Source organism: Castor canadensis, chromosome 3 (assembly GCF_047511655.1).
Source record: "Castor canadensis chromosome 3, mCasCan1.hap1v2, whole genome shotgun sequence".
Lineage (NCBI taxonomy): Eukaryota > Metazoa > Chordata > Mammalia > Rodentia > Castoridae > Castor > Castor canadensis.
The window spans coordinates 5,928,148-5,991,734 of NC_133388.1; the positions used below are offsets into that span (position 1 = coordinate 5,928,148).

Sequence of the window (63,587 nt, forward strand, 5' to 3'; positions counted from 1 at the left end):
CTAAGTGTGCAGGCTTCTGAGCTGGCCACCCTTGTGGTGGGACAGTGACTGCCCTTCAGTGTGAAACTCCTGAACTGTAGGCACAGTTCAGTGGTGAGACGTCAGGGGTCTTTTCCAAAGCTACAGAGAGACTTGGGGTGGCAAGGGTTCCCAGCACAGTGCCTGTCTCCTCACCCTGATGCCTATTTTATGCAGTTCAGGCATACTTGTAAAGAGTGTTCTTGAATGTTGTATGGTTGTAATAAAATGGTTTTTAAGGAAGAAACATCTGCTTTGCTTTCTTGCTTAGGCCACCACCTGGTGGCACATCTTTGAACTGCAGTGTGTTTTCCAGCCCATGAAGAGACTCCTTGGGCCCCAGGGCAATGCTCCCTACCCCAACACCATCAGTGAAGAAGTGGACCAAACTGGCAATCGCCCATGTGCTGCCACAAGATAGAAGAATGATTTAATAGAACAAATTCCATGACAAGTCATATAAAATAACCATTTTCTGATAGACATCCACAAGACCACCTGAGAACAATGTACAGAGAGACCCTTCTGAGAAACCAGGCAAGTCACCGATCCCAGGCTGAAGGCTGGGGGAGGGAGGGGGAACAAAGGAACTTGACATAGGGAGGAACACCAATTTGTGCATAAAAAAAATTATACAGAGGTGACTAGGGGTGGGAGGAGTGGACGAGGAGTCTTGGACAAAGGTGAATGGCCACTGCTCATTTCCAAAAGACAGACCATGGGCAACTGTGCAGGGCATGCAGGGGTGGGCAATGGCCCAATGGGCCAGGCTAGCACCTCCTCCGAGTGGACAGCAGGCTCTTGGGGGGGGCTGGGCAGGGATCCCGCCACCCCCCCCACACACACATACGTAAACATCAGGTGGGCTGGGGTCACAGAGGCACACAGGACCTGTGCATGACTCCACATCAGCTAAATGTAAACAGGGAGACCCATGTCACCCTCTGCAGGCTCTGAGTCCCTACCTCACAGCCACCTCTCCTTCAGAAGTTGAGCCCCAACCAGGTCCAAACACCCACACAAACGCCAGGAGGGGCAAAGGGCACACTCATGCCAGTCTGGTCCAAGCAGGACACTCCCACCCCACCACAGCCAATGGGCTCTTTGGCTTAGTGGTTCCAGAAACACTGGCTGCCCCACAGGGCAGCAGCAGAGGGGCCATGCTCTGTTTGCCTGGCGTTTCCCCACTGAGAGAATCCTGAGAAAGCATAAGCCATCCTGGGGCTGCTCCTGTCCCACTCCCACAAGGGATCACAGGAGCCTGTTACGGATGCTCACATCATCCAGGAGGGCAAGTATGAGGCCAAGGGAGTGCACATTGTCTAGACCACTAAGACGAGAGGGAGCTTCCGTCTCCCATCCAAGTACTAACCAGACCTGACCCTGCTTAGCGTCCAAGATCAAGAGATTGGGCGTGTTCAGGGTGGTATGGCCGTTGACAAGTGGGAGCTTCTGGAATTCTGCTTTACAGCCACTTTGGTCCAGTGCTCACCTCCACCAAAGGTGATGCTTGCCCACCCAGCCACATCCAGGCCCACTAGAAGCCCAGTGTCCCTGGCTGGGATGAACCTGTAACTCGCGTGCAGTATGGAGGCATGCCTGAACTGGCTCTGCATGGACACTCTCTACACCTGTGCACTCCTGTGTGAGCAGACCAGCTGTTGCCATACAGGCCCACACTCCAGAGGGCTTGAGGCAGCCCCTAAACTCAGTGGGTTTGGCAGTTGTGTTGGCACTGAAGGTTTGGAGCTGTGAGGTTCCTGCCCCAAACGCCTCCATAGGCCACTCATCTGCCCAGGATGCTGAATGCTGGGGCAATTACAGCCCTGGGCTCAGGTGGGAGCCACTGGGCAAGTACCTCCTTGGGACAGTCCTAGGGACATGCCCAAGCCCTCCTCAGCTCCATGTTTGGCATTAAGTGGCCCCAGGACCTAGCCCCTCTTCCTCTGCTGGCTTCAGGCCAGCACATAGGGACATGACTGCTCAGAACAGGGCCTCCCAAGTAAGGCCAGGCAGGGCCTTCCAAATTGAGGGCAGCATTAGGGTCAGGCCTGGTGGGGCGCGGTGATGGCATAAACTACTTTCTCTTAAAGCTAATAACAAAAACAACAGCGAAGGAGAGGAGGTGAATACGTGCCCCCAAGGGCCTGCCCTTGGCAGCAGCCACATCAGGAGCTGGGCCAGGAGACCCCAGGGTGAGGGTGGCTGTGGGGCCAAACAAGGTGGTTGGGGTTAAGATGGGGGCCTGGGCATGGGAGGCATCCATCCATGGGGTTATGGCACGTATGGGGTTTTCACAGAGAATGGCCTGTGGCCAGGCAAGTGGGCCATGAGGTGGACAGGCAGACACAGGACACACGCACATGGGAGACTGGCCTCGCCCAGCCAGGTGGCCTAGATCAGGAACCTCTCTGCATCAGGGAGGAAGACGGGCTCTGGGACACCAGGTAGTCCGCAGTTGGCCCGCTGTGGGAAACTCCTCAAGGGCACAGCCGGGAGCAAGGTCTCTACTGAGGAAGATGAGGATGGGCTTTGGGCTGCCGTCCGGCCCTTCCCGAATCCAGGCTGGGCTGGGCCCGTGGAACCCCTGTTCCCCGTGAGCAGATCCAGGTTCACACTGGGGTCCACGATGGCATTGATAACTGGGGAAGGAGGGACAGGGGAGATGAGGGTCAGGTTAGCCTGAATTCATGGCATCCCTACGGCCACCATCACCTGCCCCAGGTTTGGGCCACACCCACCTTCAAGCTGCTTCTGCACACGCCGCAGTTCTTTCAGGATGGAGCTGATTTCCTGGAGAGGGTAGAAGGGAGGGTAGGTAGAGCACACCACCCATGGGCCTTTCCCTCTTTTGGGGGCTCCAGGCAGGAGTCAGGTCACAGCTTGAACCAGCTGGGCAAACCCAGGCCCAGGAAACTGCCTGTCTCACGTGGTCCCAGTCCTCACCTTGTTGGATGTCTTCAGGATGGGCACCTCATTCTCAGCATTGATCCTGGCCTCCAGGTCCTCCCATGCTCGGCCCGTGTTCTGGAAGAGGATCCTAGGGGTGGGGATCAGAATGATGTGCTGACAAGGGAACTGAGGCATGACACCCAGACCTCTCCCCTGTTGTGGGAAGCTCACACCAACCACTCCTGGGTCAAGAGGGAAACTGAGACCCAGAACAGGAGCAAGACCAGGGCTAGCTTGCACTATGGAACCCACCTCTGCTTGACACCAGGGTTGGGGACAACTGGCCTGGGGACAAAGACTGGAGAGAGGAGGTGGGGGCTCCCCAAGTACAGAGTCTGCCTGCTGGGAGCCACATACACAACCTCATGCATAGGTGCACACACAGGCACCCATCAGGTCACATGCCCCCACCTGGACATCAGGACCAGCAAGGTCCCAGTCCATGTGCACATTTATATCTGTGCCTGGGGGCTGCCAACTCACTTCATCTTTTCAGTGAGATGCTCTGTGTTCTCGCGGATGGCATGTGACAGCTGGGACACTGGGTTCAGCATCAGGTTATCAAAGATCACCTGCAAGGACCCAGGCATTAGCATGGCCACAGCAGCCCCCCAGGAAGCCCCCTCGCTCTTCATACCTTAGACGCCAGCCAAGATAACCCCCCCACCCTGCACAGCTGAGCATTGTGTGAGGAGGGGTCTCCATGCCTCCTCACGGTTCCGAGGCCTTGTCTTGTTGGCCATGGCATCTTCACAGCTGTCGTTCATGTTCTGGTCATAGTCCCGAGAGTTCAGGGAGCCAGGTGGCACCTTCTGGAAGTTGAGGCTGGCCTCAGGGATGCGCTGCACGAGCTGCAGAAGGTGAGAGGGGTGGGTAGAGGGGGTGCTATTGGCTCACTGTGCTGAGGGTAATAGCCAGGGGCTGGAAAGCCCTCCACTACCACACAGCAGGCCCTCATGCCCCATCTGCTCGGGGTCCCTCCAGATGCCCATTTAGGTGGAGGCAGCTGAGCTTCAGGACAAGCACACAACTGCATTTGACTCCTCAGAGCACAGGATGTGCAGGGTAGGGTAGTGACCATGGCTTCCACCACCCTCTGCCTGCCCTTTGCTCTGGTAGATGAGTACCCTGCCTAGTGTGTGTATCCAGAAAGCTCTGGGCTTACCTCCTCATGGGCGGAGATGGTGGAGGCAGGGGTGTTGGGCATGTTCCCAAGAGAGGGGCTATGAGTGGGCCCTGATGAGCCCAGCAAGTCACCATCTCCAGCCACATCATGGATTTCCCGGGCCAGGATAGCGACATCCTTCACCAGTGTCTGGCTCAACCTGCAGTCAGCAGGAAAGATAGCAGGTTCTGCAGGGATCCTCTCAGGAAAGCCCCAGCAGGGAGGAAGAGGAGACAGCAGGAGCCAAAAGGTCTCGAAGTTGTCTTCCCACCGCAAGCATGCCTCCTCCAGAGGAGCAGGACCAACTCCACCATTTCAGGCACTGCTCGCTGAGCACAAGTGGCCTAGACCCAAGCCACAGATGGAGGAACTCCATCATGCACTAAAAAGGGGTCCAATAAGGATGGGAAGACAGCTATTCCCCACCACCATGCACAAAAAGGGCAGGGGACACTTCCATCCTGACAAAGCCCCTGGGAAGCCAGACGAAGGCCGCACCCAGTGGAGGATAGAAGCAGCTCTCTGCCCCTACTGCCAAGAGCTCCCAGGCCCATGTGTAGCTTCTTGGTGAGGCCCCTAATTATGCCCAGTCTGCATCACCTTCCCTATCAGCTAGTTAGACCCACAATCAGCATGTCCTCATGGGGCCAGACCCCACCTCAGGCTTTTTCAGCACTCCAGCACCAGCAATACCACTCTTCCCACCCCAAGGGCTAGCTAGGGGCCATACCCTGGCCCGGGGACCCTTAGAAGATTGGGTCTCTGCCTCCAGCTTCCCCAAGGGCTACCATCACACCTACCCCTCCATATCCAGCAGGACCTCCCACCTGTGCCCCCCAGCCCATGCTGTCCCTCAAAGCTGGGAACCCCCACACACTGGGTCCTACCCTTCCTACATCAGACATCCCTCCAACTCCAGGTGACACCAAACTGACATGTACATGTGCCCTGCCTCAGGGTACTACCCCTCATGCCCCCAGACCTCCCTATACTACCATCCTTGGGCTCCTTTCTGCCCAGGAGGCACGTTGCTCCCATCTCCTGTGTCTTAGCAAGCTGATACACTCACACACTTGGAAAGCAGAGACCTCAAGATCCCTCACGCATCCCTCTCCCTCCTCTCTCTTCTCCAGCCCTGCTGAAGCCTGAGGAACTCCAGCCCCCTTCTCTTCTCACCCAGATATGGTGCCTCCACCTAAAGGTCCCTAGGAAGCCCTACACCTATTTCCCCACCACTCTGCACAGGCAGCATCACCCCAACCACCCAAGAGCTCTGTCCCATCCCTCCTCATTTTACCCTACCAAGGCCTCAGTTGCCATCTTTGTGGTGACAATGTCCATGCCACCTGCCTCTGATCACGTCTTCCCAGGTGCCTCATGGGCTCTCAACATCAGCATCCTCAACAGAAACACCTGCTGGCCACCCAAGCCCTGGTGCTCCTCCTGCCCCTCCACAAGCCTAGTAGGGCATGACCTACATTGTGGCATGGATCACTGCTCAATAAATGAGAGACCCTCTTGCCTGTACTAATTCCCTTCACCGTCCTCCCCAGCATCTGACCCAGAGATGGGCCTCTGCTGCTGCTGAATGACCATGTCAGGAAGTTTATTTTTAGTAAAAACCTTGGCGGAACCCTCCTTGTACCCAAGGTACCCCATCTTCCTTAGCAGATCTCCATCCATCTACCCATTCACTAGCTTAGCTATCCACCTACCAACTGAATCATCCATCAAGTGACCCACCCACCCATGCAACAACTTGTCCATCTATCCATCCATCCACCTACTCACCCACCCATCCATCCGTCCATCCTATTCATTCATGTACCTACCCCACCTACCCATCTGTTATGATGTGAATATGAAATATCCCCAATAGGCTTATGTGGTGAACTTTTGGTCTCCAGTTGATGGTACTGCTTTGGGAAGATATGGAAACTTTCAGCTCAAAGAAGTAGATTACTGAGGGCGGGTCCTTGAGGGCATATCATTCCTGTGTCCCTTTCTCTAATTTCCATCTGCCATTAGGTGAGAACCTCCTCCACCACACACTCCTGCTGTCATGATGTTCTGTCCAAGTAACCATTAACTGAATCCTCTGAGCCAAAATAATTCCTCTCTTTAGTTGTTCTCAGTTATTTTGGTCACAGAGATGCTAAACTAATACAGAAAATTGGCACTAGGAGTGGCATCAATGCTGTGATTACCAGACCAAGTGGTCTAGAAGGTTTTGGAACTTGTTTGAAAGAGAATGTAGAAGAGTTTGGAGAAGTGGGGTTAGAGATGCCCTAGAAATGCTACAGGCAGAACATAAGGGGTGATTCTGGTGTGAGCCCAGAAGACTAGAATGTCAATAGCAATGTGGACAGCGAAGGCCAGGCTCTTGAGGTTTCAGATAGCAATGAGGACTCTATTGGGAAATGGACTGGAGACCATGTGGGTTACATTCTGGCAAAGAACTTGTCTAGATTTTGTCTGTGTCCTGAGACTTTGTGGAAGACTGAATTTAAGGCTAGAATAATTACTTGTGTGTGTGTGTGTGTGTGTGTGTGTGTGTGTGTGTGTGTGTTTGTGTGTGGTGGTACTGGGGTTTGAATTCAGAGATTCACACTTGCCAGGCAGGTGTTCTACCACTTCAGCTACTACACCAGCCCAAGGTTAGACTAATCCATTGGAAAAAATTTCAATATAGTCCAACATTCAGACTATGGCATGGTCAATGCTGGTGGCTTTTAGCCAGACTTACAGTGAGAATCAGGAGCAAAAGGCAGAGTGGAAAGTGCAATCTGGACAGAAAAGGAGCCAGTTACAAGTTGTGGAGGATGTGGTTGCTAAAGAGATTAGTGCCCATAGAAAGAAGCCAAGCACTTTGCACTGGGATCATAGGAAAGAGTCATTGAGGGTATGTCAGGAATTGACCAGACCCCACCCATTGCAGGCTTGAGAGTATAAAATTATAAAATTATCTGAAAGATTTGGCACAGGGATATCCTCCTTCCACAGAGCTGTTCAGGGAAGTGTTTTCCTGGGTTCAGCTGCCCAGGAATTCAGAGATCACGGCAACCATGGACCATGGGGACCTGGCTGCTGCTTGAGCTGGTCAAAGACCATGACATCATCCACATGATGCTGGCTTTACAGACATACAGATGCAAAAGTTTCCAATTATGGAGGCTTCCACTGAGATTTCAAAGGAAGGCCTGGGATGACAGACAAAGTGTGGCCCAGGAGAAAGGCCATGGAGGCTACAAGCACTCATGGCCATTGTGGCAGGGCTGCCCAAGACTATTAGAGATCACATCCTGATACCATGTGCCCTGGATGCTGGACAGAGCTATAGAATTTGCTGGGGTTTGGTCTTACTATTCTATTTCTCCCTTTTGGAATGGGAAAGTTTACTCTGTGCCATTGTAACTTGGAAGTATGTAACTTTCTTTTGATTTTACAGGGGTTCACACCTAAGAGTTTGCCTTGAATCTCAAAGACGTTGAACTTAGACTTTTGAACAATGTTGACCTGTTAAGACTTAGGGGCTCTAGGAGATGGACTAAATGCTTTTTGCATTATGAGATGGCCATGAGTCTTTGGGGTCTTGGGGCAGAATGTTATGGGGGGGGTAAGGGACGGGTGGGGGAAGGGGGGGAGAAATGACCCAGACATTGTATGCAAATATGAATTTTAAAAAGTGTGAAAAAAAATGTTATGGCTTGAAAATAAAATATCCCCCAACACTCATGTGGTGAGACCTGGTCCCCAGCTGGTGGTGCTATTCTGGAATGTTACTAGGACCTAGCTGGATGAAGTGGGTCACTGGGGACAGATCTCTGGGGGTGTATCATCTTTGTGTCCCTTTCTCTGCTTCCTGCCCACCATGAGGTGAGAACCTCCTCTACCACACACTCTGGCTGCCATAACTGTATGCCCATGGACATGGGGCAAGTGTCCATGCACTGGACCCTCTGAAACTGTGAGCCAAAGTCAACAATTGCTATTTTGGTTACAGCAATATAAAAGTAACTCATACTATCTATCAACCCATCTATCCATGTACCTACCTACCCTTCCTTCCTTCTCTCCCTCCCTCGTGTCCATCCCTCCCTCCCTCCCTCTCCTTCCTTCCCTCCTTTCCTTCCTTTTCTCCCATCCATCCACTCACTCACCCACCCACATATCTATAACCACCTACCCACTCAAGTATTCTCCAAGCCTATTTGGGGCCAAGAGAAGAGCTCTCTGCCCAGTCCCTGTCCTCAGGCTGCTCTCAGCTGAGGGGAAGCATATGAGTTGACTGACTCATCACTCACCTGGCAATCTCAGCTATCTCTGCTGTCTGCACGATGAAACCGTAAGGGTCCGGCTCCTCCTCATCATCTGTGTCCCGGGAGCCAGGAGGCCGAGAGCGAGCCCGGCCAGAGTTATTGGCCCGTGGTGTCTGCGTGGCTGTTGAGGCATGGGAGCGTGTGTGTTTGGGGGACCCATGGTGGGAGCCGTACTCCTCCTCGGAGGTGGATGTGCAATCCGAGCCTTGCTGCCGGCGACGCGTGTCTTGGATGAGTGGATTGGTTTCAGAAGCAAAAACAGAACAGAGCAGTACTCAGTGCCCCCGTGGAAGCCCCAGAGTCCCTCTGGGCAAGGGCCCTGCCCAGGCATAGTGGCTGGCATCCCTGTACCCAGAAAGCCCTCAGCAGAAGCACCAGCAGCTGCTGAGCTCTGGCAATGGTGAGCCACTCCCATCCTGGAGGACATGCTGAGCCAGGCAGCCTGGCATTCCTGGGACAGTGTAGTGTCCTAGAGATGGATCTGCACCTGATGAGATGGCAGCCACGCCCTGGGTGACAGAGAAGAGTGCTAGGCAGAAACTGAGTAAGCCTTCCACAAGGATCAGCCATAGCATAGGGTTGAACTGTACAGGCGGGTGGGGACAGCCTATGGTCAGCTAAGTCCACGCATTCATCAGACCCATGTCCTCAGGTACAGCCCCCCAGGGCAGCATCCTCAATTCCTTGCCTGGCACTGTTCTGAGTCCTGAAGCAGCTTAGAACAGCAAATATGGTGGGGCCTGCATGTTGACAGTGATGCAGGTGGGGTAGGGACAACAAGTCTGCCAAGCAGAGGTCCTCAGCTCACAGGCATAATGACCCCATCTATCCCATTCTGCCCAATGCACCCAGGAGGCAGGGCAGAGCTGTGGGACGATGTTGGAGGGAGAAGTCTGGTCAGAGCAGGGAAAGAGCAGCAAGGGTAGGGGCACAGCTGTAGCACTTTGCACCAATCCACTCAATCCACTCACGTAGCTCCCTGGACAGGGCAGTGCAGACAGGCTGTGTGGGGGATGTCTGCCACCCCAGGTAGGGAACCAGCTCCAGCAGCCACTGAGGCCCATCCCTTCTCACTGGATACATGGATGCTGGGGCGTGGTGCAGGGGCCCTGCTCATGGGGGTCTGATACAGCCCTCTCCAGCCACGGGGTCTATGGCCTCAGAAGGGTGTCAGAGAGGCTCTCACCAGACAGACACAGGTATATCTGGTGCCTTTCACTGGGCTTCACAGTCACGGAAGCACAGGGGACAGAGAACCATGGGAGATCCCTCCTCAAGGCCCCAAGTGGGCAGACTGGGGCTCTGTGTGGGCCTCATGAGTCATTAGGGGTGCCATCTTGGGTACAGCAAGAGGGACAGGGCCAGCCCTGAGGCCCAAACCTTAAGACCACGGGGAGGATGGAAGTGGGTCTTCTGCCCACACAGGGGTTGTGGACACACTTGGCCCCTGAACACATGCAAAACATTCACCCAATCTGGGAAACAGTGACTCCTGCTCAGAACCTGCTGGTGTCCACCCTGCCCTAGCCACCTGCCCACCCACTATCCCACTGCCCTACACTCACTGGAGGAGTATCTGGCGCTGCCTGGGCGAGCCCTGCTGAAAGGCTGGCGGGGGCCCATGTTGGCAGCAGTGGTGGTGGCCTTCCTGGCAGCAGCACGGGCCTCGGCCATGGTGGGCTTACGACTGGCACAGTACAGCTCAGCACTGCGGCCAGAGAAGCCAGTGCGGGTAGGGGCCACCTCGGAGTCGCTGGGCCCTGTGAAGGAGCCAGCCCGCTTCCGGGGCATGGCCAGGATGTCCAGGCGTGTCAGCTTCTTGGACTGTTCTGTGGCTGGCCGGCTTGCTGGTTCAGGGTTGGCTGGGGCCCCCCGTTCACCATCCACAGCCTCAGTGTCTGACGCATCCCCCAGCCGGGCACGCCTGAGCCGAGAGGCCCTTGTGGGTCGCGGGGTAGACAGGCTATTAGAGCGGGTCAGTGCCTGCTGCACCTTCTGGGCACTGGTGGAGCCACGGCTCTGCTCTTCCCGAGCGGCTGGGGACGGTGGGGGTGGCGCTGGTTTCCGGCGAGGCACTGGCCGACCTGCTCCAGTGGCCTCTGTGGCCTCGTGGTTGGAGGTGACTATGTCTGTGTTGTGTGAGTTGGTAAGACCAGAGCCTCGTTCTTCATCAGGCCAGTCGAGGGACCCTCGGGGCCCGTGGCCACGCCGCACAGCTGGACGTCGGGCTGCATCTCCGCGGCCCAGGTCTGTTGGGCATGGTGGGCGATTTTGCTTCTCTGACAGCCGGTCTCTGGCATTGCCCAGGGCAGCACCCCCTGGGTCTGGTGCTGCTGGCGGAGACAGCACAGTCTCCTTCTGTGGCCCTGGGGTCTGGGGGGTCATTGGGCCGGGTCCATTCTTACCACTGAGCAGGCTGACAGTACTGGCTGTGTCCACATCTGAATCCCCAGACAAGGAGTCCTCCAGTGGCCTGGGGGTGCTGCCCTCCTCACCCACTTCATCTGCAGACTTGGAGAGCAGTCGGGCCTCCAGGGCCGCCAGGGCTGTCTCAGTCTCCTTCAAGATCAGGTGGGTGTCCTGAGTGTGGAAGTCCATGCGCGAGGCTCGGGCTGTGGCCAGGTCCTGCAGGAGGGGGTGGCTGGAGATGTGTGGGAGCTTGCCAGGTGCTGAGGGGCCACTGTCCGGCTCCTTGGTGAAGCTTTCTTGTCGGACAAAGGCCAGGGCCTCCTTGGGTGGAACTGGGCCAGTGCTGTTGGGCTCTGCGGACCGCCCTGTGTGCAGCTGAATGATCACCCGCCCACTGGTGCTGACGTACATGCCATCCCCTGCTGGGGGGCTGGTCTGGGCCACCCTCCCTGAGCCTTCCACCTCCCCAGGAGCTACAAATGGTTTCCTGGGGAAGGTGCTCTCCCCGTTCTGGTCCCCAATGAAGAAAGAGGTGGGGGCTGGCTCCCCAGGGACCCTTGGAGAGCGCTGGCCTCTGGACCATGCTGGTCCCTCCTGAGGGCTCCTACGTCTCTCCCCCTGCTGCTCCATGCCAAGGTCAGGGCCCCGGCCCCCGTCTGACCCACTGGCATCACTGAGGCTGTCAGGGTCCAAGTCCTCTTGGCCCACGAGGTGGCTGGCCTGCTCACTGCCCAGCTCTGGTGGCCCTGGCCCACTTCTCCTGGCAGCCTCGGGGCCTGCAGGGCTGTCAGACCTGTCACTGGGTAGCTGAGGGAGCAGTCGCCGTGTACGCACAGGTAGTGTCCCCTCAGGCTCTCCAGTTCTGTGTCCAGGGCCATCCTCTGCAAATCACAAGACCAGTTCAGTTAGAGCTGTCACAGGCCTGCAGGCCCTGTATGCACACTGGCCCCCTACCCTCAAGCACAGGATGAGGCAAATGGTACCGTTGCCAGTGGCCTGAAGCTGCCCTGGCATGGCCCACACCCTCTACAACATCCCTGGGTCACATACCTGCCAGACCTGGGTCTGAGTAGCTGTCAGCCAGGCTGGCCCAGCGAGATACCCACTTCTGACCCCCAGGGGAGCCTGGAAGCAGGAGGCCCTGCAAAGAGAAGGGCAGGAGAGTGTGACATAAGCCCAGAATGGAGGCCAAGGACAAGCAGACACCCATCAATGTTTCCCACACCTATTGCATGCTCTTCCCCACGAAAGCAGCTAGGAGGTCCTCTTAGCCTCACCCGGGCCTTGTGACCCCAGTGGGACCACTGACCAGAAGGGACAAGCCTGGGTCACTGTCTCAGGGCTTAGCACCAGGTCAGTGACTACAGCTGTCCCCTGACTCTGGACTCCATTAGCCCTGCACAGGGCAGCATATGGTGCCCTACTCAACTTTGGGCCTTAATACCTGATCCCAAGTCCTCCATGCTGCAGTCCAGCACACCTACAAGGTGAGTAGGCCCCTTGGAGGAAAGGTCCAACCCAGCCTCATCAGGGACCTGCTGACCTCAAGCCCTGCACAGACAATGCCCTCTTCCTGCTCCAGCCCTTCTTAGAATGCCTGTCTGGGTTTGTACCTGGTGCTCCACCTGGGGGACTGTGCACTGAGGCCGGGAAGCAAACTCCTGTAGTAAGGCCATCCGCTGGGCCACGCCCCCATCACTAGACTCATCTCTATCTCCTCTGATGACTGGGCGAAAAGTGGCTGAGGACACTCTGGAGAGTTCAGGGGACTCAAATACCCCAAAAACCTGCCAGGAGGAAATAGCACTAAGGGTCAAAAGTGCCTGGTTATCCAGCAGGGTGCATCCAGCCCTGTCAAGGAAAGAGGCAGGGCCAGTGGACAACCCTATCTCTCCTGCCCAGCTAGACCAGATTCAGAAGCCAGAGCTGGGCTAAAGCAAGTCAACACCCACCCCCTAACATGACCACCATCCCTGGAGTCCCCTCCTGGCCCCAACCTCCCACACCTGTCCTGGCTGCCCACCGCACCTGGTCAATCATCTTTCGGGCCTCCTCCACCTCCCTGTCCTGCGCCTCTGTCTCGATGGTGTAGGTGCCTGCATCACTAAGGCTGTCATCCTCCTCCTGTCTGCGAGCCTTGGTCAGTTGGGGGTCAGCTGGAGTGGGTGGAGGGGTTGAGGGGGCCACAGGGCTGGTCCCACGGGGCGTCAGAGGGGCAGGCATCACTGAGGGTACCTTCTCAGGGCCAGGCCGGGAGGCCGGGGAGCTGTCACGCAGGCACTGGGCCATGAAGTCCTGAGCCAGGCGGGAGCGGCGCCCCACGCTGCCAAAGGGGCGGCCGGGGGTGCGGGTGGCAGGTGCAGTGCTTCCTAACCGCTCCTCTGTCTTCTCCCGTTTGAGCGAGCTGGCTCTCTGTGGTCCCAAGCTGCTGCCTGATGTGCGGGCCGGGGCACTGGGGCGCTCTCTGTCAGCAGCCCCAGGGCCACGACGCTTGTCAGCCTTGGGGTCCCCAGATGGGGTATGTGTGAAGGACTGAGAGCGCTTCTTACGGGGAGTGTCCTCGTCAAAGAACTCAATGACGAATGCCTGCTGGTTGTGCAGCAGCTCCTGGGGGTCCCGCTTGATCTGCCTCTGCAGCCGCACCTGCTCCCCACAGGCCTCTGTGGAGGTCCCTGCCATGGAGGCTGCCTTGGCCAAGGGGTCCTCTGAGTCGCTCTGTGTGCCATCCTCATGCTTGTGGCCTGGGAGGACCACAACTTATCGGGAACCGGCAATCAGTCGGGGAGTGGGGGTGGGGGTGTCTCACCACCCCATGCCCAAGGGGAAGTAGACACAGTTTCACGTGTGAAGGGGATATGATGCCCCCACCCCCACCCCAGGAGCCCAGCACATGCAGCTGAGCCACACAACAGAGACCCTGGACACTGCTCCCCTGACCAAGCAGGTGGTTCTTGAGCTATTCATTGAAAAATTTTAAAATCAGCCAAGCTGACAAGAGAATACTGAAGGGCTACTCACCCTTCAGGGTACGGGTGTGGACGGGCAGGTCGCTCTTGGTGCTGTGGCGATCATCCCCTGGGCCAGCCCGGTGCAGCAAGCTTGGGTCATTCTGCACCAGCCAATCGGCCACCTTGGTCTCAGCAGAGACCATATCCACAGGTGTGACCTCCTTGCCGGGGGGCCGGCGCTGGCGCAGGGAGAACTTGGTGATGTGATCCTTGATCTTCACCTTGCCAGGACTGCAGTCATCAAACTCAATGGTGAAGGAGGCATGGCTCTGTACCACTGGGGCAACCCCACCACTGTCCATCTCCTCATCCTTCGTGGGCACCTCTGGGGGCCGTGATGGCTGCGGGACCTCCTTCGTGGGGATCTCAAAGTAGCTGGGCTCACGCCGGAATGAGTAGCCCTGAGGCTCAACAGAGGTACGAAAGCCGTCCAGCTCGCCATCCTGTGGCAATGGCTCCTTGGGACGCTCTGGGGGAAAATGTCCTCAGACCAGGCCTCAGGACAGCCACCCTCTGCAACCCTCCTCCATTCCCCAGCACAGGCACTTTAAAGCCTGGCCATCCCTCACCAGCACCATCCAGGAGTGCTAAGGGCCTCATGGACTGGGCACCGAGACCAACCTTGGTAAGGCTCCTCCTGGCGCCGATCCTCGGGTGATGTAGCACTGTCATCTTCACCCCACCAGGAGGGCTGCCCATACAGGGGCGTGCGGTAAGCCACCGCTTCTGCGGTGGAGGAGGGTGTTCAGACCCTGAGTCGCTGTATTCCCCAACACAGAGCTCCAGAATTGACAGGGCTCTGGAGCAGGCCCTGGCGTCATCTCCCAGGACCCTGGCTAGCTGCTGACTGCCCTCAGCCCGTTTCTGCATCTACCTGGATTCTCATCTGCTCTGGCCCTGCCTGGGCCTCTCTCAGGGTGGCTGTGCTCATCCATCCCTGGGGACACAACCCCTCCATGGGGCAGGCAATCTCCTCAGCCTTGCCCTGATCCTCTGCCCCAGAGCTTGCTGACAGAAGGGTGAGGCAGCAGGAGCCCACACCCAGGTCAGGCCTCTTTCCAAGACTCTAAGAACAGCTCAGGGCACAAACAGGTGACCCTGGAGGCTAAGGACCATGTAGTCTGAGTGGCTAATGTGGATGACTTTAACGTTTGAATCACTGACCAAGAATTTACATTTCATGTGAATCTGGGTCTCCAGTTCCTATCTGGGGAGGAGTGCTGTCCAGTGCCCCAGAGCTCTGGTACCCAAACCTGGTCCCAGCCCCCCAAGCTCTTTCCACTCCTGCTGGGCCCTGTGGCCATCTGAATCACAGTTACTGGCTCCCAGCTGCTCACATGCCCAGGCAGCAAGAGGGTCCAGAGGCCAGGTCACCTGTCAGGCACAATATGTTCCCAGGAAATGGAGGATGTGTTTGCATGATGTGCCCCTCCCTAGGGGCATCATTCTTGAGCCAGTGCTGCGTCTAGGGACTACTGAGGCAGGTGGTGTCTGCCACTGGGCAATGCCCTCCCAACTGTAGGACCCAAGCCTGTTTGTGTCTCCCCATAAGCTGTGTCTGTTTTGTAGACTGAGGAGTGAGCTTTCCCAGTGGTCTGTACCTGCCATAAACTTGGGACATCTCCAAACCACCATCACTAGCTGTGTGCACTCACAGCATGGACACCAACAGGTATTCTGAGCTCAGATGACTTTTTGGAAATCTTCCCAGTCCCCAGCAGTCTTCCAAAAGATAAATATAGGCTGGATTCCAGAAGGTGGAAGATTTGCCACTCTGGGCACACATGCATCTCAGTCAGATGCTGACTGCTCTCAGCCACATGTGCGGCGGCAGGGGCTGACCATGGCAACACAGTAGATGTGGGGCCAAGGCTGGGGCAGCAGGGTGACCATTCTGACAAAGGCTGGAGTATGAGTCTGATTTCCCAGACATAGTCCCTTCCAGCCAGAACTCCTCTCCCCACACCTACACACCTAGCCAGAACTTCCCTACACCTCCCATTGCTGTGTCAGCCCCTTGTCCCGCCCAGACCCAAATGTCACTGCCTACTGTGGCAGCAGTCACCCAAAGGTACAGACCAAACCTCACTGCACAGCCACCACCAGCTCTGGTGGCCCTGTCATCTGCAAAATTTCCTAGATGCCTGGCATAAGGTGACTTAGCCATCCCATACCACCATGCCTGCCTTTGAACTGCTGGACAGCACAGGGGTGGCCAGTTGATGGGCCCTCAATTGCAGGAGGAGTGAGGGCTGAGGAAAGTGGGTATGTGCAGCGTGCGCAGACGCATGAACTTACGGGGAGCGGCCTGTGCTCTGGCTGCTGGCTGCTGTGAGCCCAGGAGGGCCAGCTGGGGAGAGAGGCCACACGAGAAGGGGAGCATGTGTATTTGAGGAATTGAAGCATAGTGAGAAAGGAGCACAGTGGGGGGAGGTAGGAGTGAATGTAGGCAGAGCCTGATCCTGTGTGTTCACCCCTGCCCAGTCCATCCCTGTCCCCACTACCCAGAGCCTACCTCCTCCAGGTTTTCGGTCCCCCTTCTCTGGCCTGGGGTGTGAGGACTCGCAGTAGGGTGTGTGCTCTGGCAGTGGCTCGCCTCTCTTGGGCACAGAGCCCTTGACGCTCACTTGCAGCTGGCTGGTGTACTTCTCATGCTGTGGGCAGGCCAGGAGTGGGGGACAGGGTGTCAGCCTCAGGACACCCCCACCCAGGGTAGGCCTTGCCTTTCCTCCATGCCCCCAAGAGTGGACAAAGCCTGAGACCTGCCCTGGGGAGCCCAGGTCTGTGCCCGGTAGGGGATCCTCAGACACAGCTTCCGGTGAGGTGAGGGGGATGGAGTAGGCAGAGAGCATCAGAGTGGTGGCCCTGGATGCTACCACCCCCAAGTCCCACCTGAGACAGGCCCCAGGGCATGGGGTCAGAAGCTCAGGAACCCTGAGGAGCAGAGCCACCTGCCTATGTGTGAAACAGAGTGGGGTCACATTGGCCCTGCTCCTCTGGCTGCAGGACCCCATATTGCCCAAGTTGACTTGGAAAATGGGACTAAAAAGCCCACCCCATTCAGGTCTTCTGGTGGATCTCTGAGCAGGGCCCTACACCTGTGCCCCATGACCCCACAAACAAATGAGAAATATAGGGATGTCTTGCCTGCTGTGCTCCACCCAGGACCCTCATGTTCCACCCGGGATTCTGGCCATGTGTGACACTAGCACACTCAAGGGCACAATTCCACATGGTCTCCACATGCTACTGCTGCCTCCTCATATCTTCCCTTGGTGGCATCATCAGGATCCTCTCTGTACTCAACCTGATGAGTGGGCCCAGGAGTCTTAGTGGTCTGGTTCTTCAACCTGCCCATCAATGGTGCACTCTGCTCAGAGTGAGCTTCTGCCTCCTGCCAGCGGGCTCTTGGGGTCCCTGTCTTCCAGCTAAGCCTGTCAACTGTGTTCTGAGCCACCAGTAGGGCTCAAAAAAACCCTCTCAGCTCCACCAGGCTGGTCACTGGGCCCTTCACTGTCCCCTCCCCAACTGTCCCCACCATCTGTCACTGCACAAGCCTGAAGAATAATGGCTACTTCTCCACCTGCTAGACTGGGCCATCTGGCAGAGCAGGCCAGGAGGACTAGTTCATGGTCCACAGTCAGGATGGGGTGCCCAAGGGAGAGACAGTGGGAGAGGATGCAGGGCCATGGAACTGAGCCTTCCTGGCCAGGGATCTTGGGACACTAACCTTGAGCGCCTCCTCAGGAACACGGTGCTGCACACGCTCCAGCACGTACATGTTGGGATGTGGCTGCGTGTTAAGGAGAACACAAGCAGGAGGACCTGGACCTGTGTCTTGGAGCTCAGAGACCTGCACTGGAGTCCAGGCCCAGCAGTGAGTGAGCTGACTCAGTGCCTGTCGAAGCGGAAGACTCCTTTCCAGGGAGGCCCAGCCACATCCCACCATGTTCAGAGCACAGAATGTCCAGCCTGGGTGGCCTCAAGGTCAAGCCAGGACTCTGGGCTCCCCTGGAGCAAACAGTTGTTCCCCAGGCTCTGTGTGACCCCAGGCTGAGAAGGTGGGTAGATAGTAGGCCTCAACCAGCAGAGACAGGGAGCAGGGTTTGGGTGTTAGGTTCATCCTGGTGCTCTAACATCAATGGCTCCAGCTATGTTGGCTGAGCCCCCTAGTCTGCTTTGGGTTAATAGACTGACTATGACCTTGAGGTCTAAGGGAGGAGCAAAGGAGGGGAGTCCCTCAGGAAAAGATATCGTAACCGAAGCGGATGACATCATTGAGCTTCAGGGTGATGTACTTCTGGTCCGGGATGCGCACATCGTTGACAAACGTCTGTGGAAGAAAAGTGTGAGCTTCAGGCTTCAGACCCTTCCTGAGTTCTTGGCCAAGCTCAGAGTCCATAAGCAGACTTCTCTGCTAGCCCTGCAGAGCCTGGGTGTGGACCAGGCTGGTACCAGGGTCAGCAGCCCCAGGGGCCCTCTCTAGCTCACACAGAGAGCAGAGGGAAGCCTGCCCACCATGTAGCCTCTGAAGGTGGGGCTACTGCCTCTGATGGGTAGGCCTAGGGAGGAGAGGCCTAAAGGGAACTCCAGCATGGCCTGTGGCCCATGGCTGGGAGTGCCTTGTCAGGCCTCTGAGGTAGTGCCCAGGGTTTGCCTCTAGGCTCACACAGTAGAGGCAGGGCCCCCAGGGCTGGTGTAGGTAGGACCCTCATTCAGGAGTAAACAGATGGCTTGTTTTCTTATTTAAACAGCATCCCAGGATGCTCCATGACCACCAAATATAAAAAAAATGGAGATGTCCAGACAGACATCTCCAGGACAGACAGACATGTATGTACTTGGAAAGGGCCCTCTCCATCCTTCCATCCCACCTCCCAATCTTCCCAAGTGTGCAGTCAGAACCTTCCTCCTGGTTTCCTCCCTGCCAAGGTCACCCCTAACTCACAGAAGAGAAGGTTACACTGTCCCACACCCGGAGAGGGCACCCAGCACAGCTCCTTCCATCTTGGGGACCCTTTCCCAGCTCAGGGCCTCCCCTGCCCACCTGAGAGGTCCAATCTTCCCAGTAGAGGGAATTCCAGCCAGCAGGGCAGCTCTTCTGGCCTCTGAGGCTGAGGGAGGCTTCCTGCCCAACCGGGAGGCAGTGGGCAGGTCAGGGCCAGAGTTGGAGGCAGGGCCAGGACTTGGGGGTGGGGCCAGATGTGAGTTGGACAGCCAGAACAGAGGGGCAGAACCTACAGCACTCACCCCATTAAGACTGCCCAGGTCCTTCACCCAGTGCTCATCCCGGTCTTGGTCATAATTGATGACAGCATGCTGCTTGTCCACGCTGCGGGACTAGGGAGAGCACACAGACAGCCCTTGGTGCCCTATCCAGAGAAGTAAGGCCCGAGAGGCACAGCAAGCCCCTGCAGGCCCACCCCGGGTGGGATACCACTGTGATGCTCACACCCATCACAATACCCAATACTCAATGCCCTTGAGTCATGCACACACACAGAGTGCATGCAGCCCCTGGAGCAGGCCACAAGGATTCAGCAAGACACCAGGGCCACTCCTCCACCCCCACTGCCACCCAGGCCCTCCCTCCATGACCACCCTCCTCCGCATCCCACTCCCACTGCAGGCGTGGGAGGTGGTGGGAACCCTCTGATCATCTGGCACAGGCCGTTCCCTCCCAAGGGCAGGCGGGGGCAGCCAGTCAGGCTCCAGCAGAGCCCAGAAGGAAGAGAGGCAGTGCAGCTGACTCAGGAGGCCTCTCCATCTCCTGGTCCAGTCCCACAGGGGCACCACAGCCTCTCAACACGACCCCTCAGTACATCTCCTTTGGTGTTTGCTTGTCACTCAGTCCTGCCATCCAGCCCCCATGCCCTCCACCCTGGCAGGGCCTGGCCTGGGCACACAGACGCCTTAACATACACACTGTACTTTGACCCTGGGTCTCAGCTGCCCTGGCCACTAACCTACCCAGTATCTCTCTGAGGACAGCCACTCTAGATTCCTCACACAGGCCAACTTGACCATCCATCTGGAAGACCACAGCCAACGCCCCCGCCCTATTCCCTACCAGGACACAGGTAGGAACAGGGTCACATTACGTGCTACCAGCATGGGCCCATGTCACCCAGGTCAAAGGCCGAAGTCTCACCACAGACAACCATTGCTCACCTCCATCCCCCACACCACATATTACCTTGGACTATCAGGTCCTCCTGCTCCCTCCTCCTGCCTAAAGAGCTGCAGGCCTTGAGCCCAGCCCAAGGGAGGCTGGCAGAATCAGCCCACCCAGGGAAACCATGGCCGTTTTGGCCCAGATGACAGCATGTGACCCAGGCAGCCACCTGGGGAGTGATCATGCAAGACACTGAGATCAGTCTCTGAGCACAGTGGTGAGGAGGACCCACACAGTCATCTCTTTCCCCTGGCTCAGGACAGCTCCTGGCCCAAGAAGGGTGGCCTAGGACCAGAGTATCAGTGGGGCTTCTCAACCTCACAAGTAAAAGCCCAGGCTCCTCAAGGACAATGAGCAGACCACCTCCCCACAGCCTGCCACCTCTTCCTCTCTAGTCTCCTCTCCCTGTCCTGCCCTGTCCCCAAGCAGTACATAAAGTTTGGAGGAGGCCTAGCACCCCTCCTAAGGACTAGAAGCCCCCAGAACAGGACCTCTTCCTTACTCAAAGACCAGGACCAGCAGGGGGTAGGTGAGGAAGACATATGCTGTCCCTGCCCCTCCCCCACCACTGATCATTTAGTTTGGCCAAGGCATCTCCTCCAGGCCCAGCAAGTACCCAGGATAGGACCTAGACACAGAACTACTGATGGACAGGCTCAAGGTGGCTGGTGGGGTTGACCTTAACCTCTGTGCCCTAACAGTGTTTAAAATCTGAGGAGTGAGCACTCAGAAGCCCTGAGGTGGCTGGCTTGCCCATGATGATGGTGCTGAAGAAGGGTCCTGGGGGCCAGAGAGAGCAGTGCAATAAGGGAGAGCTGGGGGAGGGGGTGGGACCCACACTTCATTCTTCCTGGATCTTTGGTCCTTCCAGGAAGTGGGCATGGTACAGGGGTGATGTAATGAGGAGAGCAGGGTCCTGGTGCAGCCGTCCTTGAGCCACCTCCACCATGCAACCTACACCACTCCTGGGGAGTGGCTTGGTCTGCTCAAGGTCTCCCTGGGAGCCCCAGAACTGGTCCCATGTCAACTCACCTGCCCCCAAAGAGGCAGGTCTCTGGCAGGACAGGTAGTGGACCTTGAAATCTATAGCCCTGTTCCAAGGCCCCACTTCTATCTTTGTTCTAATTCCTTATCGAAAGTTGACATCCAAGGGGCTGGGGGCATCGCTCCAGTGTACAACATGAGTACAATATGCTTGCCTAGCAAGCGTGAGACCCTAAATTCAAACCCTAGTATCACCCCCTAAAACAAACCCAAAGTTGATAACCACAGCTAACAGCGACTTCCCTCTCTGGCTCTGAAGGGCATAGGCCAGACACCATCTCTACCAGACTCCTAGTCTTTCTCCGTAGCCTCAGGTGCAGATCCCACCTCCAGCACTTTCCTCCTCCAACTGGCTCTGGCCCCTGGCACAGGGCTGGGAGGTGCTCACTGGGGGACACCGGCACTCCCTCCTCTAGGTCTCAGTCTCTTGGGTGGGAGGGGAGTGTGGAAGGAGCACCCCCAGGACCCAGCTATAGGGTAGGGAAAATCTATAGCGCTCTGTGCGGGGGCTGAGGGGGGGCAGTACCTGGATGCTCAGCCCTGTCAGACACTCAGGCTCATGGGATAGAAGGGACCCTCTGACTCAGGGAAAGCAAACTCTGGGACCCACAGCTGGACCCTGGCTTTCCCTGACAGGCATCAGACTTCTGGGGCTGAGAGAGGGTGGGCACAGGCCGCTGTGATCTCTTGCTCTCATCTGGTGGGTGTCCAGTAAGGTCCCAAGCTCTAACAGACAGCCTGGATGCCATCTTTGCCAAGGAGGAGTTTTTGACTGACCTTTCTGGGCTGGATTACTCCCTCACCCCAAGCCTCAGAGCTCCAGGGCCTGACATTCATCTGACTCATCCTGAACACCTTCCAATCCCTTGTGGTCCAGCGTGCTCCACCCTCCAAGGTCCTCTCAGAAACACCCGCCCAACACACCCCTGGGCTTCTACACCACTGGCCTTTGTCATCAGTGGTCTTCAATCTGCATCCTCACCATGGCCACTCCCTGTCCCCTCAGCCTCACCTGGTCCTGCCACCACTCTGATCCTGTCACATTCCTTGAAAACTTCCTGGGGCTCTTCTGGCCAGCAGAGAAAGTCAGACTTGCCCAGGAGCAAAGCAGGACTTGTCGGGGAGTCTGAGGCCCTGAAGGCTTCTTCCAACCTCCCTCACCCTCCAGGTCAGACTGGTCTGGCTCTGACCATACCATGCTAGAGACTGTCCAAACTCTGTCCACATCCTCACCTGGCCCTGGGTCTCAGCCCACACAACACCCTGTACTCAGGAACACCACTCTCCATGTGCCCATCTTCTCCCTTCTAGCAAGATGCTCCCACCTTGCTCCTGCTTCCAAGTCCTTTGGCTCCACACAGAGTCTGCACCAGCCCCTACCTACACCTGGGCCTGGGACACCTGCCCATTCCCAGGGCCATCCTCCACCATGGCTGGCCAGAGCCAGCGCTTTGTCCCCAGACACACTCCTGCCAAGCCCCTCCTAGGTAGCAGGGATGTCAGGGACTAAGACCCCCTTCCAGAAACCTCCCTCCAACCCAACACCTCAGGCCAGAGGCAGACCCCAACCACCCAAGTCCATGTACAAGCTGGGGGCTACCCAACCTACCCACGAAAGACGGCCCCCGGATGACCCAAGGCCTGTGGAAAGGTGCATGGTGGCGCACACAGATGTGTGGCATGGCTGGGGGAAGCTCCAGACACGTGGACTGAGGGAAATGTCTAGTAATCTGTACTCATTTGAAATGGGAGAAAAATGCATTTTCCGAAGTTCATGTGTGACACCTTCCATGGGGGACAGCCCTGTCCTGGCTGTGCTGGCCCTGGCAGTGGCCACATCAGGGAGGTATACCCTCCTGCCAGCTCATCCTTGTTGTCACCACCAGTAGGGCTGCAGGCACCCAAAGCAAGCTGGCTGGACTTGCTGTGTGTGCAGTGGCTCTGAGGCTGTTCTGGCTGTGGGAGTCCAGACCCTGGCTGTCACACATGCCCATAGACAGCCAAAGGGTAGACAGGGTAGAGGCAGAATGGACAATTCCCCACAAACTGGCAGCAGATACATGCACACATGTCCATACATGTGTGCATTGTACACACGCAGTTGCATGTGTGCACAAATAGGCACATGCACAACGCATAGGTACATATGTATGCATGCACTCACGTATGTACATGTTCTCATGTTTGCATCATGTAGTATGTCCTTGCTGGACATGGGCTCTGTGCCAGGCCTGCCCTGGGAACAGACACTATGCTAAGCAAACAGCAGGCTCTGGAGAATGTAGCCCATAGGTAGGTAGCCCATAGTTACAGCTAGCAACTCTGTCCTAAGAACCCAACTCCTCCAGTTCCTGTGCCTCACCTGGTCCAAGCCATGGGCCCTCCTGTCAAGCTATTGCCCTGCTCAGGGTGCCCTGTCTGCCTCTGCCTTGTGCCCCCACAGGGCTTTGTCCTCTCACAGCCTCCCCCTTGTCAATGGTCCCTCCTCTTTCTTGAAAACAGGCCCCTCCTACCTGGCCCTTCAGGGCCCCAAGCCAATTCCTGCTACTCACTTGCCAGCTCCTGCTGCTCTCACTCACTCAGCCCTGCCCCCCCCCCCAACTCAACTCCACTCTTTTTTACATTTCTCCTCACATGGGGGGTGAGGTAGGGCATCTTGTTGCTGGGTGGTATATTTGTGGTGGGCTTTTGCCTGGAGTGGGGACCATGGAAGCATGTGCAAGGCACACAGCAGGTGATTAATGAGTGGACAGATGTGGGGATGATCCTCAGGATGCCCAGAGGGGAGGCTTGGAACACTCCAGAGCTGAGGTGAATGGAAGGAGCCACCTGGTAGTGGGGGTGAGGCTGCTGTGATAGAGAGTGGTAATGGACAGAAAGGTGGAACCAGATCCTGGAGAACCAGGGTGGATCTGGGAGGGTGGGGTCTGGAGGAGGCCTGGCCAGCTGGGGCTCAACTCCGTGCATGGGGTGAGTACCTGGACAGTACTCAGGGACACTCGAGGTGTGAGATGACGGATCAGGAAGGGGGTGGTTGGTGGGGTTCCAGACAGAGATGCAGTGGAAGGGACAGAAGGTGACAACAGCCTTTGAGAGGCCCCAATGCAGCCATGGAGTAGGAGGCCAGGGCTGGGGACAAGGGGTGCAAAATGGCACATAAATCATCTGGCCACCAAGCAGAAGCTGAAAGGGACCAGGAATGGAGGTCCCAGGAAGAAGCCACAGGGAAGGTATGGACATAACATGTGCAAAGGTCCTGAGGGCCTACACAGGGTGGCATCAAGGGAGGGCACCAAGAAGCCTAGAGCCAGCTGGGAGGAAGCGAGGAAGGTATACAGTGCAGGCTGTTGGTGTGAAGGTGAGGAGCTTCCTAGCAGGAACAGCTCCACAAGGAGGGAAGAGAAGGAGGCCACATGAGGGCACAAGCTGAGAGGGTGAGAAGAAGGGGTATCTTGAGCAAGGGCCAGCAGGGCAAAGGGTGAGGGCAGTAGTGGGAGGTTGGCTGCAGGGGTGCTGGGAGGAGGACGACCTTCAGCACTTACTCTGCACCTGCATGACCTCCCCAAATGTCAGCTTCCCAGTGCAAGATGGAAATACTCTTACACGACCACATCTCCCAGGAGAAGAAACACAGGCGTACCCAGGCCTGGGACTGCCTGGCAAGGAGACCAGAGCTGTTGTTGTTCCTGTCCAGCTCAGGGCTCTACCAACCAACAGGCCCAGAAAATAAGAATCAGACCCTAACCCCCTCTGGGTACTCTGATCCCCCAGAGTGGGAAGTGGGGACAGTTGGTAGGTGCGGTAGAGCCAGAGCCAGGGTGGGAGGAGCACCTATGCTGGGTCCCCAGCACTACAGGTGTACTTCAGTTACTCCCAAAGTGCCACCTCCATCCAAGAGGCCCTCCTGGTCATTGGAGAAAACAGCATAGCAATTACCAACACCAAGTCTGCATGTGAACCATGCCACACCATGGGAAGCAACCAGCCAGACTGGCTGTTGCTGGCTAGGGGACACACCCAGCAGCCCCTGCCTGTCTCACAGTCTTTATGTTTTTTTTATTGTCATACTAGGGTTTGAACTCAGAGCTTTGTACCTGCTAGATAAGTGCTCTACCACTTGAGTCACAGCCCCAGCCCTCAGTCTTTATGCTTTCAAATAATTAAAAATAACATAAAGATTGCCTTGTGATATGTGAAAAGGACAGGAAATTGCTATCTCAATGTCTGTGGATAAGTGTCAATGAGCACCAGCCTCGTGTATCCTTGCACATTCTCTGTGCTGCTCTCACACCACAATGGTGGATGTGGAAGCAGTGTATCCCATAAAGCCCTTTACAGCACACACTTGCAATTCTGTTCCACCCACCAGAGGAAGAAGAGGGCAGTGCTCTTTACAGGAACCTGAGCCTGAACGCCCCACAACTGGAGGAGTGACTGGGTTTTATTTAGTCCAGCACATCAGAGGACATTGGGAGAAGCCAGGATGTCCAGCCTTAGTCCATCTTACATTGTGACAAAATACCTTAGACTGGAAAATTTGTAAGCAACAGAAACTTACTGCTCAAAGTGCTGAGAGCTGGTAGGCCAAGATCAAGGTGCCAAAGACAGAGGGCTCTGTTTCAGCTTGAAGGATGGCACCTTCTAGCTGTGCCCTCACTTGTTGAAATGGGCAAACTAGCTCCCTCGGGCCTCTCTGTAAGGCCTAGTTCCATTGATGAGACCCCTTTGGGTGGTCCAACTTCTTAATGCTATCCCACTGGGAGTCAAGTCCAACATATGAAATTCAAGGGGACATAAACACTTGGACAACAGCACAGACATAGGCAGAGTATTACTGGGATAAGGTTTGCATTGTACAGAGGTGCGTAAACATTTGCTGCTTCATGACCATGCGTGGGACCTGCACCCTCACCCCAGCCCTAGCCTAGCCCACCTCACCAGAGCCTCATACATCCTGAGAGTGTGCAGTGATAGGCAGGACTACATATGACAGCAAGGTCTGTGTGAGACAATGATCAATCTAGGACACTCCTAGGAAAATGGGCAGTCCCCTGTATCTGAGCAGTTCTCTCAGCTGGGACAGGCAGAGCTGCCAACCAGGATGTTCTTTTCCTTTGAGAGTTCCAAGAGGAGGCATGAAACTCAGGGGGCTTGAGGCCATGCTGAGGGTGGAGGCAGGTCAGGGCTGCCTGACTCATACATATCCATAGGAAAAGGACACTCTAGGCCAGGACAGATCCCACAGGGTCTGTATCTATCCCCCATCTTTTGTTCCCAAACAGCCAGATATGTTAGTACCAAACTTAGACTCCAAACCCAGGGTAGCCAGAGAGAAATTTCTGACTGCTGAGCACCCAGCCCCACCAGCATCTCTAGTTCAGTGAAGTGACCCTTCCTGCCAGGGCTCTGTCAAAAGGTCACTAGCCTTCATCTGGACATTTCCAGGAACAAGACAACCAGAACTACCCTCGGCAGCTCTGATGGCCAGCCAAGGACATAAATGATCCACTTTCCAGCACCTTCCATGGTAGACCCTCAGTCCCTGCTGCATAAGGACATCTTCTCACCCCTCCTGGGTCCCAGTGCCCTTGAGAATCCATCAGGAGCCTAAGCACTCTTGAGTCAGAAATAGGTCTGATATGCAAGGGCAGGAGCCCATGCCCAGGAGAGCACACTCGTGCCATGCATATGCCCATAGTAGAATCCAGGGTTCAAGAAGGGAAGCCTGGGCCACACTGAGGTCTCCTCACCAGGGTACCCTGCATCAAGGGGGAGGGCGAATTCCTTGCCCTGAACTCCCTCCCCAACCCCTCAAACACACACCCTGCTCACCTGCAACATGAGCTCACACTCATCACGCCCCACAAAGATGAGCTCTCGTGGTAGCCTATGGCGGGTGCCACTGCTGCTCACCAGGAACCAGGAAGTGACGCTCATCTTGGCACTGGTGAGGTCTGACTGGCCCTGGAAAGGGATGGTCATCATTGTAGAGCTCCCTGGCCTCAGTTCCCTGGATATGCTGAAGGTCACACAGGCCTGTCCCTCTGAGGCTCAAGCTGGCTGCTTCCAGAAACACTGGATTTGTCAGGATGGCTGAGTGGTCTAAGGCACTAGACTCAAGCTTCCACTTCCCATAAAAACTGGGCTCCAGCCACTCTAGGTTAACTAGTGGGACTGGGTTGAGTCCCACTGCCAGACCTTTGTCCTGCATGACCAGCCCTCCCCACCACACCCACCTGTGGAAACCCACTCCCAGCCAAGGTCTCAAGACCTCCCCTTCCATCCCCCAGGTCCCACCACACATATTCCTTCTCTCTTAGGTGACAGGATTCATAAGACACTGGTCACACTGTGTGAACTCACATGTCCACATGACCCACACCTCATGGGTGGCACCCAGAATGGCCTATCAGGGTCCAGAGGACACACCCTGACCAGGGGGTCACTCTGGGAGTGCTGGGACAAGGAGGAAATCCTTGGAGCCCAGGACTGGCTCCAATCACAGCTGGGCTGAGGGCAAAATGAAAAATGCAAGGCCTTGTTAAAAAATTACAAATGTAGCCTCAAGAACAGGGCATGAGTACAAGTATGGGGTGTGTGCTGGTGTGCAGGTCTCACACCCAAGAGGACAGTCTGTGCCTGAGTCCGTAAGTGGCATCATGATCCAACTTACTGTGTTGAGAACAGCTGAGTGGGCTGGGGGTCAGTGGTAAAGCACTTGCTTTAGTGTACGTGAGGCCCTGGGTCGCATCCCCAGCACCATGTGCACACAAGTCTCACAAGCTAGGGTGAGAAGGACTACCAGCAACCAGAAGACTAATCAAGAGGTGAGGATAGAAGACAGGAGAGGTTACGCCCCAGGGGGAGTAGAGAACATGAGGATACAAACAGCACACACTAGTTAGAACTTGGACATGAGGGAGAGATGAAAAAGAGTGGGGAAGGACTCCCAGGTCCTGGACAGAGCTGGATAGTTGGGAGCCATTGCTGAGGTGGGAACAGTCACACAAAGTCACACACACATACCACCTTCCAGGAGGCACACACACACAGTCCCTATACACAAGGTCACACTCGTCACCCTCAGCCCTCAGGAAGCAGGCCCTGTCCTGCAATGTCTTCTGCTCAGTTGAGGGCTCTTCACCCAGGCCTCAGCTGCCTTTCAGGTGGGCAGTGAGCAAGACCAACATGTGAGAGTGCCCATCTGTGAATGCATCCCACGGTGCACTATCTCCTTGGCCAAGCAGGGGCAAAATGTAGAAAAATATGCACTAGGAAAAGACATCTCCAGGTGGCCAGAAGTCCCTTCACTCTGAGGCCCCTGCCCTTCCTTAGGTCCAGGCTCCAGAGAGGAAGATAATGGAGGCCAAGGAGGTGAGACCACAATGCCTCTGCAGGCCCAGAAATGACCAGAGACCCCAGGGGCCTCCACAACCCTACATCCCAGAAAGCCCCAATCCTGCTGGAGAATGACAGTGCTCTCCAGAGAACCCTCACTCTGTCACTGCGCCTCCCAGCCCCCAGCCAACCTCATGTCTCACACTCTGCTATCACCTGCTGCCAGCTCCCTGTGACCAGCAGGCCTGGGGACTCCCCCCAGAGGAGGACACAGCCTCTGCTTACAGCGAATGGGGGCCGAGCCCCAGAGCCTGGTCATGGGGCTGTGCCAGAGCCAAGCCACACGCTGCTACAGCTAACCGATCCTGAAAAGGCCTGGGAGCCACCGCTGCTCTCCAACAGCCTGCGGCCGGTTCGGGGCTGGACTGGCTTGGCCATGTTGCTAGGAGGGAGAATAATAAACACCTCAAACTTGTCCCCTCGGCTGCCCCAGCCAGAAGGGCCACCGCCCGGAGGTGAGGAAGGGAGGAGGTGGAGATGCGGAGGGGTAGAGGGCGACGGGGAGGCAGGCGGCTGAAAGAAGCAGACTGAAGGAGGCCAGGGACAGGCAGAGAGGAGGCAGGGACAGCGGGGAGACGGCGGCGGCGAAGGGAAATGAGGAGAGAGAGGAGGAAGACAGAGGGAGGGACCGCGGTGGTGGTGGGGGTGACCGGGCAGAAGGGAGGAGGCCGGGAGGCGGGCAGGCGGGCGCGCCAGGCCCGGAGGGGGAGGGAGCGACGTTGTCTCCTGAATCAGCGCTGGCCGGGGGCGGCCATGGCCGTGCCCGGGCGGGGACCCGGCGCCCAGGTCTACCCCACTCCGCAGGCCGCGTAGACACACACACCGGGCCTGGCCGCATCGAGCACCGGGCAGCCCCTCCCGATCTGGCGCAGACCTGGGCAGCCTCCGCGGCAGCGGGGACCAGCCTGGCCAGGTGCACCGGGCGGCACTCACCCCGCGCCTTTGTGCGGGCCTAGCCCGTCCCCGCTCCCCTGTGCCCCCTCCCTGCTCCCGGTGCCGCTCGAAGACGCACAGGTGCTGCCGATGGGAGGCCCCAGCCACGGCAAGCACGGGGCCGATGCGTCCTACCTGCGGCTCCGGCTAGGCCCCCGACTCGTCCTCCCGGTCCCGGTTTGGTCCGGCTCGGCCCGACCCAGCCCTTCTGCCCGCCCGGCCGAGCGCTGGGCGGGGCCGCCGCCTAGGACATGCCCGGCGCGGCCCGCACGCTGGCGGCAGCCCCGGCCGAGCCCACTGGCAGAGCCGCGGCCGCCGGCCTCGCTCGGCGGGTCCCTTGACGTCTGCCGGCGGCCCGCCCCACCCCGGAACGCCCCGCCCCCGGCCCGCCCCTCCCCGGGTCCGCCCCGCCCCGCCCCGCCCCCCCGCCGGAAACCAGGTTAAGGCGGGCGGGCAGCCACCAGGTGAGCGCGCCCTCATCGGCCCCGCCCCAAGAGGCTCGCGGGCCCCGCCCCTGCCCACCCTTCCCCGCTGCCCCCAGCCCCGCCTCCCTGCCCACCTCCCCCAGCTGCCCGCGATCGCTGGCCTCAGCGCTCATTGCGCATCCCCGACCCTCTCCTCTCTGGCCTCGGCCCCACCCCCTATCTGAGCTGCGGAACCGGCCCCTGTGAAGCTGGCGGAACCGGGCGCGCACAGCAGCCCTGAGTCCTGGCCATTGGCCGGCGGGTTAACGCTTAACCACGTTCCCGGAGCCCGGGGCTCCAGCCGCGCCCCAACCCCCAACCTTTGGCCCAAACGACCCAAGCGAAGGGTGGAGGGTGAAGATGGTAGGGTGAATCCCAGAGGACTGGCCCACCCCACCCGAACTCTTCCTATAGAGCCCTCCGCGCCTGCGGGATAGGCCCGTGCGTTCAACCGCCCCACCCGTATCCCCATCTCTCCAGGCGAAACTGGGGGCGTCGGTGATGGGCATCGACGCCGCCTACCTGGACACCCTACTGCGAGCCAGACCTTCTGAGGGGAGGGGTGGAGCTGGGAACTCGGGGGCGCTCCAGGTTCCTGGGGTAAGTTCTCACGGGCTGCTCTCACCGTACCAGGTGCTTCAATAGAGTATCCAGTGTCCCAAGAGCCGAAAGGGGGAAGGGATGAGCGCCAAGGGCGGGGCAGCTTTGGAAGCGTAGCAGAGGGATCGTCCTGAGGGCATTCTTACATTCCAGGTTGGGGGGCGGGGGAGGACGGCGGGGGCATAGGCTTGGACGTGAGCAGCGGAAGTGCAGGACAGGTGGGGGTATCAGGCCAGGGAGTGTGGGTTTTATCCTGAGGGCAGTGGAGCGGTCTGACCTGGACTGGCTGCGACAGTGTCCGCCCGCAGCCCGGCCTGGGTTACTCTACAGCCAGCGGTCACAGTGGGCCTGACCCCAAGCTGGGGACCCACCCGGAGGGTAGAGAGGAGCAGGCCTCTGGAGACTGCGCCAAAAAAGTGTACCAGGCTGTGGTCTCCCAGCGGGCTCATAGGAAAGACCCGCATGGGGGAGCCCGGATTGCAAGAGACAAGGGCTCTTATACTCTGTGATCAGGCATTTGGACTCCATCCCATGGACAAGGTGGCGCCAAAGGTTTGTGCTGGCTGAGACCTGCTCAGATGAAAAGATTTTGGAGAGCTCTCTGGGTGTGGGGTGGGAGAATTTGGAGGGGGGAGGCCAGGTGTCCTACCAGAGGTCTGGGGCTGACAAGGATGGAAAAAGAGGAGAAGGGAGGGTAGATTAGAGGTAGGGGCATAGGAGGAGGGGAAGGTAGACTTTTCAAGAACTAGGAAGAAGTAGTCTGGGTCCTCTCAAATGGACCCATGTTCCCACTCCAGCTGCCCCTGCTGGAATGCTTCAGTTGGCCCCACATCCACCTTATTGGTTTCTCTGTGAGCTTAGGGAATTTCCTAGACTTCTTCCCTGATGTCTCAGGCCCTCCTGTTCCTGAAGCCTTCTGTCCTCTCCGACCTGTCTTGCTCTGACGCCCCAGCAACATCATCTCTCTTTATTTTACCCACCCTTTCTCCGTTGGTAAATGGCTGTTTATAAAAGTCATTTTTTCTGTTTGTGTCTTCTTTCTGCCAGGATCCTGACTTCCTCCAAGGTAAAGGACAGTGGGGAAAAAAAGGATGGTGCCACAGGTTCTGCTTGGACACCCCCCCCAGCCAGCTGTGCAAGTGTCAGTGGACTGGGATACCCAGGCCAGGAGAGTAGGTGTAAAGGTGTGAAGTGCTAGCTAGGGAGGGGCAGAGAGACCTGAGCGCATTGAGGTAACCTGGCCTGTGGTAGCATTTGGAAGCTGAGGACAGAGTAAGGGAGTAGTTTTAGTCCTTGTCAAGTAGAGGCGATACTTAGAGCCATCAGTTGGGAGTAGAGGCCCCCTTGGTTCAAGCTAGGATTCCTCAGAGGAAACCAGGAAAGGAAAACCAAGGAAGGGTGAAGTCCAGCTCCCCCAGATTGATCCATACACTGAACGAAACCCCAGTAAAATTAGCTTCAGGATAGCTCTATAAGTACACAGACAACTCTGAATTCCATGAGGAAATAAAGGCACAAGAGTGAATAGTCAGTCTTGAAAAGACTTGAGTAAACATGCCTCCAAAAGAAGATAAACAAATGACCAATAAGCACATGAAAAAATGAATAGTGGTGCCCAGTACCACGAATCATTAGAGAAATGCAAATCAAAACCACAGTGAGATACCACCTCACACCCATCAGGATAGCTACTTCCCAAATGAAGCAAGCGCTGAAGAGGGTGTGGAGAAATTGGATCCCTATGTACACTGTTCATGGGAATATAAAATAGTTCGGCCACTACAGAAATGTGGCAGCTCCTCAAAAAATTAAAAATTTCCATATTATCTAGCAGTCCCACTTCTGGATACATACCCAAAAGAATTGAACATGGGGATAGGAACAGGTGTTTATATGCCTGTTTCTACAGACTTGGGGTCTTTTGGTGCAGAAGCAATAGACATAAGCCAAGTGTGTGGAAAATAGAGGTAAGGCCTTAGTGGGGCTTCAGCAAGCAGACAGGAGCCAGCACTGAGAGGACAGGAGCCAGCACTGAGAGACCAGGCTGCCCTTTGCAGAAAGGAGGAGCAGGCTTTATTGGGGTGCTGGATAGCCTAGTGTGTGCTCATCTCTTGCCTGAATGACATCAAGTGTTGAGGAGCTAAAGATGCTTACCATGCTGGTAGAGCACAGGGTAAAACTCCTGCTTGCAGAGCTGAATAGAATCTGACACAAAGGTAAGGCAGCAAAGGGAAGACAGAGATGCTGGGTCTTTTCATCTCATTTCAGTCACCATCAGACACCTGTAGGCCAAGTGAAGAGTCAATGTTTTCAGTAAAAGCCACCCTCAGATCCCTGGAATGTAACCTAGGCAACCGTTATCCTAACCCAGAGTCAGAAGTGTGACTCTAATAAGTGGGAAACTAATATTGTATTGGCCAGCTGTGTGTCTGCCAAAATTAGTGATCTGTAAGTTAAGTAAAAGCAGGTGAAGCAATAGGGTATTTTTAGGGTTTTCCTTAGTAACACACCCATGATCATAGCAGCACTGATATGCTTTCACAATAGCCAAAGGGTGGGTGCAACCCTAAAGCTGATGAATGGATAAACAAACTGTGTGTGCATGTGATTGACTATCATTAAATCTTTAAAAGAAAAGAAATTCTGACACACAATACAGCGTGGATGAATCTTGAAGACACTATGCTAAATGAAATAAGCCAGTCACAAAGAGCCAAGGTATTAGCTTTCTTATTGCTAAGACAGATGTGTGACAGAAACAAAAAAGGAAGACTTCACACCTCTAATCCTAGCTGCTCAGGAGGCAGAGATCAGGAGGATTGTGGTTCCAAGCCAGCCCTGGGCAAATAGTTCGGGAAACCCTATCTCAAAAAAAAAAAATCACACACAAAAAAAAGGGCTGATGGAGTGGCTCAAGCAGTAAGAGTGCCTGCCTAGCAAGGGTGAGGCCCTGAGTTCAAACTCCAGTTCCAAAAAAAAAAAGGAAGGCTTCAATGCCTGTACTCCTAACTACTCAGGAGGCAGAGATCAGGAGGATCATAGTTTCAAGCCAGCCCCAGGAAAATAGATCGGGAGACCCTATCTCAAAAAAAAATCACAAAAAAAGGCAGGTGGAGTGACTCAAGTGTAAGAGTGCCTGCCTAGCAAGGGTGAGGCCCTGAGTTCAAATCTCAGTGCTGCAAAAAAAAATTTAGGGCTGGAGGTGTGGTTCAAGTGGTCAATAGCTTACCTAGCAAGTACAAGACCCTGAGTTTAAACCCTAGTACTGTCAATAAGTAAGTTTACTAAATAAATAAGAAGCATTTATTTTGGCTCACTGTTTCAGAGAGTTCCATTCACGGTCAACTGGCTCTGTGTTTCTGGTCCGTGGTGAGGCAGAGCATCATGGTGGTGGGTGTATGTGACAGAGGAGGTTTTCACCTCATTGCAGACAGGAAGCAGAGTGGAGCAGCTCACCTCAAGGTGGCCAGGAAGCAGACACTGGCTTTCTCCTTTTTCCTTTTTATTCCATCTGGCCCCCAGCCTACGGGATGTTGCCACCAAAATATTCAAGACAGGTCTTCCCCCTTAGTTAATCCTCTGGAAAAGCCCTCACAGACACATCTAGAGGATGTGCTTTCTAATCCTTTTAGGCAATTCTCAATCCAGTCAAATTGACAATCAAGATTAACCAATATGCTGGTGGAGTGACTCAAGTGGTAGTGCACCCGCTTAGCCAGCATGAAGCTCTGAGTTCAAAATCCCAGTGCCACCAAAAAAAAAATTAACCATCACAAGTTCACCCCGTCAACTTGACACCCAGACACATCTGCTTAAACCACTAACATTCCACCCCTCACTCCCAAAAGGTACATGGCCATCTCAAAATGCAAATTGCATTCAGTCATCTCCAAGAGTCCCACGACTATTAACAGTCCCCACATTGTTCAAAAGTCCAACTTCAAAGTCTCCTCTGAGACTCAAGACAAACTCATAGCTGCGAGCTCCTGTAAAATAAAAAATTGCATACTTCCAAAATACGATGACACAGGGTAAATATTCCCTTCAAAAGGGAGGAATGGGGGCATAGAAAAGAGGGGACCAAATTAAGACCAAAATCTTGCAGGCAAGCATTGAATCCTGTGGGCTCCATGTCTGGTATCTGGGGCCTGTGGAGGTGTGATGTGAGCTCCAACAGGCTTGGGCAGCCCTCTCCTTGCAGTCTTGCTGGTAGCAGCCCACTGACCTCTCTTGGCCAGTCTGTGCTTGCAGCCTACAACTTTCCTTACCAGATAATCCATGTTCTTGGCACCTCCAACATCCTGGGGTCTCCATTGCATCTTCAACTTTCTGTATCGCCCTCTCAGGAGTTGCCTACAGGGACTCCATCCCTGTCACACATTGCCTGACCTTCAAGCCTTCCTTTGAAATCTCAGCAGAAGCCTCCATGATGCTATAGCTTTTGCATTCTGCATGCCTGCAAAACCAGCATACATAGATCACGCCAAAGTCTGCTATCACCTGGAGAAAGACCCAGTCCCTCCCCCGCCACCTTTGGACCTCAGTGGCCTCTGAATGGCTCCTGGACAGTTGAACAAGGTGATATTAATCTTGGGAAAACAACTTCCCAGGTGTCTCTGTATGAACTCACCCCAGAAATGTCCACTAAACTCTGATTGTAGCATTTTAAATCTTTAGCCCATGTCTCCAAACTTTTCCAAATTCTTCTTTCAAACAAGTTCCAGAGGCTTCTAAATCACATGGTGAAGAAGTCACAGCAGTGCCTCCATTCCTGGTACCAACTTTTCTGTTAGACTTTACTGCTGTGAAAAAAATACAACTTAAGAAGGATTTTGGCTCATCATTTCAGCCCATCATGGTGGGGAGGGAGTGGCAAATCAGAGCAGATCAGCAGCCCATATTCAAGGCTGCTCTTTCTCCAGTCGTCTCTGGAAAAGCCCTTACACAACCAGAAACGTGCTTCATTAATCTCCTAGTTGCTTCTCAATCCAATCAAGTTGACAGTCATGATCAGCCATCACTGTACTGAAGGCATGGCTCAAGTGGTAGTGTGCCTGCCTACCAAGCAAGCATAAAGCCCTGTGTTATTCCAACCCTCAGTCCTATCACAAAGGAAAAAAAAAAAAGACGAGGCTGGGCATAGGTGGCTCACACCTGTAATCCTAGCTATTCAGGAGGCGAAGATCTACAGGACCACAGTTTGAAGCCAGCCCAGCCAAATGTTCACAAGACCCTGTCCTGAAAATACTCAACACAAAAAGGACTGGCAGAGTGTTTCAAGTGGTAGACTGACTGTCTAGCAAGTGTGGAGTCCTGAGTTCAAACCCCAGTACCACCAAAAAAATAAATAAATAAAGACTGGGTGCTGGTGGCTCATGTCTGTAATCCTAGCTACTTGAGAGGCTGAGATCAAGAGGACCTCTCAGTTCAAGGCCAGTTCAGGCAAATAAATAGTTTGTGAGGCTCCATCTCCAAAACAATCAGAGCAAAATGGACTGGAGGTGGCTCAAGTGGTAGAGTGTCGGCTTTGCAAGTGTGAAGCCCTGAGTTAAAACTCCAATGCCACACACGCACACATACACATGCACACACAAAGATTTACCACCGCAGCTGTTATGTATATTTCACTAAAGTAAAATAGAATGAATACCACATAAAACTCCGAAAAAGAAGAAAAGTCTCTATCACTGCTAGCGAATAGAATCTCTCACAAGGCCCAATCAGAACATTTTGTTATGGGCAGTTTATTGGGCACACAGATCTGAGGTCTGTGTGACCTCTTAGCATATGATCAGCTGGGCATTTAGAATCCACAAAATCAAGGCATTATTGAATACAGAGTGCTGGAACAACTGTGCACCTGCCTAGACAAAATGGACTATTGGACCCCTATCCCACTCTTCACTGGGAAGTACATTCCATGTGGCTAGAGATATATGTGCCAAAAACAAAACCACAAAAGTATTAGACGAAAATATAGGAGACTATTTAATAATCTCAAGATAAGGAAGTTTTTTCTAAGAATGGCACAAAAAACTGGACGCCAGTGGCTCACGCCTGTAATCCTAGCTATTCAGGAGGCAGAGATCAGGAAGACTGTGGTTCAAAGCCAACCCTGAGCAAATAGTTCACAAGACACTGTCTCGAAAAAAAAAAACTTCACAAAAAAGGGCTGGTGGAGAGGATCAAAGTGTAGGCCCTGAGTTTAAACCCCAGTGCTGAAAAAAAAAAAAAAATGGCATAAAAGCAAAAGCGTTTCTGAAAGTTTAAATCACAAATGGCAACATTTGCATAGACAAAGACTTTAAAATCAAAGGATTGCAACAAACTGGGGAAACAGATTATAACATATGCCCAAGAGCGAGCCAGATCTAATAGACAGCTAAGTAAATCAGTAAGGAAAAAGCCTCCTAGGAAAATGGCCAGGCTGCCAGGACACATGGTACAAAAGGAAGCCTGAGTGGCTACTGACTAAAAGATGCTTACTTTGTCTACACTCAGAGAAATGCAAACTGGCGCTGCCCAGTCAGAGACAGTATTTCCACCTGTGAGACTTGGGATGGGGCAAGGACTCTCAGTTATTAGCAGTGGAGTGTGTTTGGAGTGCAGATAGAGGTGGACTTTGTTTTCACCATTTCCCCTTGGGACTGCTAGAATTTCACTTAATGAGGAAGTTACATTACCTGTTAGAAAGTATGCTGTATTGTTTGGGGGATTATGTTTCACATATTATTTAGCTATATTCTTTAGGGGAGAGAGTCAGAAGGCAGGGGTCACACAGGAAATGCGGCAGAGCCAAGGGAGTGTCCAGCAGGTCTGGTTGGCTTCAGGGCTGAGCAGAGGCCAGTTGGTGCCTTGGCCTTGAAACAGAGTGTGTAGGTGTCTTGTAGGAGTTGAGGGGGGGAGCAAGAGATGAGAAAAGTGGGTACGGTAGGGATCAGAAGCCTCTCCTCCTCCACACAGCCAGGACCAGTGACCTTCAAATCTGCTGAAGTAGCCAGGTGTCCATGTGACTCATGCTTATAATCATAACTACTTAGGAGGCAGAGATCAAGAGGATCGAGGTTCCAAGCCAGCCCCAGGCAAAAAGTTCACAAGACCCTACTGGAAAAAAAACCCATCACAAAAAAAAAAAAAAAAAAAAAAAAGGGTGCTGGCAGAGTGGCTCAAGTGGTAAGAGCACCTGCCTAGCAAGCATGAGGCTCTGAGTTCAAACCCCAGTGCCACCAAAAAACCCAAAAACTGCTGGATTAAGCAGCCTTCATGTGAACTGGAGCTGGGACCACACCCAGAGACATTGGTTCAGGTCCCCCATATCATCCTGAACCCCACACTCTGCTCTCCAGGATTCATTTCTGGTAACTCTCTCATCCTCAGGAGCAAGGGCTGTGTGACCTCCCCTAGTGTCCCTTTGGTTTGGGCTTGTTTGTTTAGCCACTACGCTCAGAAGCACTAAAACCTTCCAGCCTCCAGCAGGGTTCTAAGAACTGGCACATTTGCCTCAAATGGCAGAAGGGCTCCTGAGCTGGCAGAGAACCGAAGACAATGGTGCCGATCACAGGGTACAGGCCTGTGCAGGTTCCATGAGTCAGGTGCCACCACCAGCTTTTCCAATTTTGTGCCCAGGTCTTCCACACCCCAGCTAGCAACAAGAAACTATAGGTCAGCTGCAGACTGGCACTGGAGCTTCCTTGGGGTGGGTTGAGCAGCACCTCATCAGGAGCAGACAGGAGGCACATGCAGCCTGGGACCTCTGGCTACAGAAGGGAGAGTCTCCAGCAGAGCAGCTGGGTGGGGCAGTGGGATGCAGGAATGGGAGCGTGGCAGACAGGCCTTTCCCTCAGGCCTTTGCTCCCCATTAGAGGCCAGAGGGACTCCCTGACTGCTCCTCCAGGGGCCACTCACCTTCTGAGATCCAGCCCTCTATGAGACTATGCTCTGAGACCAGGATAATGACCTGCAAACATCAGGAGGACCCTGGCCTTAAGCACATTCTGACTTGAGTTGTGTCCACATAGGTTTATTCACCCAGCTGAGATTCACAGCCCAGCCTGGGGGCAGGGCTTCTCTGTGCAAGGATACCACCTCTACCACCTCTACCACCTACAATGGGAGCAGCACGGAGCGTGGGGAAAGAGGGCATAGCTGCAAGGCTGTATCTCCCTGCATCCGTCTCTGAGCCTCTCTCCTGTTGGCCTGTACCGTTCACAGATACTGGCCTGACAGTGGCCAGCACAGTGGCCCTCCCAGTTGTATTAGTTAGGTTAGCGTGACCAAATACCAGAGGAAACCAACCTACAGGAGGAAGGATTTATTTTGGATCATGGCTTCAGAGGGTTCAGTCCTTGGTTGCTGGGCCATGCACTCAGGCAGGACACCTTGGCAGCAGGGGCACGTGGGGTAGGAGGCTGCACACCTCATGGCAAACAGGAAGCAATGAGTGTGAATGAGAACAGGGACCACATAAAAAATTAAAGTAATGCCCCTGTGACCATCTCCTAAACTCCAGATAGGGCCCACTGCCTAAACTTCCTACCACCTCTGAAAATGGCACAACAAACTAAGGACCAAGTGTTTATATATGAACCTAGAGGAACAATTTATATGCAAATGATAACATCAGTCATCCACAACTGGCAACTGTACTTCTTTCCACTCCCTGCTCCTTGCACTCACAGCTCCACTGCTCCTGCACTCACAGCTCCACTGCTCCTGCACTCACACCTCCACTGTCTCCTGCACTCACACCTCACTGTCTCCTGCACTCACAGCTCCACTGCTCCTGCACTCACACCTCACTGTCTCCTGCATTCACACCTCCACTGTCTCCTGCACTCACACCTCACTGTCTCCTGCACTCACAGCTCCACTGTCTCCTGCACTCACACCTCACTGTCTCCTGCACTCACAGCTCCACTGTCTCCTGCACTCACACCTCACTGTCTCCTGCACTCACACCTCACTGTCTCCTGCACTCACAGCTCCACTGTCTCCCTGCACTCACACCTCCACTGTCTCCTGCACTCACAGCTCCACTGTCTCCCTGCACTCACACCTCCACTGTCTCCTGCACTCACACCTCACTGTCTCCTGCACTCACAGCTCCACTGTCTCCTGCACTCACAGCTCCACTGTCTCCTGCACTCACACCTCACTGTCTCCTGCACTCACACCTCCACTGTCTCCTGCACTCACAGCTCCACTGTCTCCTGCACTCACACCTCCTCTGTCTCCTGCACTCACACCTCCAAAATCCCCTTGCATTCATGTCTGCATTGCTCTTTCCACTCATGCCTCCAGTTTTCCTGGCTCTGGGCTTTTGAGACCTGTTCTTCAGACCCACAGCACCCTGTAGGAGTGCAATCAGAAGATATCTGTCTTCTCCTCTCTAAGTATCAGGATGGGTCACTGAGAGCATCTCCAGCAGGGAGATGCTCTACCCCTTATACCCACCCACAGCCCTGCAGTTCCTTTGCTGGACAAGGCACAGTGTAGGACTGATGGAGCCAGTGCCACACCTCAGTGTGATCCTATTGTCAGGGAGTCCTCAGAGAAAAATGTCATTGTGCTCACCTTTTGCAGATCTCCATCTCCTCTCTCCAGCAGCACAGGCACTGATGTCTACTTGCCCCAAAACTCTTCCTGCTTATTTCTTCCAACACAACTAGATTCTTTCAGAGAGCACTTGGTCTCTGGGAATGGGCCAGACTCAGGGCTGGGCATGGGCACATGACTAGTATTTGGACAGGAGGATGTGAGGGGACATATGCTATTGTCATGATAGGGTGGGGGTGTGATTCTTAGCTTGCTATTTTTTTTTTTCAATACTGGGGTTTGAACTCAGGGCCTACACCTTGAGCCACTCCACCAGCCTTTTTGTTGTTGTTGTTGAAGGGTTTTTTGAGATAGGGTCTTGCAAACTTTGCCTGGGCTGGCTTCAAACTATGACCCTCCTGATTTCTGCCACCTGAGTAGCTAGAATTACAGGCATGAGCCACCAACACCTGCCTTGTGCCTTGTGTTTGCTTCCTTTTCTGGGCAAGGTCATGATGCTTGGAGCTGTGACAAAGAGAGGAGACCTGGAGCAGAGCAGAGGCAAGCCAGATCCCTCCGTAGCTGAACTGGACCCCACACGAACTCCTTATTTTCACTAAGTGAAACAACCCGGGGACCTCCCCTGATGTTTAGGCTGCTCTGGATTGGAGGTTCTGCTCCCTGCAGGTGAGCCATCCACGTAGCATATAATGTTCAGATCAGCTTTGTCAGACTCGTCCTGGGAATATTGGTAGTAAATGTTTCTATGAAAGAGGAGCCCATTTTATTGATCTGCATGTACGTGTAGTTTTAAACAAAAATGTGTTACCCCTGTCTTCCACCTCTGCCCCCAAGTAGTCATAACCACTGACCATGAGGTTAGTGAAGTCTCCCCTGTGCAGACATGGAGTTGGGAGGAGGATCCTCTAACCCCTCCAAGAGGATCTGGGTCCTCTTCCATGTTATGTTACAATAATGAAATGCCTAAGGCAGGATGCTTTATAAAGAAAAGAGGTGGGGGCATGAGGCCCTGAGTTCAAACTCCAGTACCACAAAAAAAAAAAAAAAAAAGGAGGATGTGGAGCTGGAGGCCAGTCTGAATATAGACCGAGACCTAGTCTACAGAAAGAAAAAAAAAAAATTGAAAGCCAGGCACCAGTGGCTCATGCCTATAATCCTAGCTACTAGGGAGGCAGCGATCAGAAAGATTGCCGTTTGAAGCCAGCCTGGACAAGTAGTTTGCAAGACCCTATCTCAAAAATACCCGTCACAAAAAAGGGCTGGTGGAGTAGCTCAGGGTGTAGGCCCTGAGTTCAAACCACAGCACTGAAAAAAGAAAGAAAGAAAGATGTTTATTTAGGCTCACAGTTCTGGAGGTCTAAGGTCTAAGATCCAGGGCTGTGTTTTGTGGTGGTGGCAGAGTCAAGAGGTGGCTTAGGAGCATCATTTGGCAAGAGACAGGAAGCACACGTGCATGTCTTGCTCTTGTCTCACTCCTTATAAAGCCACCAGGATTCAATCAGGGGACTCCACCTCAATGACCACCTAATCTCAATCACCCCCCAAAGGCCACCTCTGAACACCACAGTCAAGTTAACTTTCCAGCTTCTAATGCCTCACACGGGGAGTTAAATTTCAGCACATGAACCCTTGGAGCACTCAAACAACAGCAGACCACATGCCAGAAAACCTGGAGAGTGTTCCCTGGATAAAGCAACTAGGCTGAGTACAGCAGGTGACAGGCAGCCGGCCCCAGTCAGGAGCAGCCCAGCGAGGAAGGAAGGCTGGGAGGAACTCTAGATAGGAGCGAGGATATTAAGAAAGTCTCAGAAAACTTTAAAGGATTGAAGTAATAGAGTATAGCTTCTGACCACAGTGAAACTATGCCAAGAAAACACGTAACAGATAAATACTACAGATAAGTGCAAAATCTCCAGATGTCTGAAAATTAAGCAAAAACCTTGCCTGTCACCTGCCAGCAGCAGCATCTCCTTGCCTGGGGGCTTCCTTCAAGTTCTGGGAAGGTCTCTGGCTCTGCTCAGGGCAGGAGGTGGTGATTTGACACCTAAGGAACCATTCTCAGCCACAGGCTGGGAGGAGTCCAAGTAAAAGCCTCTCAGCTCCCTTGTGCCTACAACTCCTAGCTCTGCATATTTTATGTCTTCCCTCAAACTCCCCAGATCAAGCTCCAGCTGCCTGCAGTAGATACCTTCCTGAACCCGTCCCACTCGCCCCCTCTTCCTTCATTGCTATAGCAAATCACATGAGGCTGGTGTCTCATAAACAGCAGAAGCTTAACCCTTAGCTCTGCAGGCCACAAGTCCAAGATCACTGAGTTGGTGTCTGATAAGGACCCACTTTCTGGTTCACAGATAGTGCTGTCTTTCTGTGTCCCCATGGTGGAAGGGGCTTTTGTAAGGGCACTAATCCCACTCTGGAGGGCTCTGACCATGACCTAGTCATCTCTCAAAGTCCTTCCTCTAACACTAACATTGTGGGGTTAGGGTTTCCACTTAGTCACCGGGGTAGGAGACATGGATATCCTAACCACAGCCACCCGTCGACAGGGACTTCAGACTTACCTAAGAATCTGCTTCTTGGGAAGCCTACAGACCTGAAGTGTCCCCAATACCAGAGAGTCCTCACCCAGGGTAGCATGGGGTGGGACAAGGCTCCAGGGTGTGGACAGGCCTCACTGGTGGCAGAGGAGGCAGCTCCAGGGAAAGAGCAAGAAAAGAATACAACAACCCCCACGTTTTCTCCACAGCACCCTGCTGCCTCCCCGAATCTGAGATCTCAGTCACTAGACCCTACAACCTCCCTAAGGATGGCAGCCAGTTCCCCTAGTCCCAGATCCAAGGCCAGTAGACAGAGGCAGGGGTGGGGCCTCCACCATGTACTCTGGCTTTTGCCTCCACTGGTCCCAAACAGAAGCCTCATGAAATTGGAGTCAAGTCACAACTCAGTCCCTCTCCTCTTGTGGTCTCCTTTATCTATACCTCTATATCTATATCTATGGTCATGGCCCTCTTGCCTCTGAACTCTTGTGTTTGTTCTCCCTCTGCCATTCCCTTCCCGACATGGGCTGCCTCTAAGGCTCCCTTTCTTCAGCTCCTCTCCTCTTCATGGGCCTCCTTGAGCCTGAAGCCCAGGACGTGCCCTGCTGTCTGCATCAGCCACCCTTGATGGTCCCCACTTTCCCTGGTTGGGGTTGGCCCATTGACTATCCTGAAGGATCTCCAGGTATGGTGTCTGGTCCTTCTTCACCCAGTCTCGTCTGTTGATTCCAGACTCAGAACAGCAGAGACCTCAGTTTAACAGAGACCTCTCAGCAGGACAAGCCCACTTTCAGAAGCAGATCTGGAAGTGAATGAGTCTGGGATGAAGAGGTCTTGGAAGATTTTGTCCCGAGGGAGGGCCTCACTGGAGGCCACTGTGGGTCACAGGCTGTGCAGACAGTGTTCAAGAGTTTGTATACAGCCTGCGGCTGCATTGGGTCACATGACCCTTGTGACTGAGCTTCCTCACTCTGTCACCCTGCAACTGGTCCTGTGTCTAGGCTAGAGTGGCATTTGCAGAAAACCAGCCAAGGGCGTGGGGACCACTGGGAGACTTTGAGATGTGTGCATCATTTTTCCCACAAGAGAAGGGTTGCAGAATCCTACTTGGGGATTTCCCCACTCCCAGGACCTGAGGCAGCTCAGAAGAATGGTCTCCATCCTTCCACTGAGTGAGTTCCAGGTTGTGTTTCAGTCCAGCATGGGCTCAGAGAGAAAGGGCTGTGGATTCTAGCAATGACTTCACTCTCCAAGCAGCCTGCTGGACTCCACTGGGCGCTTACTCCCTGGGCTGGCGGGGTGTAGAGCAGGGGTGTGGACAGGAAGTGCTTACCACCTTAGGAAGCACAAAGACTTGTAGGCCAGGGCAGGTGGCCAGGGAGGGAGACAGCCCAGCACTAGCCAAGTCTGCCTACAGGACACCTGCAGGACAGTCTCCCAGAGCATCCCAAGTTGCTCAAAGGCAACCAGGTGCTGAGTCAGGTAGCCAGGTTCACTGCCTCAGGCCTCTGGAGCCCTGGGACTCTGTTGAAATAGGTCAGCGACCCTGGACCTAGATGCATCTGTCTAGAGAACAGGTGTCCAGGGAAGCAGAGCCCAGAGGAGATGTTGATTTCATGCCATCTATGTGTACCAGCAGGGAAAGCAGGAAGGCAAGAAAGGTGGAAACTAGGGGATATCTTGGTAAGGATCTCCTCAGGGAGTCTGGAGAGGTAGAGGCAGAAGGAGAGAGGATGCATACCATGAGAGCAGGATTTTCCTTGGGCTTCATGGGCCTTTTGGTGTGGGGAAACCTGCAGGGAAGGGGCCAGTGGATAGGGGAAGGTATGGGGGAACCAGGAGCTTGAGGGGGCAGGCTCTGCCCATGCAAGACAGAGGGAGGCTCCATGGTTGAGCGCCACTGTGTGCCTGCCCCATGATGCCCTGGCCTGGCTTCATGTGCTGTGGGTGTCACACCGCCTGCACTTTCACGTGAGTTCAGGGGACTCCCCGTGAACTGGGCACCCTAGGTAACAGTGTCAATACACATTGCAGCTGGCTTGGCTCCTGTTGGGTCTTCCTGGGGGCTTCTCCCTCTCCCCCAACCCAGGCTAGGACTTGGGGGCTCACAGGCACACTCCATCAGCCAAAGTCCTGGGATATCTGAAGAGCATCCTGGTGCTTCATTCTCTTGAGTCCCAATCCCCAAGCAGGGACCAGTCATCAAAACTCCCCTTATAGGGGCACAGATGGTATGTCTAGCAGAGGCCCAGCCCAGGGGCCAGGGTAGAGAGGAGCGGGGTTCTGCTCACCTATGGGGAACGCAGTTCTGCACAGCTGACTCCACTCTGTAGCACAAGGAAGAGGAAGGCCCACCTAATAGACGGCAGAGAAAAGACAGCCACCCCACTTAGGAACCTGGTAGAAGTGGCACTGGAGACAAGGGGGATGAACACCTAGATAATAGAAACAACTCAAGTCGAAACCACTGGCCCTAATAAAATAAGCTGGGAAGTTGTCAAGAAGAGAACAGGGCTGGGGTGTGGCTCACGTGGTACAGCACCTGTCTAGCAAGCATGAGGCCCTGAGTTCAAACCCAGTACGAGAGAGAGAGAAAGAGAGAGAGAGAGAGAGAGAGAGAGAGATTTAATCAGTCATTTTTCCTGTTCCAGTAATGTACTTCTAGCAATGAAAATGGAAAATGATTTACATATGTTGAACCATCTTTGCATCCCTGGAATGAAACCAACTTGAATCATGGTGTATAATATATTGCTGAATTTTGTTTGCAAGTATTTTATTGAGAATTTTTGCATCTGTGTTCATCAAGGAAATGGATCTATAATTTTCTTTTTTTAATCTGTTCCTCACAACAGTGAGGAAATAGGACATGATTAAGAAAATCACTAAGGGACTAGCAGAAGTAAAAGAAAAAGAAAAGCCAGGCACTGGTGGCTCATGCCTATAATCCTAGCTCAGGAGGCAGAGATCAGGAGGATCACAGTTCAAAGCCAGCTGCAGGCAAATAGTTCGTGAGACCCTATCTCAAAAATACTAAACACAAAAAGAGCTGGTGGAGTGGCTCAAGAGGTAGAACACCAGCCTAGCAAGCATGAGGCTCTCAGTTCAAACTCCAGTGCCATCCAGAAAAAGGAAGAAAACATTACTAAGGCAGCACAGAACTTGTATGAAGACAACTTATGGAATGATGCAAAGCAAGGTCTGGATAAAGGAAATGCAGTGCCAGATAGTTCATTCCAGTAGTCAAATTTATCTTACTTCTTATGTGGAAGAATAAAATGCCCAGGGATAGCCAGGAAAGGAATGAGAAAGAAGTGGGGTGACCTCCCACATACCAGCCAATCTCTAATGCTACTCTAATCTAATAAGTGTGGTATTGTTTAGCACTATCAAGTAGGTCCATGGACCAGGATAGAAATTCCAGACAGGATAGAAATTCCATTGGACAGGAGAATTTCACTCATGACAGGGGAGGAAGGCAAACTCAGAGGAAAGGATGGGTTATTAAAAAGTCAAGCTGGCACAACTAGACAGCCATGTGTGAGAAAAAAAAAGTAAGAGATTAAACAACAAAATGAAGACATGAAAAGAACTGGAGAATGGGAAAAAACTAGATTACACATATGCAATAGTGTGGAGAAGAATGTCTTCCAAAAGCAAAGTACCCTGGAGCTCTAGACAACAGGTACATATAGTTGATTTAATAGTAATGTTAAGTTTTTGTGTGGAACAAGACACCATAAACAAACTCAATATAAAAGTGATAAATTGAGCTGGGTGCCAGTGGCTCATGCCTGTAGTCCTAGCTACTCTGGAGGATGAAACAAGAGCACTGGTTGAGCCTAGGAATCTGGGGTCAGTCTTGGCAACATAGGAAGACCCTGTCTCTTAAAAAACAAACAAACAAAAAACAAAACAAAAACAAATAAATAGCCGAGCGCCAATGGCTCATGCCTATAATCCGAGCTACTCAAGAAGCAGAGATCAGTAGGATCATGAAAAAATAACACACACAAAAAAAGGACTGGCAGAGTGGCTCAATCAGTAGAGCTCCTGCCTAGCAAGCTTGACGCCCTGAGTTCAAATCCAGGACTGCCAAGAAAAATAAATAAATGAATGAATAACCAGGTACCAGTGGCTCACGCCTATAGTCCTAGCTACTTGGGAGGCTGAGATCAGGAGGATTGCAGTTCAAAACCAGCCTAAGCAAATAGTTCTCAAGACCCTATCTCCAAAATAACCAGAGCAAAATGAACTGGAGATGTGGCTCAGGCTGTAGAGTGCCTGACTAGCAAGTGTAAAGCCCTGAGTTCAAACCCCTGGGCTCAAACAATTCTCCTGTGTTAGTCTTCCAAGTAGCTGGGACTACAGGTACCTGCCATATGCCTGGCTTTTACTTGAAATTTTAACACAGTATTGTGTGGATGTTTTATCTGAGGGTTGGGGAGAGGACATGTTAAGAAAGAAACAGCACACATCTTAGTCCATTCCTGTGGCTGTAACAAAATACCACAGCCTCGGTAATTTATAAATAGCAGAAATTTATTTCTCACAATTCTGGAGGCTGGGAAGTCCAAAATCAAGGTGCCAGCAGATTTGGTATCTGGTGAGAGGTGGGGCTTGGATCTTCTTTCTACATCCTGGTGGAGGGGTGGCCCTGCTCCCTGGAACCCTTTTGTAAGGCTCTTATCCCATCCATGAGGTAGAGCCTGCAGGTCCAACTTCCTCCTCAAAACCCCCCAGAAAGGAGCTGATTTTGTAGAAGGTATGCTTCTGGGAGAATCTGAGCAGTGAGAAAGGCTGGGGCTGTGAGGAGCCAGACCCAGGTTAGGGGCAGAGAGACTACCACAGACACACATAGCTGGCCCAAGAGAAGAGGAGAACAGCTGGAGACGCAGAGGGTAGCTGGTCTAAGGGAGTGGATAGGAGGCCTCTTTGTTCCCTGCCTGGGTGTGAAGCCCAGTTGCCTTCCTTTCTTCCCACTTCCTTGCCCTTCATCCCACTGCCACACCCATAATGCAGAGGTCCTTGTCCCATCACCAACCTAATCTGGCCTGCCTGACCTGGGCCCCACTCCCTACAGAGACAGAGGTTACCTCTCCAGGTCCCTCCCTGTCCCATTCTGTTCTAACTGGCTGGTTCTTCCCTCCAGGCTGCCACCAGAGCTCCGCTGGGCTGCAGGACCACCTTCCAACCAGTGGCTGAGCCTCAGCCTGTCATGGTAGCTCCCAAATCCAAATCCTCCTCACACCTCTTTCTGCTCCACTGCAGCACTGTCTTGCATCCCATCCCCCAATTCACTCTCCAGTTGACATCTGGCCCTGGGCACATTGCCCCTTTCCCGGTCCACACCAGCTGGACATGCAATGCCTCACCTCCTGAGTGTCTTCTGGGCCTGCGTGTCTCCCTCCGACAGCCACTTGGAGTGGGGTGTCCATGCCAAGTTATCACTACCCCTGGACTAGGGCAGCCACCCCTAACCTTCCCAACTGTCACCGCCTCCTCATTCTCCACTCAGTAGACAAAAGCAGCCTCCTTCAATGCAAGTCCGATTGAGTCCCACCCCGCTTAAAATCCTCCGATGCCCCCCATTTCTCCTAGGACCGTCCCCTGCTCCGCAGTCCCTTGTTCAGTCCCTCCCTCTAGGCCAGGTCTTGACGGGTGCTGCTGCCTTCCCCAAACACCCTTGCCATTCCCTGGGAAGAACCTTCACGCCCTGGAGTCCCAGCCCCCCTCCCTCACAGGCACCCTCAGAGGGGTCTTTGTCCTCCCAGAGCCAGTGGAACCTCAGCAGTCCTGGGACCCGTGCAGACTGCGCCAGCGTCTGCGGCGTAGCGGGGCTGCATGTTCGCGCTTGGGAGCGGCTAGGTGCGCAACCAGAAACCCCGAAGGAGGGGAAGCCCTGGGCGGGGCCGCCATTGCGCCGCATTGCCGCCAGGGGACGCTCTGGTCCCAGGTACCCGCCGCGCGGAGCCTGTGGTTTCTGGGATGCAGAGCGCCGGGGCGCGGGGAGAGGGGACTCTTGGTCAGGACTCCCTGTCCAGGGCCGACAGCTCAGCCAGAGCTCGGGGCTGACCTGACAATGACCTGGGACCCTCCACTCAGCTGTCCCCAGGCGCACAGCTCCCCAGATGGAGAGCTTTTTTTTTTTCACTAGGGGCCTGGAGGGGCAAGCCTTGACCTTCTAGCATGGGAACCAGAGTTCTCCAGCCCAAGCAAAGCCGGGGACAGGCGACCCACCAGCTGTTCCCCCTGCGCTATGACCCTTGCCCGGTGCGCCCTCCACGCCGCAGCCAGGGGTGTTGTCAGAACCCAAGTTCTGTGCCGCCACTTTGCGATCTAACCCTCCCGCGCTCCCACCGCGCTCCAAGCGAACATGGAAACCCCTAAGGGTAACAGCTCCCTAAAGTGCGTGTGCGTCCCCTCTCCCACTCCCCGCAGCTCCAGGCACTCTGGCCGCCTTGCTGCACACCATGCATCCTCAGCCAGGCTCCCCACCTCCCATCCCCTTACCCCCTGAGCCAGCCATCCAGCCATCGCTAGCACGTCAGCATCCAACGCTAAATGTTGATTTCCATTGGCCTGATGGGCCAGGGGAATCTGCCGCCTGCCTTCTAGAATCATGCACAGTCCCCAGTCGAGCTTTTCCAGCAGATCCCAGACATCCTCTGGAGTACACCAGCATCTGGGTTTCCACACCTGTCCCCACAGCAGCCATACCCCTAACCCAGACAGGACAGAGCTTGACTCCAACCACAGATGCTGGAAATCAGGGTTTCCCAGCTTCCCAGAGCTGGCCCTCAGGCAGCATGCCCGACCAGTCCCTACCCACTCCATTCCCAAACATCTATCCTTCTAACACGGAGGGAAAGCATGAACAGCAACCAGCTCTTAGATCTGAATAAACCCTCTCCACTTCACCTGCCCTTAGTTACTGCTCTTAGTACCTTAGTTACTTGCCCCCGACTGTGGGCCATGATGGTAACAATTGATGTTGTTTGATACTGTCACCTCTTCCTGTGCCTCACCCATAAATTTCCCCAAACCCTAACCTCCAGGAGACATATCTAAGACCTGCTGTCCCCCCTGTGAATAAACTGTTTTGCACTCTTTTCATACTGTGAGGTGAGTGAAACAGGCCTGGTTTAGTAATACTTCACCCATCCCTCCATCCCTCCCTCCATCCCTGATCCATTCAATCATCTATCTGTACCCATCCTTTGAGGCATCTTAACTCCTTGGGGTGCGAACTGCCCATGTGCTGTCCAATTCCCCTGTCTATCCTGTAGAAACATCTCAGGCAGAATCCATAACATTCAAATATCTAAATGTTATTTTTATTTATTTTAAAATTTTTGGTGGTACTGGGGTTTGAATTCAGGGCCTCACACTTGCTAGGCAGGTGCTCTATCACTTGGGCCATTCCACCAGTCCTTTTGGTATTGGGCAATTTTGAAATAGGGTCTCATGAACTATTTGCTTGGGCTAGTCTCAAACCACAATCTTCCTGATCACTGTCTACTGAGTAGCTAGGATTACAGATGTGAGCCACCAGCACCCATCTCTTTTAAATGCCCATCTCTTATCTAATTTAAGCCTCCATCCCACCAATTCTTCATTGCTGGCCATCTTATGACTCAGTGGCCCCAAACAGGGTCAGGGAGGAGGTCTTCCCCATCACTCCAGCACCTTGGACCAAGAAGAAAAGCAGAGACTCCACCCCTGGGCCAGAGGTCTGACCCTTCCCATCTCTCTGCTGGGTCTTGGACCTTTGTGGCACAGGCAAGCAGGAGGGTGGGGAGGCAAAGCCCATCACACTGGGTTGATGTACCTGCTACTGCTATGGCCTGCTCTCCTTCTCCACAACTTGAGGGTCTCTGCATAAGTGAAGGTCATGGTCATCTCAGGACAGGAGCCAGCTTCAGCAAATGGTTCATTCCTGAGACCTCTCACATGACAGCCACATGTCCCTTGGATCCAGCAGAAGTCAGTGGCTCTGAGCTCTTCCCCAAGATCATCAGCTTCCACCTGCTCTCATGACCACCTGGGGGTCTTGTTTCCTGACCATCCTTTAGCCCTCTGCTGCTAGGCCGCTTAGCCCTTGGAGGCTGACTTCTATGGACAACACTATCTGAGTTCCCAGGCCAGTTGGCTTCTGGCTGGTTTCAACCAATGGGAGACATATTAGTTGGCTTTCTATTATTGCAATGAAATAGTGTCTTTTTTTTTTTTTGGCAATACCAAAGGCCTTGTACTTGGTAGGCAGGTGCTCTACCACTTGAGCCAGTCCACCAGCCCAAGATCTAGTTCTTTGTGAAGCAAATCACCACATCTTTGGCACCTAGTGTGCGGTTATTAACCTGTTAAGTATTTTCTCCCCTCAATCCCAATTAATATAGCCAATCAGAAATTGTTTGCCTTCCTTCAGAGAGCATCTTCCCACCCTTGTGACCTGATCTCAAGGTTGAGTTAGCCCTCCTGCCTTCTGTCACAGCAGTCCACAGGGCCCTTAATCACACCGACATCTCACAGAACCCTGTGTAGACCTGTTCATTTACTATATCCCAAACAACACAGATCTGGTCCTTGGGAAGTGCCAAGCACAAGTATTAAACGCCTTAGCAAGTCAGAGCATGAGAGAAGGATCTCATGGCATCTCAGATGGTGGCATTTCTAGGAGTCCAGTGATCCTGACCATGGAAATTACCCTTCCCCCAAAAGTGAAAGACAAGAGGCCGTAATTTGTGCCACCTACCACGAAAAACAAGGCACTGTGTTGGTATGCCATTTTGGATATTGAAGGTATCGTGTGTGTGTGTGTGGAGAAGGTCGCCAGCACAGTCAGTTTACTGAGCAGGATATACACATGGGACATAGATTTCCAAGCTATTGAACTCTTTTTTGGGGGTGGGGGTGGGGGTGGTACTGGGTTGGAACTCAGGGCCTCGCACTTGCTAGGCAGGTGTTTTATCACTTGAGCCACTCCACCAGCCTTGTTTTGTGATGGGTTTTTTGAGATAGGGTCTCAGAACTATTTGTCCAGGGCTGGCTTCGATCCACAATCCTCCTGATCTCTGCCTCCTGAGTAGCTAGGATTACAGGTGTGAACCATCCACGTCTGGCTGCAACTGAGATCTTCAGTGGGTCTGGACCCACATCCAGATTGGGATCCAGGCTGTCCTGCCATGAGGGAGAACTGTGACCTCTGGGAACTAGTTCTATCTAGAGTACCAGAGAAGATATGGATTCCACATGGAGCCATCACAGGAGGAGAATCACAAGGAAGACCCTAGAAGTTTACAGTGGAGTCCTGCCCGTCTCAGCTGACAACTGTCATACATCTGAGTCAAGCCACTAGCTTAGCCACTGGGCCTCAAGGATGGAATTGGAGGACACCAACCAGCTCCAAGAGCTGCTCATGGTGCACAGGGTGATGTTTGATTTGCACAAACATAAAATTAAACATGCACAGCAGCATTCCTATCATTAAATGGAAACCACATAGATGAGCTAGGCCTGAGCGGGTCTGGAAGGCACAAACATCCGCAGAAACATATGGCACCGCTCTCCTGGTGCCGATGCCTGCTGCTTAACCTCATCTCCCTTGGTGTGTGCACGGCCTCATGGGGCACCCGTGTGGCTGGTTAACAGAAGAGCAAAAACACAGAACTGGTCTATGCAAAGGTCTGAGAGAAGCTAGCACCACGGCCCCCAGGGGGCAGCCCTGCCAGGGATGCTCAGGGATGATGGTGGAGGGCAGACTGGGGTGGCTCAGTGTTCAGACAGCGCTTCCATTGTCCACCTCTCCTGCCAGGAAAGGAGAGCATAGAGCAGATTTATGGTGACTAATGGGGTGCAGCTCACAGGTGGGAAGATGGTGTGTGTTGGGGGAGGGGCATGCTAACAAGACCCTTAAGATGCACAGACTGAGGACATTTGCATTCCACAAAAATTCCACCAAAAGCATAGCCTGCAGAAGAGGCTCTCGAGGAGAAAAAAATGACACCTGTGATATCAGTCCCTCCTCAACAAGCCACTGCAATTCTCACACAAAGTGGCCAAGGTAGCAGGCACTGTGGCAGACCACAGGCCCCAGCTCTTCAGTGGCACTGACTACAGAGCACCATGTCACAAAGAGCAGTCAATGTCTGAACCCCAATGCAGAACGATCACTTATGGGAGAGCAAGTAGAATACACTGGATCCCATCCCTCAGGGACCAGTCAGGGTCTGTTCTCCCAGGAGTCAGGGTCATACATATTGCCCTGCTGCCTGCACCCTCCTGCTGCCTGGCCTTGCTCTGTGTTGGTTCCACACAAGGGATATTTGCAGCCAGTGGTTTGTTTCAGAGGGAAGCAAGTAGGCAACAGCTCAAGCTGTGAGTTACCATCTTGTCCATGACCTTCACCCAGAAGCAGGGCCTGGTGGGATGGAGGATGGCTTCAGAGGCTCAGGCAAGGCCCATTGGGAGCCCACACCCCATACTGATAGGCACCCTGCAGAATGGACCCACAGAGGACGAGATTTCCACCACCAGAACACAAGGAGAAGCAGCCTCAACCTCACTAGGGCATGGAGCATTGCTGACGGATATTTTCTTCCCTCAATGTGGCATTGCAGGAAGGCAGGCCTGGTCCTCAGTTCTTTAGGAAGGCCAGGTCTTTCCCTGCACTGGAGCAGAGATTACCCTCAACCACCTGGTGTCCTTCTGCTATCAGTGACAGCTGGAGAAGGAGCTGTTGCACCAGCCAAGAAAATGATCGTGATCTCAGAATGACCAGAACAGCCTTGCCTGAGTGGGAGGGAGCATTGTGTCAGGGAACCCAGGAGTCCAGGGTGCCACTTCATGTTCACATGTCCAGTGTGAAGGTCAAACCATGGCACCACAAAGACAGAGCCCTGAAGGCTCAGAGCCTGTATATGAGGGTCTGAGTCCCCATCTGATGAGAAATGCCAAGTGCTAAGCTTGGTGGAGAGATGGCATGTGACTACCTGGAGGAGAGGGGAGCTGTTAGGGGTTGAACTGTGTCCCCAGAAGTTCACATGTTGAAGCTTGAGCCCCAGAACCTCAGATTGTGTCCTCGCTCGGGAATGGAGTCCTTGGAAGTGGAATCAGTCAGGAGGAGCCACCCTGGAAGAGGGTGGCCCTTTGTCCCATGCAACTAGTGTCCTCATGAAAATGGGACATGTGGAAGCTGACAGCACCCAGGGAGGATGCTGTATGAAGATGGGGCAGAGTTGGATGCTGCTTCTCATCACCAAGGAAAGCTAACAATGCTGGGCAAACCCCACAAGTGGGTGACGCCCGGGACAGCCTCGGAAGGAAGCTGCCGGCCACACCTTGATCTTGGACTTGGGCTTCCAGGGCTGAGATAATAAATTGCTGCTGTATAAGCCACTGGTCCGTGGCCCTTTGTTACAGCAGCATTAGCAAAGGAATATAGTAGCTGTCATTGATGACCTTGGCCCATGACCTGCTCCTGATGCTGGCCTAGGTCCTGAGGCCCATCCATCCAAGCCCCTGCTGTGACCTTCCTCCAGCTCAGGGGACACTTCCCTTGGAGCCTGGTTGCTTCCCTCTAGAGCTTGCTCTGGGTTCCAGGACTCCTGGTCCCCAGTCTGGAGCTGCTTTCTGGGGGGCAATGCCCCTTCTTCTGGCCTATCTTCTGGGGGATCACAAGGCTGGTATGTGCAGCGAGGCTTGAGTGGGCAGAGATGGATGTCCAGGCTAGGGGTGGGCACTTCCTGGGGAGACCCTCCAGGTGCAGGGTGGAATAAGCAGTGGGAGAAGCATGTGCTAAGCAGAGAAGAGGTACAGGCGGAGGCCAGCACTTGTAGGTGGCCCACTCCCTTTCCTCCCGCTGAGCATTTCTCTCATCCCTCAGGTCAAGGTCAGCCCCTCCTGGACTCTCACTCTGGCTGGTCTCTGGGCACCTGGCAACTCCAGGTTGCTCCCCAATCCTGCCTCAACTCTGTAAACAGCTCTCCTGGATGGGGCTGGAGCAGATGATTATGTGTCCTGGTCGGTGCCAAAGCTGCTGCTGCCACAAATCCCCCAGTCCATATACCCCACCCCTTGAACCTCCCAACCTACAGGCCTCCTCACCCCTTGGGCATCTGATATTCTACCAGGCCCTCTCTCTCAGAAGCCCCTGGGAAGGTTGGGCATCAGTAGCTCACGCCTATAATCCTAGCAACTTGGGAGGCTCAGATCGGGAGGATTGCAGTTCTAGGCCAGCCCTGGTACATAGCTCATGAGACCTCCATCTCTAAAATAACCAGAGCAAAATGGACTGGAGGTGTGGCTCAAGCAGTAGAGTGCCTTCTTTGCAAGTAGAAAGCCCTGAGTTCAAACCCCAGCCCCTCTTCCAAAAAAAAAATTCCCAGGGGGAGAGTGAGCATTGTCCCTGTGTTTTGCTGGAGAGCCTACCTTCAGCCCCCTATGAACTGCTTCCACATGGCAGAGCTGTCCCCTGACCTTTGGTCCTGCAATGGGACCTTTGATCTGCCTTAGGGGACATGGGGGTAGAAGGCACCTCTTCCCTGATGGCTGCAGTCCCTGTGAGGAGGTCAAGGACTCTGACCCCCTTGTCTTCCACAGACAGGACAGGGAGCATGAGGGGCTGGTTGAGGCTGCTGTGGGTGGACAGGCTCTGTGGAGGGGTCTGGATGCACTGCAGAGCTGTCTTTAAAATGTGGGAACCTCAGCACCAGGCAAAGTCACAATGGGACGTGGCTGCTGATCCACCTTGCTTGCACTTGCCAGATGTTGCCTGGGGTTCGGCTGGGGTCTTAGTCGCTCTGTTAGTGTCCTGTGGCTACTGTAACAAAAGACCACAAGCTGGATGGCTTCAAATAGCAGAAAGGTACTCTTTCAGTCTGGAAGCTGCAAGTGTGAAGTCAAGATGTCTGCAGGCCTGGGATCTCTTAAGGCTCCAGGGGAGTATCCTTTCTGCCTCCCTGTTTCTGCGCTCCATCAATCCTGCTGTCTTGTCTTGCCATCGCAGTACCTCATTCTCTGCCCCAGTGGTCATGTGTCACTGGCTACCTTCAGGGATGCCTGCTAGATGGTGATATGATTTCTGCGTGTGACTGTGAAGAGGTCTCTGGGAGAGGCTGGCCTTTGAACAGAGGTTGGGGGGACAAAGGAGAGATCACCCTCCCCAAGGCATAGCATCGCCTGATCCGTGAAGACCTGGACAGAGCAAAGACCTGGACAGAGCAAAGACCTGGACAAGGGCCAACTGTTTCTTTGTGAGCCAGGACATCCATCAGCCTGGTTCCTGGAATTTCAGGCTGACTGAAGCACAACAGCCTTTCCTCCCCCCTGGCCTGCAGACACAGAGAGTGGGACTTCTCGACTTCCATACTCATGTGGGCCAATGCCCAGGTAAATCTCTCATAGCTACTTGGAGAAGCCTGACTGTGCATGGTGCTCCTCCTTATGTGCCTATGATGTCCCTCGTTAGGGCCAAGAGCAGTGTTCAAATCTGTAATCTCAGCTATGTGGGAGGCAAAGATTGGGAGGATTGAGGTTCAAGGCTGGAAATCAATAAAGCCATGATGACACATATCTACCACCATTTAGCTCCACTCTCATGTCCCTCTGCCTTTTCATCATAAACACTGGGAAAGCTTAGTGCCTACCTTTTGGAACAGTGTACAGTAGTGTTGGACATTCATCTTAGTTCTGGCCAGAGAGACGTTGGTGGAAGCCTACTGGGGAACCTCTGAGAATTTTGTTTATTAATGAGACAGACTCACTGTTCTATCCCCTTTCTCCTAGCCTGAACATAATGTGGCATTTGGAGCTGTGGCAACCTTCTCATGACCATGAGAGAAAAGCCACAGAATTGTAAAGATGCTGTTCCTGACATCAATAAACTGCTGAGTTACCACCAGCCACGCTGGCCTCACAACCAACGCTATGTGAAGCTCAAAGCGCTTGTAAGGATATATTATCCACCCAGTTATTCATCCATCCACACAGCCACATAAGCACCTTCAACCATCCAGTAATCCATCTATCTTAGTTAAAAGAGGTTTTAAACAAGTGAGTGACATGATTAAACTTGCTTCTTTAGAAATAACTGGAGGAAAGGGGAGAAGAGATATAGAGACTGCTGGAAGGCAGCTGTGGGGATGGAGGTGAAGGAGCTGATTGCAGAGATGTCAGCCTGTAGGAGGTTGTTAACTCTTTGTAGATAAGGGAATGCAACATTTCAGATTCCTATTTGTACCAAAGCCAGCTCTCTGATGACGATACAACTCTACTCTAAAGTAGCGTAATTTTCCTCCAAGACTTACAGTAACTTGGCTTTTTTTTTTTTTTTTTGTCAAACTGGGATTTGAACTTAAGGCTTTGTGCTTGCAAAGCAGGTGCCCCACAACTTGAGCCACATATCCAGTCTATTTTACTATGATTATTTTGGAGATGCAGTCTTTTGAACTATTTGCCTAGCCTGACCTCGGGCCCTAGATGCCTCCCAAATAGCTAGAATTACAGGCATGAGCTACAGGCACCCAGCTGTACCTTGGCTTTGAGATGAAATCAGAATTCTCCTCCATCTTATCTATCCCCCACTCTGGGGAGAAATCCGCGCCCACCCGAGCTTCATGTCATCTGGCTGCAACATCATGGTGCCAAGCCAAGCTAAGCAGCCAGCAGGTTAACACCAAGAACACTTTCCTGAAAGGTGGGCCCAGAGCTGGGGTGTGGCTCAAATGGTACGGCACCTACCTAGCAAGCTCAAGGCCTTGGGTACAAACCTCAGCTCCACCAAAAACAAAAGGTGAACCAATCACATGCAGTCTCTGCCCTTGTGCAGCGCACCTGCAGGAAGCTAAGTGGGACAGTGCAAGGTCAACATGGGGTCGACCGAATGAACAATGAAATGACGTCACGTCGTAAGAGGCCCGGCCCAAGCAGAACCTCTTTCCCTACGGCTCGAGCTTCCGTCGGACGCTGTGGGAGCGACACCGCCCTGGGCTCCCACGTGACAGGGGAGGGCTGTAGCAGGAGTGCGCCTGCGCGATGGGGATGCGCACGCGCGGTTCGGCTTCCGGCCCTTGCACAGTCTCAGAGCCGCTGCTTCCTGGTGCTGGGTCCGGCTAGGGCTGCGCCGACTCCTTTCGGGTAGCCGGATGTCCAGCCTTCCGCCATTCGTCGCAGGCATCTGACTTCAGTGGCAGCGGGGAAAGCAGGGTGGGAAGAGCCCCCGCCTCCCGAGCCTTATCGAGCGACGGGAAGCTACGCAGGTCTGAGTACAGTGCGAAGGAGGCGAGAGGCCAGAGGGGTCACCCTTACCCCCAAGTTCCTCCGGCCACCAGGCTTCTAACTCCCCAGAACCCCCAGGTCTCTGGCCCACAGCTTTCCAGCTGCGAAGAGTTGGTAGAGGAGCCTTGAGCCTTTCTCCTTCCCTGCTCCCAATGATGAGCAAGTGCAAAGGCCCCATGTGGTGGGCAGCAACGGTTTAGAAGGTGAGGTCATTTTATGGAGAAAGTGGAAGCTGGGACCTTCCTCCTAGGAGGAGCCACAGGGCAGTCGGGGCGAGAGTGCTAATAAGAAGGCAACTGATAAGATCAATTAATATCATAAGATCGCTCCATAATTGTGTGAAAGGCACCTCTGACTAGGGCTGGGGTGTTAGCGCAAATGGAGAGATTCAAGGCACATTCTGCAGACAAGAGTCCACAATCCCAGGCACCTTAGTGGTTTCATTTACGCCATCCAGTTCTAGGGGAGGGGGTTGGTCCAGTTTGTGCTCCTGTGACATTCTCCTGAGATGTGACAGATGCTGTGTTAGGTCCTGGATTCAGAGCAGGGCCCTCTGCCGGCATTGTCCATTTAGGAGTCCCCAGGAAGAGGTGGCTCACACTGGAGCAGGTGAGCACCTTTAGGAAACTGGTAAGAGGAGAGACTCTCTGAAGAGAGCCTGGTGGGCTGGGGATGTACTCAGTGGTAGAGCGCTTGCCTAGCATACAACAGGCCTTGGGTTCAATTCCCAGCACTGAAAAAAGAGAGACGGAGTCATGTCTGAAGCCTGGGGAATGCCTGAAGGTGTAGGGTAGGGGTGAAGGAGCCTGGAAGAGCCTGAGGAGGTGGAAAGGGATAATAGGCAGGGTTGCAGGGAACAGGGTGCCAGCGACCTGGAGATACAGCTGTCACCTCCGGAGGCATTTTGGCTCCCTGAGGGAGAAGGGACCAAACTTCCCCGGCTTGACACCTGAGGACCTGCATGTGTACCACCCAGTGCTATTCAGGGCTGTTTGTGACAGCGATTTACAGTGGCAAAACTGGAAGCAACTCAGGAGACCACCACTAGAAGATTGCTGACTGACAGATGTCAGTAATAGGCAGGATGGTGCATCCCTGCTGTGAAGCTGGAGGTGCAGGAGCACAGATATGAAAGGGACAAGGAGCGCTTAGGTGCTGACATGGAGGGGCAAATACGTTTTTAAGTGAAAAAATAAAGGTGCAGGCAGCATATCTGGGGGGTAGAAATGAGGGGGTGATAACTTGCACCTACAAAAAGAAACATGGATGGGTATGCAGGAAACTTACTATAACAGTAGTTATCTAAATGCAGGGGCTGTGGGGTTGGGGGTGCTGGGGATAGAACCTCTTCTATGCAAAGTGCACACTACCACTCAGCACTGGTGGGCTCGTGTCTAATTCTGGAGAGATCAAGAAAATAAAGGTTTGAAGCCAGCATGGGCAAATAGTTCACAAGACCCTATCTCAAAAAAATCCACAAAGAAGGGCTGATGGAGTGGCTCAAGGTGTTGGCCCTTAGTTCAAGCCTCAGTACCATGAACAAACCAAAGTGCACACTACCACTGGGCTATGTCCCCACTCCTCAGTTTCTATCTTCTAATGACAAAGATTAAACCATAATAGTTAAGGAAAAAGGAAATAAAGCCACACAATTAACCCAGTCGTGTGAGAAGTCTTGCTGGCAAGAGCAGAAAAATAGAGAAGACTGGGATAAGGGAAGACATTTTAAATTTCAACCTAATTCACTAAGTTGGCAATTAATGACTGGTAACGTGCTGCAGAAGTTTAAAAGACAACCTCTCTTCCTTATCTTTCATTCACCAAGTTCCCTTCCTATTTGTAGCTAAGAATTCCTTTAATATCTATCCAGAAACATTTTATATGTATGTGTACATCAAGGGAGGAGAGCATATGGTCACATTCTCCATTTTGAAACTTTACTTACTATCTTTTGGGAGTCATCGCACACCATCCTCACATACAGAGCGCTTGTCCTTATGGGGTATCTTATTCCATTCACTGGATGGACTGATTTATTATGTAGCAGGTCCCTGTCAGTGAACATGTAAGCCTTTTCCAGACTTTTGCTGTGCCGAACAAATCACCCCACACTTGTGCACGTTTACCTACAGGCCAGTTCTCAGGACTGTTGGGTCAAAGCATTTGTGCAATTGTAATGTGGACAGCAATGATCAAATCGTCCACCATACCACCCTGAATGCGCCTGATCTCATGTGATCTCAGAATCTAAGCAGGGTTGGGCCTGGATAGTACTTGGAGGGGAAATGGGTGCCAATTTAGACTCTATAGTAATAAATTAGAGTACCTGAAAACCTCGCCAGTAAAGTATGTTTCAAACTTAGGGACTGTGAGTTTGTGTTCGTTGACTTCACATGTGATTCATATGTGATGGTGTTTGGAGATGGAGTGTTTAAGAAGTGATGAAGTTGAGATGAGGTCATGAGAATAGAGCTCATGTAGATGCTATTGGTGTCCTTATAAGAAAGAAACCAGGTATGGTGGTACATGCCTGTAATCCCAGCACTTGGGCTGAGAGGCTGAGGCAGAAAGATCATGAGTTCTAGGCCAACCTGGGCTATATAATATTACCCTGTCATACACACAAAAAAAATGTCAGATGCTAGTGGATTATACCTATAATCCTAGCAACTCAGGAAGATCGTGGTTTGAAGCCAGTTCACAAGACCCTATCTCGAAAATACCCAGCACAAAAAAGGGCTGAAGCACTGGCTCATAGTGGTACAGTGCCTGCCTAGCAAGTATGAGGCCTTGAGTTCAAGCCCCAGTACTGAAAAAAAACAAAAACAAAAACAAAAAATACCAACAAGTTGGGGATATGGCTCAGTGACTGAGCACTTGCCTAGCATGTACAAGGCCCTGGTTCCATCCCCAGCACAACCACAGAAAGAAAACAAAAAAAGAGAGAGAGAAAGAGAGACAGACAAGAGTGAGCGTTCCACACTGTAAAGTTACCAGAAAGCTGCCCTCAGCAGACACCAGATCTGCTGGCCCCAGCTTGTAGTATGGTGTAACAGTAGACCAACTGAACAAGACACAGTTTTTGCCAGTCTAATGCAAAATGCCTTCTTTATGTATTTTTCCCTCTAAATATTTTACTGTGGAAAATTTCAAACTGTACCAGAAGTTTTAAGTACAATAAACTCCCCTACCCAGCCCCAATTTCAGCAATGACCCTCCTGCTGACCTTGGTGGGGGTAGTTGGAGCTGTAGCTGCTCCTTGTCCTCCCGTGACTAATTTTAGTTTTTTTATGACTATGCATTGAAATGTAAAATCTCAACTGGAAATTTTAACAAATGGCTACACCTGTGTAACTCACTCCTAGAAAATGTAGAAATGCCCACGAACCTGGGGATCCCCCATATCCTTCTGAATCGGGTCTCTATTCTCGGCTCTGAGCATCTGCTATCCCAGTCTTCCTGCCCCTAGCACATTCTGCCTGTGCGGGGACCCCAGACAAGCACAATCAGTCTGCACAAGTGTCTGGCTTCTTCTCCTCACTACAGTGAGGTCCACCTGTGTATGACTGGCTCCTTTTCATTGTTGCACAATTTTCCATTATGTGAAGAGTCTGCAGTTAGTGTATCCATTCTCCTTCCTTCTGTAGATGGGCAGGCAGGTAGTTCCGGCTTTTTGGCAATATTGGCTAAAGCCACTATGTATTTGAGTACAAGTCTTTTTGTGGGTGAACTTTTCATTTCTCTCCTGGATAATACCCACTGACAGAATTCTGTCAAATGACAGGTGTATATTTAACTTCATTAGAAATTCCCAATCAGGCCGGGCGCTGGCAGCTCACGCCTGTAATCCTAGCTACTCAGGAGGCAGAGATCAGGAGAATTGCAGTTCGAAACCAGGAGAATTGCAGTTCGAAACCAGCCCAGGAAAACAGTCTGTAAGACCCTATCTTGAAAAAAACACAAAAAAGGACTGGTGGAGTGGCTTAAGGTGTAGGTTCTGTGTTCAAGCCCTAGGACTGCAAAACAAACAAACAAAACCCAAAAACCTCCAAACAACAGCAAAACACCAGACAAGGTGGTTGTGTCATTTTGCGAGTCTGGCCAGCAGTGCAGTGTTCCAGCAGCCCCACCTGACCATGCTGCTTAGTGTTGTGGTCTCTTTGTTTCAGAATAGTGTGTGGTGGTATCTCACCAAGGCTCTAATTTACATTTCCTGGTGACCGGTGGTGTTGAGCATTGGGTTTCTTTTTTTTTTTCCCATGAGTTTATTAGCCTTTCCCATGACTGTCTGTCTGCTTGCTCCTTGTAAGTGAAGAGGGAGAGGTGACAGGAAGGAAATCATGGGACAGCCCTGGGTAGTGGAGGGACATCATCCTCAAAGTACCTTCTTGGGGAACTTGGCTTCATGACAGGGAGGGAAAGGAGACGCAGGGATAGTGGCCAGGACACCAGGTGCTGAGCAAGGGGATCTTCCTCCTCCAGGCTGTGAGTCTCTGTTTTCCCCTCCTCTGGCCAGATCATTACAACCTCCTGGGGCTGTTCTGGTATTTTCTGTAAGTCACATCTCAGCAGTTTATATGCTTTGTGTTAGTCAATGCAGAGGATTAAAGAACAAGGAGGGCTTGGCAGTTGTGCGGTGATCTGAAGGTCACCAGAGGTTCTGGGCTCTGTGATTCTAAAGAAAGGTTATTTAACATTAACATCTTAATCGTGTAGGTGTGGCTTTTCTTTAGAGTGCTGTGCAGCGGGAGGGGAAGCAGAAGCCACTTAGCCAAGGACAACTCCTGGAAGTAGCAGGCACCAGGAGGTGCCTATCAAGTGTTCCTTCATAGTCACAAACAAGTGTCCCACTTGGCTGTGGTTTCTTTTCTTAGGGCCTACTCCCAATTTCTGCCTGCTCCCTCTTACCTGCTCGCCGGTGCCTTCCCATCACTTTTTTAAACGTGTATTTCTATCAAGAATTTATCCTCGTTATCCAGGGAGCTTAGTCCAGCCAAGCTACTCCAGCATTATGACTTTCCACATGGGCTTATCTTACATTCTCTTACTATATTTAGTATGATGAGGCAGAACTCACTGGCATATGTCCTGGAGACATGTGTCCTCCCCTTGCTGTGAGATGCATAGGGAAGGAGCTTTGGTTTGGTCAAGCTGGCACAAAATAAGGACTGAAGACTCAAGGCACAGAGGCAGAAGTGAGAAGCAGTGCAGGCCAGGCCATGTTCCCACCTACCTTCTTGGCCTGGCTGGTGGAGGCAGATGGAGACTGTGGGGGGAACAGAGCCTGTGAAAGACAGTCAGATAGAGTCCCAAGGTACATGACTAGTCTGGGAGGAGGGGGCACAAAGAGGTCTCTGCCCATTACACACAGGCTGTCTGCTCTATTCAAGGCCTGGCATGTCACTGGATGGTATGGGAAAGGGGTCAGACCTGGGCTCCCTTAGGAGGGTGATATCCCCCAGGTCTGTGCCTGACTGCCCATGGGTGTGCCTGGTACTTTATAGGGAAAAAATGGAAACAACAAATTGGACAGGAAAAACTATAGGGCCTCGTCCTGACATGAGCAGAGACAGGATAGTTTCGAGCTCTGCCTCCCCCACAATTCACGTTAAAGTCCTAATCTCCAGGACCTCAGAATGTGCCTGCATTTGGAGAAAGGGCCTTTAAAGAGGTGACTGAAGAAAAGCCGGTGTGACTGGTCCTTATAAGAGATCAGGACACAGACACACAGAAG

At 53.4% G+C, this 63,587-nt stretch overlaps 1 protein-coding gene across 3 annotated transcripts; it reads right to left on the reverse strand.

The window, feature by feature from the left end:
• Window positions 1–421: 421 nt before the first annotated feature.
• Cep170b (centrosomal protein 170B) lies at window positions 422–30,553 on the reverse strand. Of its 3 annotated transcripts, none has more exons than XM_074067033.1 (19): window positions 30,408–30,553; window positions 26,923–27,054; window positions 19,122–19,211; window positions 18,124–18,204; window positions 17,602–17,658; window positions 16,387–16,525; window positions 14,493–14,597; window positions 13,882–14,340; window positions 12,892–13,604; window positions 12,477–12,650; window positions 11,914–12,004; window positions 10,020–11,744; window positions 8,440–8,680; window positions 4,136–4,295; window positions 3,678–3,821; window positions 3,454–3,542; window positions 2,965–3,058; window positions 2,760–2,811; window positions 422–2,660 (listed from the first exon to the last, which is right to left on the reverse strand). In XM_074067033.1, exons 2-19 carry the CDS (start codon window positions 27,025–27,027, stop codon window positions 2,413–2,415), a joined length of 4,767 nt encoding a protein of 1,588 aa, XP_073923134.1. In that variant the 5' UTR covers window positions 27,028–27,054; window positions 30,408–30,553; the 3' UTR covers window positions 422–2,412. The 3 variants fall into 3 exon arrangements, with proteins under 3 accessions (XP_073923134.1, XP_073923135.1, XP_073923133.1); XM_074067034.1 differs by lacking the exon at window positions 30,408–30,553 and adding an exon at window positions 29,557–29,727 and having other exon boundaries at window positions 8,440–8,575; XM_074067032.1 differs by lacking the exon at window positions 30,408–30,553 and adding an exon at window positions 29,557–29,726.
• Between the last annotated feature and the right edge of the window lie 33,034 nt (window positions 30,554–63,587).

Bases quoted from the DNA above. Each gene is read 5' to 3' on its own strand.
- Cep170b (XM_074067033.1), bottom strand. From the start codon at position 27,027: ATGAGCGTCACTTCCTGGTTCCTGGTGAGCAGCAGTGGCACCCGCCAT. The intron at 17,659-18,123 runs ATCTTTTCCTGA...ACGCAGCCACAT, and splicing joins TCATCCGCTTCGGTTACGAT to CCCAACATGTACGTGCTGGA. The intron at 14,598-16,386 runs GTAGGCTCTGGG...CCTCCACCGCAG, and splicing joins GGACCGAAAACCTGGAGGAG to AAGCGGTGGCTTACCGCACG.